The sequence below is a fragment of the Seriola aureovittata genome, chromosome 21 (genome assembly GCF_021018895.1).
Source record: "Seriola aureovittata isolate HTS-2021-v1 ecotype China chromosome 21, ASM2101889v1, whole genome shotgun sequence".
Taxonomy (NCBI): Eukaryota; Metazoa; Chordata; class Actinopteri; order Carangiformes; family Carangidae; genus Seriola; species Seriola aureovittata.
Genome location: NC_079384.1, coordinates 12,046,110 through 12,113,349, shown reverse-complemented (window position 1 = coordinate 12,113,349; position 67,240 = coordinate 12,046,110). Strand labels below are relative to the sequence as shown.

Sequence of the window (67,240 nt, the reverse complement as noted above, 5' to 3'; positions counted from 1 at the left end):
GTGAGGTGGCCTGTATTGTTTGCTTGTATTGAATTGGTTTGTAGTGTGTCTTTGGCTGTTTAGGTGAGTTTGATTGTTTGTTTGTTTGTTTGTTTGATGTCTTGGAGAGTGGGGGAGTAGGGGGGGGGGGGGGTAGAGCACAGCCTAACCCGGCGGGGGAGAGTTTAGCTCAAAAGGCATCTCTCCTTGACTCTACCTCCCTCATTCAAAATGGCCGCCACTTTCTCCAACTGTTTAGGGGAGTTTGTTTGCTGAATCTGCTTAATCTGCTAGTGTGTTTTGTCAGAGTTGATGATGGTGTTGTTTGTGGTAGCATAGGCAAGATAAAGAAAATAGTCGTGGTGTGAGGAGCAGTGATGGCTGGCATTAGGGGAGTGACTCTGGGACGCCAGTGATCACTGTCTAGCCTCCTGGAGTTGTCGAGGGACCAACTAGACGAAACACTGGTGAAAGGAGGTTCCCACCTGATGACCCCAAAGACATGTTAGTTATCACTGCTCATTAGTCTGTATAGCTAAATTAATAGTTATCATAGGACATGTTAAGCTTAGGGAGCTATTCACTGAGTCTGGTCCATTTTCTGTAGCACAAGCTTCTTGTGTTTATCTTAAAAAACTCTGCCACTGAGACCAGTTTCAGGTTACATCCCTGCTTATCCAGAGTCATATAAAATATTAACCATTTGTGTAAAAATGTTTTCATAATTGCTGAAAGAGAATTGTGAACTCTTGACTAAAAATACAAATCAACCACAAATGATTCATGTTGTCCAACTCTTGACTTGTTTTTCAGCTCCATGTACAAGGTTTTTCAAATCCAAACATGAGATTCTTTAATGCAGCTCTCCTTTAGCGATAATTCTTCTTCCCTCGCAGCTTGGTTGTTTATAACTCAGTGAAATGCGCATAATTTCAAGGCAATATTTGACTTCGACTTTTCCTTTGAAAATGTTGACTAGGATGTTGCAATCGTGCTTCTCTCATTTGAGGCTAAACTTTCGACAAAGTTCAGGAAAAGAGAACACATTACTCCCGTTCTAACATCCCTTGACTGGCAACCTGTGAGTTAAATATTGATTTTACCAATAACATTTAAGGCGCATCACTCTCGCCCTACATCCCCTTTAAGCCGCTGCACAGCCAAAGATCCTCAGACAGACAGTTCTTTGGTTTGTCCAAATAGAATGAAAAGCCTTTTCAGTCCCACATTTTACAATGAAAAACATCTGTAAATCATTTCCTAAATGGACTTTTATTGGACTGAACTTGACCAAGTCACTTTTTTGGTATTTGTCATTTCATCAGGTAAGTATATAAAGAAACGACAAATACATGTTTTCTACCTCCTATTTTTTATTGTTTCACTATTTTTTTAATCACTTTTCTTATAAATAATTTATCATTTATAACAAAAAAAAAAAAAGTTCTATGAAATATAAAGTTATATCATAATTGTCAGCTTCCTGGAGATGCCTGTATAGTTAGTTGAATTTTTCACCATCACAAAATCCCAGCACAACAAAACAACTAAAAAAGTGATATTTTTATGCATTGCACATGTCAGCCAGGAATCAATACAAAACAAACAAGATAAAGTGCAGGAGAAAGCAGCTCTTTCTAGACATTTTGTGAGGCTCAAGTTTTTCTGCATGCAGTGGCAGTTATAGCTCTTAATATTCGATTAATTTAACAATTTAAAACAGCACATATTTTTAACTTGTGACCTCCAACAGCTTATTGGCATCTAAAAATGAACGCATCAGTCCTTACCCATCTGAATCAAATGTGCACTGTGAGAGACAGGCCTTGTTATGTCTGTTGTGGTGAACAGAGCACATAAAACTGGTGCCTCCTCTCACCTTTTCTCTTCGTTTGTATTCATGCATTCAGCCCAGGTGAACAATTTTTCCATTTACTTAACTGTCGGGTTGAATAAAGAGAGGTTGCTCCGCTGTACCTTCAGTTCAGATTATTACTGTAAAGCTCATCCGGCTCCAAAATACATACTGCTCTGGGACTTTTCTATCAGCCTTTTCCTGTGCAGGTTTTTTTTTTATGCCACTTTTATTACCTGCATTTTCTGAGCTGCTCGGTACATCAAATTTATCAGGAAGAAACCATTTCTAGATTAAGCTTCCATCCATTCATCCATCCATTAGGTGTACCACATATCCTTTGAGGGTCGTTTATTTAACAAATATATGTTATAAAATTATGTGTATGCAGTGTATTTAGTTTTAATTTAATCCTTACTGACATTGTTGGCTCTGTTGTTGTTTCAGTCCCGCTGTGTTCTCTTTATAGTTTTATTCAGTTTTTAACTTTTGTAATCATGCCTTACACAAAAGGAACCAAAAGTACAAACACATTGTCTGCTTTACACTCTGTTTTAAATACTACAACACTACAACAATCGACAACGAATACTACAAAAACTCTCTTAAATCTTGCAATCAATGGGAAAACACAAACTGCAAAACAGACCGGAACAGGGCACCACACACACGCGTGCACACACACACACAAACACACACACTGAAAACACACCAATCAGTCTGATCCTCAGCACTACATATAGACCTAAATGGTAAGCTTTTGTGAGAACTTTGCAAACATGGGAGCAGTGAGAGTGAGAGGAAGGGCAAAGGCAAGAACAAAGAAAACCTTGCAATAGACGGACACATATTTCAGATGACATTAGGGACACTCTGGTGGACCGTGTCATAAATCATTGCCTGACACTGAGGGAGGCTGGGCAGATTATTACAAAAGTTAAAAACTGTATAAAATTGTAAAGAAAACAGAGTGGACCTGAGTCAGTAGGGATTACATTACAGTTTTTCACTATTGCAAAAACACAGTTCCTGAAACTAGGGCCCCGTTTGTCAAAGCTCCATACACACAAACCAAAACCATTTACACAAAATACAAAACATCTTACATCTCTTGCAAAAGCAAGCACTACATCAAAAACTAAATAAACTCTTCTAAAAACAATACTTCAGCTTCCAAACTTTACACCCAAACACCAAATACATACTACATCTTTCCACCGCCAACTGCACACGACTGTGCTAAATATACAATATTTCTACTTTTCTAATGATATATGCTGAGTATAAAAACATTATTACTGTATGTTTTTTGACATTTCTCATTTGTAGCATGCTTTAAATATGAACACAAATGCAATGGGGAAACAATATCTCTTTATTCTCAATAGTGAACTGAAGATGACATGAACATACTGTACTGTAAAATACAGTAGGCCTATACAGTTTTGCAATTACTGTCTATCCTGTCTCTGATGTCATCTGTAAGAATTGTCCTATTTCCTCTGACCTGTCCTCTCGCCACTCCCTTTCCTCTTTCTCCTCTTCCTATTTCTCCTCTTGCTCTTCCTCCTCTAACTAGAACACCTCTTCTTCTAATTCTTTCTGCAAAATTGTCCTTCATTGTTGTGCACACCAAAGAGCAGACCTGACTCGTATTTATGGTGATCACGCTCTGATTTTGGTGTGAGCTGATTGTTTACATGTGTCTTCACATGTGCATTCTGAGTTAAGGTAAAACACTGCGTGTATGAAAAGTGCTGCACAAATAAAGTTTGACTGATTGATTGATTGAGAGTCCAGCCCAACCTCAGTTGCTACATGGTACCATCCATATTACGGACATTTAGACTGGAGAACAGGCATGTCTTCAACTTTCTACTAGATTGTATCTTTGTAATTGCTGTACATCCTTCTGGATCAATAGAATGTAGTCAAACTATATTAGGCCTGTGCCTTTGCTGTGAAGTACAGTACGTGCAATACAGTTTCAATGTGACTGTGTAAAGTACAGACAGTAAAGTGTGTAAAAAAAAAGGACCTAACCCATGACATCATATTCTTGCATTTTCAACAGAACTGCTAGATGACCTCTTCAGGGTGGAAGCCAACATCTGTTCACCCGTGAAAAGGAACTGGCCATTGCTAATCTAGTGCTGGCAAACAGCACCATCCGCTTATATCAACTATGAAAGCAAATCATCACAGATCAAACAATATCCCATAATACTAATAGTATCAGAACATTGACACCGCATCTTGTGTCAACATCAATACACTAAATACTCCACTACACCAATACAATGAAGGAGCTGTACAGGGTTCCACATTGTTAGAGCCAAAGACCTTTGTGATAATGACAGTAGATTGTGGGGTGTTGCCAATGGATACCATCAGACAAAGCAATATGTGACCAAGGGCACTACTGCCCCCATTCTGGGGATGTTGTCTGTGGGGGCATCTGCCAAACTGAGCCAACCCACCCCCGGCTTCATCCTTGTGTGAAAATGTAGACAATGTAATCCTTACACCAGAGTTACTTTAAACCATATTCACCATATGCAGCTGCACAGCCTCCTGAGTCTGTTTTCATTGATGAGGCAGGCTTCAGTCTGGGGAAAACCAGGTGTTGGGGCAGAAATATTATATGACAAAGAGCCATTGTGAATTTCCCTGGGCAGCACGGGGAAAATATCACCTTGTGTGCCATCTGCAAGGAGTCCTCCATCACCATGCCGCCCTAGGGACCTACAACACAGCACGTATTATTGCATTTCTTGATGCACTACATAATGTAGTTATATAGGATGGACCAGAGCAGCGCAGGTTTGTTGTTGTCTGGGACTGCTTCACCAACCAAGATAGACAACAAACCAAAACGAGTGTACATGGTTTCATTATTTCAGTGCTATATCAGTAATACTTGCGCAACCACTCTTCAACCTGGAGCTCATTGATTACTGTGCTGTGCAAAAAACTGCTTGGAAAAGAAGTTGACAGCTAGATGTATTTATAACAACCCCAGCATTAGCAGCAGAACCCCTTAAGCATTCAGTATAGACAATTCTCATGAGAGAATGTCACTCTGGGATTTTACACTCTTTTTTAGCAGTCTTGGACAGAACTTGGATCCCAAACTAGACCCTGAAAGCAGAACCGTCAGAACTATCAAATCGCCCAAATAGGAAGCTTGCCAACAAAAAATCCAGAGGACTAAGATAGACAGGAAACAGGTCATAAACACTAACTGGAACACTTTGGTAACATGTACTGTCTGGCAGATAATAACTGTTATCTGGTCCTCTATATATACACCGATTTTGAATGACACGTGCCTGGGAGGACAGGTTCAAGTACGAAGCAGGAGCAGGAAAACTCAGCAGTGGCGGTTGTTGGACAGGTGATGAATGCTGCCAGAGCTTACTCTGAAGTGAGTGGAGATGCTGTTACGCAGATTAATCAGATAAAACCAGTGGAAAGAGGGAGGAGATAAGGACAGAGGAACTGTCACCATGACACACCACCTTGAAGGACGTAACCCATCATTCACACTTAATATCTTTATACAGCTTGGTGTACAGCCAGGTTGCATGAAATCAGCATAAATATGTCATCACTGTGTATAAAATCTGTCATTTGACAACACATCGCTGTGCCCAAATTATGTGTCTAAGGTCACGGCTATAAAGAATTGAATATCATTCAATTTAATGGAACCAAAGAGAGGCGACATCTAGTTCTTTTCAACTTGAACTGTGTAATTGGAACGTGATAGCAGGGTTTAGGGCATGAGAACTCACTTTTACAGTCAGTTTTTAGGGAATGACGTGATCCAAGGCTAAACTCAGTTTCTATTCACGAAGTTGTTGAATGAAAGCCTGATCGGTGGTGTTTGTACTCAAAAACCCGGGCTGAGAAGTGGACTTTGAGAAATATTTTTAATGCAGTCTCTCTGGGGTTTGCCCTTTACTTTAATTGAATGTCTCAGCCCCATCACAATGACTGGGGTTGAGTCACACATTAATCTTTAGAAGAACACGCAAGACAAAGGCAAATTGTTATTTTACAGTGGAAATCAAACAGATTCAACAGAATATCTTACAGGAAAGTGGGCTGTAATGATAAGGTGACATTTATAAATCAAAGAAAATTGCAAGCATTTATCCTTGTGCGGCCTTTGAGCAGGACACTATTATTTAAAAATTCATATAATTCCATATTTTGGGATGTAAGTGTTATTTAACACCACATTTTGGGATTTAGTGGTGCTTTATTAAAATCATAGTGTATTAAAGCTGTAATGTGTGTTTTTTTTATTTACACTGCTTTTTAAGAATGACAATTTTTTGATTTGATTTTTTTACAGTGGCCCTGAGAGCTCAACACACTGCAACTTAACAAAGTAGAAAACATCTTCAATTTGACAACACATGCACTGCAAATACATACAACACAGGGCAAAAGTAAATGCTGAACGTAATGTATTAGTAGCCCAGGTAGAGAACAGTCCTAAAGAGTAGTGTAATATATACAATCTGAAATTCTGTAATTACAGTACAGTTACTAATCTCTGTTAACTTGGTGGCTTGTTTGCTGTCTCACTGGTGGGTGGTTTCTGTGACCAAAGACTCCTTCATTGTCAATCTCTGTCACCCCATCGATATGTATTTACCCCAACCTGCATCCAACCTTATCCCTAACCCCGGCTAGTCGTCTTCTGAGATTCTTAAACTGATCTCACCCTAACCCCAACTATTCATCACCAACCCATGACCTTACGTAACCCCAGAAAGCGGCGGTACAGAGAAACAGGGGAAACGGTGGACACTGTTGTTTCAGTGCTGCTCCTTCTGGAGAGCTGTGTGCAGTCACCGAGGGCTGCTTGTCAAACCACAATGTCTCTTCTTCTGCCTTTCTATTTCAATAAGAGTTGAATACAAAAGATGCAACATGTAGGTGTGGAAGATTTGGAAGAGTTTAAAGGCACCTTTAACAGACCTGGGCTGAGTAGTAAGTAAGTAAGTAAGTAAGTAAGTAAAGTCATGTAACTTATTTTTGCTGCCGAGTAATTAGTAAAGCATTACTTTTTCAATGAGTAATGTGTAATAAGAGATTGAAATCCAGATTCAAACAAAGGCCAATTTATGGTTAAAGTCATCACAAGGCTGGTCATACCAGACCAAGTGAGGCTGTAGCAGCAGAACCCCTGAGTGTAATTAATTATGCAAGGCTGCGTGTTATTGCAATTTAACTTTTTTATTTGTAGGAGGAATAATGTGTAATTTCTTTTGTCAAAAGAGACACAGTCTTGCTTTAAGACACAATTGCCAAAAAGACTCAAGCACTGTTATCAAATGTATTTCCTAAATTGCAATAACAAGGTATTGTATAATGATTTACATAATGTGTATTTTGTTTTTGTGTTTCAACTATAGGCTGTCAAATATAAATAGATTTAAAACGTCCCTCCATAAGTCATCATATCATTACTGTCCATATATGGTCTACACACACACACACGCTCACACACTACGCTCAGACACAAGGAGCAACAGCTGCAGCAGCGACAGCAGCAGGTTTTGCTGGATGAAGGAAGCAGAGCGGCAGGTTTCAGCTTTAAACCTCCAGTGTTTTTTTTTTTGTTTTGTTTTGTTTTGTTTTACTTCTGCGTGCGATTAAGTTCGTTTGAGGATTGAAGACACGTATCAGGATGGCAGCAGCTTCGACAGATTCGGGGCAGGGGACCGCTAAAATAACTCCTGAAGTGCTTCAGGAGATGCTCCAGCTCTACAACCTGAGCCGCCAGGAGTTCATCAACACTTACAACATCCAGCCGCTCGTCTACATCCCCGAGTTGCCGTACAGCGCTAAGACCACCTTCGTGATCATGTACGTGGTTATTTTCGTCCTGGCTCTGGCTGGAAATAGTTTGGTCATCTACATAGTTGTGAAGAAACGGGCGATACAAACGGCGACAGATATTTTCATTTGCTCTCTGGCGGTCAGCGACCTGCTCATCACTTTCTTCTGCATACCTTTTACTTTGCTGCAGAACATCTCTTCTGAATGGTTCGGGGGTGAGTTTGAAACCTGAAAACTTACATTTCCTACTTTTTAAGACCATCTCAGGAATAACAATCATCATCGACGTGAAGAAGGATTTGAATTTAGAAAAATTAAGGCAACTGCTGATAGAAGTAAGAACAGGATCTGGAAAGTCTTATAGTTGCATTAATTGCACAACGCATCAGTTTAACTGAGCAAATAATTTAAATAATAATTATGCAGGCTATGAAATCAAAGAAGTCCGTCATTTACTCATAGTAAGCAACGGAAGCCAATAAACGCCAAACAAACAAAGCAGTGAAGACAATTAAACCCAGCTAATTATGTCAACCAGAGTGCAAGCACAGCATTGATCCCTTAAAGGAATGATCTTTCAAGGAGAACCCAGGTAGCTGCAGCAGGTGGTAATACCTTCAAATAAATGACAGATTGAGCACAGGGGGCACAGGAAAAAAAGAAAGAAAAGCAGAGCATTTCTATGTCAGGAGAGGAACAAAGTGAGCTACCCCTGGTTCTAACCTGCCTGCTGTTCATACTGTAAAACTGTAAGACTCCGTACTGTAAGACTGGACTCTGAGGTGAGGACAGGAGGTGGGGTGGAAAATATATATCCACAGGACAAAGATTAATAAATCTATTGATGAGCAGTTTTTTTTAGCTTTTGCAATAGCCAGCAGAAACTTTAAATAATGGAGTGGTTGCTGAGTTTGTGATTCTTATGTCTAACTTTGCCGAGGGTGGAGACTATATATTGCAATAAAATGCAATTATAACCTAATGCAATTCTATGCAGTACTCTTGCAAAAATCTGCAAGTCAGGGGTGTTGATTAAACTATCTGTGCCTCTTATTTGAGGTGCTGGCATCTCACTGTATAATGCATTGTTACTGTTGTGCATTATTGAATTTCATAAAATTTTAAAGGACGCCTGATAATATACAACCACTCTATGAGAAGATAAAAGGCACCGAGAGTCAACAGAAACTGGGCATTATTTGCTTTACAGGTGGAATATAATTGTATGGCTATTAAAGTGGGTTTCATTATATTTATCAGTTTGCAAAATTGTGTTCACACCTGATACCAATAAGGGCGCTTCATAGAAGTGCAGCTGACGACTGACAGTCAGTGTATCATAGCAATAGAAGTCCAGCTTGAAGCATGTGCTCCCATTAAAATACGGTCATAATTAGTTCATGGTGAATCAGGGTCAACCTGGCATGTGGGTCTTACCTACAGTGCACATTTCCATCTGGGTTTCAGCTCTGTGCTTCATTAGCTGTGAAATATGTGTGATCAATGCGTTCAAGTATAATCAGAGATGGTCGCGTTGTCACTCCAATTAAACCCTGCAGGGGAATGAAAAGGATGAGGAAGAGCTTGCCTCCCTTTCCAGTCTCTGACCAAACAATAGGAGTGATGTGAACTTTAATAAATATGTATGTTTTCTGCTGTATCTCAGTACCTCACTGTTTTATCCTTCTGTTTATCCCTGCAGGGGTTCTGGTTTGCAAGACAGTTCCTTTTGTACAGACTACAGCCATAGTGACAGGCATCCTCACAATGACCTGCATTGCCATTGAGAGGTACCAGGGGATTGTCTTTCCCCTGAAAATGAGGAGACAATACTCGTCCAAAAGAGCATACAAGATGCTAGGTATTCCATGTTTGCAAGAGTGGCTCATTATGTAAGAGTGTATGTGTTTGTGTGATCAAGGACACATTTGTTCTGTGAACAAGTTAAAGGCTGCACTGATTCATACAAAGTTACATTTCTAACAGTTACACCACATTTCAGGGTGAGATCCTTTGCAAGCCTCTGTGACCTATAGTTACCCATAACATCCTTCTATGGCAGCTCACAGTGCCCAAAGTTTCTAACTCCAGCTCAAAGTGTCCAAAGCTGACTGGTTGTTCCTACTTCCCGAGACATTAAAGGATCTATCTGTACATTTTTCTATTGCTACTTAGCCAATGTTAGCACTTACAGCTATTTACTTATCAGTCTAGAAGAAATGTTCCGAGTTCAGCATCAAACTAATTCCTTTACTCATCACGAGCTGTATCCAGTGGTGTAAAGCAACTGCAATGTTAACTCTTGTTTCTATCACATCTTTTCTTCCTCTGAAGTTAGCATGCTAACCAGTTATCCCTGTCCCATCCTGTCCTGTCACTTTCCGATAGCGACTCACTGCCGCCTCAAATCTGCCCTGAAGATTATAAAGACAACGATGGCCAAAGCTATGCTCCCAGAAAGAAACCACGTTCAGCAGCAAAGAGAACTTAACGAATAAAAGGAAATAAAGTCAGTAGCAGACAACAGATGACAACAATGACAGAAAGTTTTGAATGGAAGTCATCTGTGATGGCTTCGCGACAACCCTCTCTGCTCTGACTGCAACATATACAATCTAGTAACCGCCACAAGTCTAACCACATGTAGTTATGTTTATATAGTGCAGAAGTAGAAATTCTAAATTTCCTAGTTTAAGAAGGAACATATTCTTTTTCTATGGAGGCCCTGATCTGCCACTATAGTGGATATACTGTATCACAAGCCTTAAAGGTCAGCTGACTCATATAGCAGCAGGTCCTTATTAGATAGATAGATAGATAGATAGATAGATAGATAGATAGATAGATAGATAGATAGATAGATAGATAGATAGATAGATAGATTAGCTCATTGTTGATAATAATAAAAAGCAGTTAATAATAAATAAACAATAATAATTAAATGAGTCAACTACCTTTTTTGGCTGAGGTGTTGTATAGCCTGATGGCAGTGGGAAAGAAGGATCTCCTGAACCTCTCTGTCCTGCAGCGCAGTGAGATGAGACGTTCTCTTCTCTGTCTTACCAGAATGTTGTGGAGAGGATGGTGGGTATTGTCCAAGATGGCCTCCATCTTACATTGCATGGATCTTCCACAACAGTCCTGAGTGAGTCCGGACTCATGCCAAGCACAGACCAAGCCTTTTTGACCAGCTTGTCCAGTCTCTTTGTGTTCATGTCGGACATGCTGCTGACCTGAGCTCCCTGAGGAAAAAGAGCCGGCTCTGCTCCTTCCGGTAGATGGCATCTGTGTTCAGGGACCAGTCCAGTTTACTGTCCAGGTGCACAACTAGGTATTTATAAGTGTGCACCCACCTCAATGTCCTTCCCTTAAATATTGACTGGCTGAAGGGTGGGCCTAGACCTCTGAAAGTCAATGACTATATCCTTGGTCTTGGAGGTGTTTAGAAGGAGGCAGTTCTTGTCACTCCATTCACTGAAGGCCATCGTCAGATCCCTGTACTCCTCTTCCTGCCCGTTCCCAATACGTGGCACAATAGCTGTGTCATCTGAGTATTTCTTGATGTGGCAGGACTGTTGTATTTAAAGTCCGCCGTATACAAGGTGAACAGGAATGGAGCCAGAACAGTCACCCGTGGAGCCCCAGTACTGCTCATCACTGTCCCTGAGAGTTACCCAGCTTGACCTACTGTGGTCGTCGTGTCAGGTAATCCAGAATCCAGGATGTGAAGCAGGGATCCACCCCCATCCCTTCCAGCTTGTCTTTAAGAATGTGGGGTTGGATGGTGTTAAATGCACTTGAGAAATCAAAGAACATAACCCTCATGTAACTACCTGGCTCATCCAAGTAAGAAAGGGTCGGTGGAGCATCTACAGGACCACATCATCCACTCCAATATGTTTTTTGTAGGCGAACTGTAGGGGGTGCATGTTTAACCTGTGGCCTCAAAAGGTGGAGAAGAAGCTGTTCCAGGGTCTTGATGATGTGTGATGTGAGGGCCACCAGACTGTAGGAGAGGAGGAGAAGCTGCAGCTGAAGCAGTGGGACAGAGAGCAGGTGAGGCTGTGTCAAATCTGTTGTAGAACAGGTTGAACTCATTGGCCTTGTCCACATCACCTGGTGTTGCCTGGCTTTTCTTCTCTTTATAGCCAGTGATGATCCTCATCCCCTTCCACACCTCTCTGGTGTTGTTGTGCTGCAGCTTGAATATCGACTTCAGCTCATGTTGCACACACCTGAGCTTCTTCTCCCTGTCTCCATCCCTGAAGGCCTCCTTTTTCTGGTTGAGGAGGGTCTTGATGTTACTGGTGATCCAGGGTTAGTTGTTTGGAAAGCAGTGTACAGTCCTTGCTGGTACTACAGTGTCCATACAGAAATGAATGTAGTCCGTTGTACATTCAACCATTCTATCAAGGTCAGGGTCCTTGCTTTTATCATTTTCCTGTGACTTCAACAGTATATTCCAATCTGTGCAATCAAAACAGTCCTTTAGAGACTCACTGGCCTCCAGGGTCCAGTTCCTGAATGAGCGGGTGGTTGTAGCCTGCCTCAGTACACAGGGCTTGTAGGAAGGCTGAAGAAAAACCAGATTATGATCTGATCTGCCAAGTGGTGGTAGAGCTGAAGCTGTGTAGGCCTCCTTGACATTTGCATACAACAGATCACGTGTCTTATTTTCCCTTGTGGGACAGTCAACATACTGAGTGAAGCCAGTGAGGTGAGAGGTGAGATTAACATGGTTAAAATCACCCTGATATTGCAATGACTACATCAGGGTATGGGGTCTGTACTCTCACAACAGTCTCATGAATTACGTCACATGCGACTGCAGACTCTGCTAAGTAGATACACTGCCATTAACATATATGTTGGCAGATATGCAAAAAGAAGTGGCAGCACATACATATTGCACAGGCTACAATATATTTATACAATACATGAAGTGCTACTGTTGTTTTTAATCTATAACATCATTATTGGTCTAAAAACTTCTTTCAAGCTCTACTTAAATATGAGTAAAATAGAACCAAATTGTCCGTTTGAAAATTATAAGCTCTTAAATCATTGTTCCTTCATCTGAGATGGTGAGTTTAAACATTTATGTATGTGTATTTGGTAAGTGAAAAGGTTAGGTAATGCTGATATATCAGGTAAGAAAAGACCAAAACACTGAAATTAAGTTTAATTACGTGAATAAGCTTTGGGAAGTGTGGCATGCTGTGGTAAATCAGAGCATTGTGGTCTCACACTGTCGAAGCTGAAATCATAGAAATGTACTGGTGACTTGGCAGATGCTGTATTTGTCAAACTGTATGCCGTGTATTAATAAGAGTTTTATTTTCAGACTCTATATGTTTGTATAACACACCTCTCTGCATCCTGTAGGGCTTGTATGGATTGCCTCAGTGATTGTGGGTTCACCAATGCTGTTTGTGCAACAGTTACAGGTAAGTGGTGCTTTTCAAAGCAACCCATCACAAAATTAATTTCAGTAGCTTCCTTCAGCTGTCACTGCAAAAGCAAAAATCACACTCCTGTTGTGCAAGTCAATATTAGAAAAGCGATTCAGCTCAGAAGAGCGGAGAACTGTAAATATCGAGAGTGATTACCATAGACGACTGCATCTTACAGCACTTAAGGAAAATAAAACAGTAATTTGACATATAGCATTTATGAAAACACGGGAATTCACAGATTGGATGAAACAGAGTGATGCAGAGAGTAATGTTCCCATCCATCTACACAGATACCTTGATACCTGGTAGCAGTTCCAGTGAACACAAGTTCAGGAAGGCTGTTCAGCATCCTATTTTTTACTTTCAGTCCTCCAACCCTGTCCTAAAATGCACCTTAAACTTCAACAGTTTCTGGATGTCATGGACTACACATACTGTAACTGGTGAAAAGAAGAGACTCTCACACTGCGTGGCTGACAACTGCTTAGTAGTCTACCTCACCAGCTAATTTGCATTCTGTATACAATACAGTCGAGCAAAATGCTGTCAATAATGTATAGTGTCACAAAACACTGGTATAGCCAATGCCATTTTTTTTTAATTGATAAGCAGTGAATAAGGCATTGGTACACTGCAATAAGGCTTAGTTTTGGGGATACAGAATAAACCAGGTGATGTCAAAGGAGCACATTAACAGGAACAAGTGGTAACTTTCAAGGCACAGAACTTTTGTTCAGTCATGTTTTTCAGGAAAACACTCGTAATTCCTGAACACCTCACCACCTGAATCAAAAACACAATCAGAAATTAAGGTTTTGTAATACACAAGTGAAACACTTGCTCAATTGGCAACATACTAGCAACTATTAGTTGGTTGTAGATGCAAGTAAAGGGGACAGCATGACCCTCCCATGTGTTATGTCCTCCCCAAGGTAATACACGAGTTAGCACTGACAAGGAGCTTTTTCTTCCTCCCTCTCCCAGGTGAAGTACGACTTCTTGTACGATCATTACCACGTTTGCTGTCAGGAGAGTTGGCGCTCTCTGACTCACAGGCAGGTGTACACCACCTTTATCATGGTGGCCCTTTTCCTGCTCCCTTTGGCAGCCATGCTGTTCCTCTACACGCGTATTGGCATCGAGTTGTGGATCCGCAAGAGGGTGGGCGACTCCTCAGTCCTCAACACCATGAACCACAGGGAGATCAGTAAGATCTCAAGGTAAGTTAGACAGCAGAGTACTAGCAGTACTTGTTCAACGTTTATTTGCTTTAACTGTTCAAGGTAAGACAACTAAAAAGTTAAGTGCAGGTCCTCTGACCCTTGTGTGTAGGTACCTGAATTACCAGTAGGAGTTGCAGCAACAAAAAGCATGATCCCTCACTGGCTTGCCACCGACAGCCACTGCCGTTCAATGCACAACCAAGCCAAAAATACCAGTGGCAGGAATTTCAGAGATATTTTATCTATACGACCAAAAGATATGTTGGTTAGAAAACATATTTAAGTGGTAACAATGCACAAATATAAAATGCGTATAAGCTTAAACCTTTAATTGTTGCCTACCCGTGTTTATATTTAGTAATAAGGCAAGAGGTAAGAAAAAGGAGGTTATGGTTAGGGTAGGGTAAAATCTTTGCCTTTACGGTTAAACTCAAACATAGACACCTTGGACACCTATCCATCCAGTTTGACCTTGTGCTTGCTACATTTTACTTCGCTACTGAATGTAAACATCTGTAGTTTTAGGCTGTTGAAGGTCAGAACTGGAGTTTATCTGGAGCGGACAGGTGACAGACAGATGTCACCACGTTGATGTCGGTCACCAAAGGACGACATAAATTGGAAGCGTCTAGATGCTTTTTAGAAAAGCTGTAATTTCATCACAGGCACATCTAATGACAGCAGTCTCTGCAGTGCAGCCAGCGTGTATTGTACTTATTGTATGTACTGTATTGTCACATTCATCTGCTTTAAAACAAACACACAACATGATTTAGTGACATCACAACTACTTTCAAAGCCGATCACAGTTCAATATGAACTATGAGTGTGATGTCGAAACTGGAAAACATTTAGAAGTTAAACTTAACATATTCATAGATTATGTATTTTTCAATGACGAAGGAGTAAATGTGATTTTAAGAATTTCCAATTTGGTAATTCAACTCTTTTGTGGAAAACCAACATTTTATTATTATTCAAAGCACAGTGTTTTTTATGTCATTAAACTGCTCTATGGTGGCATTTAAGGCTACACAAAGTTGCTTCACAGTAAAAGCCTTCAAGGAGCTGTTGTGTTTGCATTAACACAATGTTAAATTGCCCAGTAATGTAGTCTGGTAACTTGGTGCTTCGTTGAGATATAGTAGGGAAACAAGGCGGAGAATCACAATTGGTTTGTTGTTTCTTTGTTTGAAACAACAAGCAGAGTGGGAATTGGATTTGATAAGCTCAACAATAACCAACGCTTGTCACCAGAACATAAAAATTAGTTGTTTCGAGCTGTGTCTAGAAAAAAAAAAAAAAAGTTTCATTTTTTTTCTGCCGTTGACACACATATTAGAGGAAACACATGGCTGTTTTCTCACTCCCCAGGCCAACAGTAGGACTCAGGCCAGGAGTACATGGGTACTGGCCTCTCCAAATTGGGTAAAACAAGGGAAAATTGGTTGCAGTCCATTCAGGTGTGTGATTGCCAGAGTCCTCATATTTTTCCTACTGACTCACAGCTGTAGCTCATTGGCACACTTTAATGAAAGACTGCCATCGTTAGCGTTGCTAGTTATATCTGTTCTTTTCCTGCTGTAACAATTAACCATGTCTGCAGTAGAAAAGACAGATCTGTTTTCTTTACTTTTTCTTTTGACCTTCCACAGGAAAAAGAAAAGAGCCGTTAAAATGATGATCACCATCGTTCTGTTATTCACCATCTGCTGGGCACCATTCCACACAGTCCACATGCTGTTTGAGTATTGTAAGTATTGCAGGAGTCCATATGAATTTTAATGGTAAACGGAAATAGCTCAAGTCTTCGTGTAGTTCATCGGTTTCACTATGACCCTCTGTCTGTGTGTAATTGCCCAGATGACCTGGAAAACAAATATGACGGAGTCACGGTAAACATGATCATCGCCATCGTTCAGGCCATCGGGTTCTTCAACAGCTTCAACAATCCCATAGTGTATGCCTTCATGAACGAGAACTTCAAGAAGAGCTGCGTCTCCACCCTTTCACACTGCATCAGAAAACCGAACCAGCAGGGCGGTGCTGCGGTGGCGCCCAAACTGAGCGTGCAGTTCATCAAACCCCAAAGCAGAGAAGCCTTCCTGGACGCAGATGAAGGCAATAGCTCGAAGCAACACTCAGCAGAGAAAGGCCCTTCAAGTTCGTCGCATGGAGAAAGCTCCCTGGAAATAATAGGAGAAAAAATCTCCACCATCCAAACAGAGCTCGCTGCAAACAGCTCCACGCAAGTCAAATGAGAAGGAAGTGGCTCATAGTTCAAGCTGTTTAGCTGTTGGACTCGACCTTCCTGTTTGCTGTCAGTCACTGGTAAATGACAGTAAAAGCTGTAGGTGCATCCGATGTGAAATGTTGTGTCTCACAGTTGCGGTTCAAACAAAAAACCAACAGCTTGAAAACATATCTGAGGTGCCAGAGAGTGTTTTTCTTTTCATCCTGGTCAGGAGTACAGCAGGGAAGGAAACGAAGGAATTCCAAAAAAAAGAGTCAGTTTTCCTGTGAAGACTGCAATGGGTGCTATCAGGACACAGCGGTCAGCAGTGATACACCACCTCTGGATCGAGAAATCGTTTCCGTTGACATGTCTCTGACATCTGCAAGTTCCTCAGCCTCCCTCAGGGAGCAGTTAATGATGATGTCAGAGGGAAACGTTACACTGCGGTATTATGGTGGGAACTGCTTAGATATGACAACAAAGAGGACATTAGACATTACACAGCCACGCTTTTAGCAGCAAAAGAAAAGCAAATGTCAGCTATACAGCATGGAACTCAGTTCAGGTTAATGCAATGATTTATTCTGAAATCCTTTGGAGATCAGACATCACCTCTTTGTAAAACTCCAATCTGATAATCACGAAAACCCTCGTTGTTAGGAGAGCAAATCCTGCTTTGCACTTTTCTTTCAGTTAAACAGTTTTATTATTTCATGTAATGTGTGGAAAACTATTTTAACTTTATACTGCCAAACCGAGTAGTTAGATCAACAGATAGCCATGCAAGCACAGCCCTTTTACAGTTTTTTTTTTTTTTTTTTTAAAGGGACAAGCTGAAATAGAGGACTTCATGCCTCAATCTTTGAAACAGAGTTAAATGTTCAGCCTTTTTTTTAGACCAAACCCAATCACATACAAAACACGTCATTCATTATTTTGATGCTAGAGTGAATCAGATTCACTCGACTGTACCCTAAATTAGTGAAGCTTTTTGATGTTAGATATGAGACACAGTTTAACATAACTCTGGTTTATACATTCATTTAGTCATGACAAGATGAATCAAAGCCACTTTTAGAGAATTTGTAGGTCTGAACCTTTAAATGTGCCCCCCCACCCCCACACACACAGGACAAAATTGGTTTTACAACTAATGTGTTTGCTTAATGTTGCTGTGGGATATTTTTGTAATGTCGATGTCTAAATGCAGCTTAAGTGAATGTTATCATCTCTTTGGTGTATATTTAATGTCAGTTCCACGTTCTGTAATGATATGTTCGGTACCAACAGCTTGGCTTTTATTCACAGTTCTGTGCAGACTTTGAAGATGTTGCATTGAAAATGAAATTGTCATTAATTAAAAAAAATATATTTTTTTAATGCAGCTCTATTCTCTGCTTGTGTCACACAAGTATTATCCTTTAACGACTGTGTCAGTGGCATTTCTTAGAGATTCTTTCTCACATGCAAAAACAGGATTTTGTTGCCAATGTGGTCACAATCTTTTTTATTTTAAATTTTACATCAAATAAAAAGATCTATTACAACTTGGTTCTTTTATAGTTTAATAAGAAAATGTTAGCTAGTAGTAAATTCCAACATCTGGCTGCCACATCGGCTGTGGGACATGAGACCTATTTAAGAACAGATAACAGTGGTTTGGCAAAACTGCTAATGCACTATTCCAATTACTCAGCAGAAAATGTACCGAAAATGTACCAAAACTGCCACAAAACGTTCACGTTGCAGAGAGATGCACTGGGTAAGAGCTGTGTCAGTGTCTATGAGGTTAATCAATTAAACAACAAATGCTGTCAGACAATCAAATGTCTGCAGCTACTTAACACCCCGGAGTTAAACAGTACTACATGTATGACAGTATGAGCTTAAAGGGATACTGCATCTAAAATCTTTTCAGTGTCAAATACCCCTGTTGACTTGAAATATGAAAGTTTATGACTTGCTCCTTTGTGGAAGACGGCAGTTACAATGGATTCCAGTGGTGACCCAAAAAGAAAAGAACAACACACTTTTTTCACTGCCCCATTAAAGGTGTTTATATTTAAGCTTGTAACCATCTGGGACCATCTGAATGATGAGAAATGATCGGGGAATCTGACCCATATAGTGTGCCGCAGACAACAAATGCCGGGAAGTCAAACAAATTGTCTTGAATGCTGTCTTTGGCAACGACTGTGACCCTTTCTGAGGTCAGGTTTAAAAATGAAAAACAAGACTGACGCCTTGTCCCAGTTCCATACTACACACTGATTCCAAGCAGGTTTTCAGTACGTATTGTGTTCTGTGGCTAAATGGAGCCGAAACACACAATCGAAAAAATAAGTTAACCATGGGTGGGTGGCAGCTCCGATAAAATACACGCTTATTACACACAGAAATGTATTAAATCCTAGGAAAGATATTCTGATTTGCAGTACACCTTCCCATGGGGAAGTGTGTCCAAACCTTTGGTGAAGTTTAAGTTGCCGTCTGACTAACATCTGATAGTATACAAAGTATGTTGATTTTGTTGTAGGCTAACTGCTAACAGAGTATGCTTTAGTGTTGAGTAGGTAGTATTGATTTGGGACACAGCTCAAATCAACAGCCATCGCTCTGTAGTTAGGTGCAGTGGTGCGCTGAGCTAATGGCTAACACTAGCATGGCAACATGCTGATTAGCAGGTATGTTTACCGTGTGAATCATTTTCATTTAGTGTTAGTATGCTTAAAGTTGCTCTTAACACAAAGTACAGCTGAGGATGATGGGAATGTCAGTTTTGCAGCTCTTCGATGAACAAATGAACAAAAGTATTGAACTGAAATTTTGACTTGATGATGCAGCTAGAGGAAAAGTCAGACACACCTTTAAGATCTGTAGCAAATTTCCATCAGTTAATTGTTGAGATATCTCACCCTGAACAACAAATGTCTCCCTCACAGAGGCGCTAAACTTTATCCTTTAGCTGCTAAAGGATAAGTTAAAGGATCACCAAAGTCAGAGGGACTCAACATCTGGGGACCGTGGACGTCTGTACAAAATTTCATTGCAATCCATCCAATGATGGTTGGGTTTGTTGAGTACCAAAATGGTGGAAACCACTGATCAATTGACTGCTAGCATGGTTTAAAAATATCAAGAGGTCATGTCTGACAAATTTAGAATTCTGTCTTCGGCAAAGGTTGATCCATGAAAGAAAAATGTCTTGAAACGTGATGTTACTGCTTTACAGAACTTGATTGGCCAACAGGGTGTGCTACCATAAACAATTCTGGCCTTCAATTGGTCAATCACTGTAGAATAATTATTTTCCCATGTTTTTCTTTGTCATTAATTTATTACATTATATACATTATAACATTACTATATGAATATGCTTCATACAGGATGGAACTTCATGTTTATCTTATATGAAAACAAAGGTTTCAGAAACACTCCTGAAGTGGGTTTTGCAGCGTGAATGAAGAGTCTTTTGCCAGACAGAAGCTGACGAATAGATACTAACAAAGTTTATATAATGATGCAAAACTAAGTGCCAAATCAAGTCTGCTTCATGATTAAGAGGTAATGTTTCTAGAGTCTGCTGCACATGTAATTGGGTTACATTATGCATGCAAAACAATACCAAAACTGTTCAGTGCCATGGCACTGAGGGAACATAAGATTATGTAACATCCTAATAACGCCTGAGAAACACCATTTTAGAAACAAGTAAAAAAAAAAAAAGATAAGCAGCAAAGAACAAGTGTTTAAAGCATCTAACGAGTCAAAACGAAACAATAAGCAATTATACCATCTCTTACATGCTAACAAATTTGCTTTGCAGCGTCTGTGGCATCAAGAAAAAGCTCATGCCAAAAATAAGAAGACACAATCCCACTTTCTGTAGATCCCCAAAATCGAAATGATGTGACACTTGTGCAGGCACTTCTGTATATGCTGAAGATAATCTTAAAATAGTCTCATAGCAGGCTCTGGAAAAAAAAAAAAAAAACCCTTCAAACAACTTTGCTGTTTCTCTCTTCGATGCTATGTGATCAGAGGTATATGGAAGTCTGCGCTGTCAAAGAGGAGAGGCCTTTTGACTGGAGAGGGATCCTTGTCAGCCTTGTGTAGGAGTTTAAAGAGTCCTGTTCCGATATTCATTGGAATCCCCATGATGATGCACTCAGACACCCCTGAAACAGGAACACAGGAAATGTTAAGACCCCAGTTAAGACATAAAGAGCAAAGTTCATTTTCAATACAGAGATGAAGTATCAGTTTACCGCAGACAGAGTCCTTTTGTCCGAAGTAGGCGGCATCAAAAAGATGATCAGCTGTTTTCTCGAAGGAGGCCAGCATGAGGACACTCTCCTTCATTTTGGCTAAACCGAACCTGGTGATTCCCAGTATCTCCCCCTTTATGGACAGAAGACAGTGTGCACTCATGTGAAACACTTCTTTAAATAGACAAAAGACACACACCACCAAGGACCGATCATGGTTTCATACCTTATAGGACATGAGATCTGCGAGAAGCATGACATGACGCCGGTCAATGCTCATTCCGTGGTTGACCATGGTGTACTGAATCTCATTGATGATGGTCGATCTAGCAGCCTCGATACCCAAGGTCCTTTCAACCTAGAAAAATACACAGAAAAGCTTGTTTGAAGAAAGCTGAGGTTATTCTATATTCTACTGTAATAATCAAGGCTGATTTGTAACTATTCAAAGTAGAGATGTGGTTAAATAAATAAAAAAATTCCCAATGCATACTGAGCCCCTGGCTTCCACCCGTGAAAATCAAGATTAATGTTTAACACTCAGGAGTGGATGTATTTGAAAATGCAGGCCTTACTTTGCAACAATGAAGATAAAATTGACTGTCAACCTCCACGGACATGGGTAAATACTTCTTTGTCCGTGTAGCCACTGATGTAAATCGCGTGTCATAAAAAATCTCTCTTCTTTTGTCAGAACCCGGGAATAAAATTGTGAGCAGATTTCAGAGTGCCTTGACATCAGTGAAGCAGTCCAAAATGAAAAAAAAAAAAAAAAAAGCATTTACCTGACTTTGGTTTAACGGCTGCATTTCTGACCTGCTATGAATTAATTACTTTTATATTTGTTCGAAAGAAAACAGTCAACCATTCTGTGAAACACAAAACAAGTCAAGCAGAGATCAGAGAGACCGACTCTTTTCTTACGAGATGATGATAGTTCGACATAATTTCGGTGTTGAAAATCGAAAGAGGCTGCACAAGTAGAGGTTGGATGGTCTTTCTATTATTCAGGGTTCCAACAAAGTTAAATGTAAGACTTTTTAAGACCTTTTTAATATGACATAAAATGCACTTCCAGGCCTGTTTCACCGTCATACTGGCAAAAGTACGAAAGTTTTAAAGATGGTCTAAAAAGTATTTGGTAACATATCAGTTTTCTGCAGTACTTCCCTGCAGTATATAATTGCTAATGAAATAATTAATTAAATTAACGCAACCTTGAGCTGGACAAGCAGCAGCAGATGGAAGAATGGATGAACAAATAGTTCAAAGTTCAAACTCTCACTGGTTCCGTGAAACAAACAACTGGAAGTCATGCCCATAATTCGCGACATGGCAAGGTATCATGTGGACACAATTTAATATCATTAACTACAGCCAAAAAATGACACTAAAGTTGAATCAGCACCTCTCTAAAATAGTTTGACCAAACCTTCTAACATTCATGAAGTTAACTACAGGGCTAATCTGCTAACAGCAATAGTTTTAGGTTCTAGGTGTACCAAATAAATTGGAACTTGCACCTAGACACAAGCATGATACACATGCACATATTCCTTTATTCTCTATCAATTCAGCTAATTATTAAAAATAGAAAAATATAGAGTCGGCCACTGATTGAACTGAAATCACTGTTGCCTACATTTCAGTCATGGGTTTCGGTGTCAGGGCGATCCATGCAGAGCAGGTTCACAATCTGACAGAGATGCCAGTTCGGTCTCTAAATGTGACAGATGTAGGGCAGATGTGGGGCCCAAACAATTCAGGGCTCGAATCCAAGCTACAGCGCCACAGGCTTTAAGTCTCGCTCGACTGATACCTCATATGTGTTGTTTGAAGTGGTCCTGCTTCCGTTCACTCCGTGTGTAGCCATGACCGCTCGCAGGTTGTCCCCCTCCACCAGGAGTTTGTATTTGTTCTTGCCGCTCTGTTCATCAATGTGAATGACAGCTCGGGCAACCTCTGGTATTCCTTGAACCACCACCTTCCGAGTGAGAAACGCAATGTGAACAGTTGAAAAAAAAGAAGATGGATCAGAGTAGAGATAGAACACTAAACCATGATGAGACCACACAGGAGAGAACTGTAAGATTTTGTTTACTTACAATCTCAGTCTAACTTTTGAAATATGAATAAGGTGTAAAATAAATAATGTAAGAGAAGAGAAAAATAGAAAGAAAATATATAAGCCAATATCAGTATATCATGCACCAGATTCTCACCTTAGGAAGCTCTTCTTTTAATGACTGCAACACATAGTACATGGAGCTTTTGTTGTTCTCTCGTGGAGACACACACACCACTGCCTCGCCGTGCACAGCGATGTCTCCTGGTTTCACTCGCAGCTTAGACATGCAGATAGAGTAACGCACAGTTTCTGCATTTACCTGAGAGACGAAAAAAAAAAAATATATATATATATATATATCAGAGGCCAGGCTTCCATTGTTATTCTTACCACACAACACAAGACCTATAACGTAGCACTTCATTACCTACAGACACTAAATGTGAAAGCACTTCCAAGATTTTCTCAAGTCAGTTGCTTTAAAGGAATAGTTCTGACAACAGTCTGTGCAAACGTAAAAAGATCTGCCTAACAGCACCTCTAAAGATCACAAAAATGATGCATTGTGCTTACACATTTTTGTAAGGATTAAACAAACAAGAGATAATGTTTTTGTTAGTGGAACTTTAATGAATTTTTTTCCACCTTCGGACAGAGACAGGCGAGCCAACATTTCCAGTCTCTGTGTCAAGCCAAGCTGACCAGCTGCTGGCAATAGCTTCGTATTTACTGTACTAAAGCTGAAGAGTGTATTTACTCTCTGTCGACCTGTTCCTTTAAAGACATCACCATTAAGTGACCTGACAGAGCAAGTAGAATGAGACCACAAGCGGGAAACAACAAACGGGTCTTTTGGTGAGGTTTGACTTTTTTTGATAAGACTATTAAAATCTGTGACCTGCTGTAATGTTGTTTTACAGCAACAGCTTTTAATTACAAACGGAAATAAAGTGATATTTCCAGTTTCAAAAATCACATAGTGTTGCTTTAAAGGATTGTTGTAACTTTTTAATTTCATAACTAAACTAATTTTCATAGTTTTGGCCATCGTTCCTATTTTTAATAACATCGTATTCACCAAGTTATTTGTGGAAAAGTCCGGGAGAATCTTGTATCCCAGCAATTACTTTGCGGAATGCAATGTTATCACTGATACAAAAGGAAGACCAAAACCACAAAAATAAGACCCAAGTTGTAACAAACCACAATTAATCTTTAATGAATCTAGGTGAGGAGGAGGACACACTTGAAATATTCACACACTGTGTCAGTAGCAAAGAAAAAGAAAGTTGTGGTACCTCCAGTCGCAACAGTCTTATTCTCTCCAGTGACAGTTTCACCAGGATGAAACAGTCATCCGGTAGGAAAACCTCTTCAATGTATTCAGAAATCTGTAGAGGACAGCAAGTTTTTTTTAATCACAGCTCCACACCTCAATTTGTTCACATCTTAAACACAGTTACTTTCGAAACTACTGGTATCCTTTAGTCCATTACTTCTATCTTAGAGCACAGATTTATTGATAAAGGTAAAAATGTAGCAGGTTGGATTACCTCTCCAAGAAGAGTTTTCTCTATCCTCCCCTTCACCAGCCTGGCAAAGTCAGCGTCGTCTTCCACATCCAAATGGGCCGTAATTATCGGGGTGCTGAGCGGTGAGTAAAAGGCTTTCAATGGCTTATTCAAAGCAAATTGGGGATGTGTTCATTACTGTGACACATTTGTGTGGCCCAGCAGAGCTCATTCTGCTAAATGCACTAATTCGGTGTCTAAACCATGGACCAACATTATACTTCAATTAAAGTGCCTTAGGCCTGCGGAGCTGCAAAACTCCTTTTAAAGAAGAAAAAAAAACCAAAACAAAACAAAAAAAATGCAGTGATGTCTGGAAGCAAATACTAAACAGAAAAAGTGCTTCCATCCAATCGAGGAGGGAGCGGTTATGAATGAGTTCTTGTCCCATCTGGCAGTGATAATTTCCAATGAATTTCAAGATGAAATGATGAGACAAAGCCGGTACTCGCCTTTGAAGGATGAAACGGCTTATTATTTTTTTCCTCTGCAGAAAACACAGAGGGAACTAAGCAACATCTCTATGATTACATATCATACCTGATGTTCTTGGAGGCATTGATGATCTCTTTGATGCGAGGCACCCCCAGAGTGATGTTCATTGATGCTACGCCAGCAAAGTGGAAGGTTTTCAGGGTCATCTGCGTACCAGGCTCTCCAATGCTCTGCGCACACAGGGCCCCTACAGCTGACCCCGGCTCCATCTGAGCTCTACATGAGTAAACACATGATAAGAAAGTCTCCGAGGTGAGTCAACTGTCATTAAACTGACTCAGCTTTCATTAAAAGTGAAACTTGGCAGTTATCACACAAAAATGGACATCATGTACGACTCTCAGTGTAGATGAGTGTTCATGTGGGGAAAAAACATGTCAATCACAACATAAAAATCTGCTACTTCTACAAGCAATTCTGGGCTCATTAATTTTTTTTGGTCTAAAAAAAAAAACAAATTCTGATTTAAAAAAATAAATCATGAAAGAAAACGGGGGAAAGTCTGACAGTCAGCACCAACACACATGAATAGATTGATTATAGCCATGCTGGTGGCATGGATCATAGAATGCCAGTGTCAGTTGGTCAAGACTGAAATATCTCAACAAATATTGGATTGATTGTCATGAAATTTGGTATCCAGAAGTGGTTTCAAAATTTTGGACCGCACTGTGTATATACATGGTTCCCAGAGGAGGAATCCTACAGAATTTGGTGAAGTGAAGTGGTCGGGAAAAATTAGTCCTTTGATACCACAACCTTACTCTTAGTCTTGTTTTTACTTACTTTGGAGGGCATTATGAGCCACTCACTTAAATTTTTTCTAAATTTTTCTCTTAATTAAATATTACCAGAGGCACATTTTGAGCTGTCTATGTCGCACAAATGGGTATCGCATAAAAACAATGAGGCTGAGAAAAGCACTAGGACATGAGCCTTGTACCTCATGTATTTGTCTCTGCAGGTTTCAAGGAACTTCTCTAGCTGGGTGGGGGTAATGCGGTCCAGCTGATAGAGAACTTTTGGCTACAATACAAAGTAGAAAGACAAGCCGTTAGTTTCAGGTATAGCTGAGCTTAGGCATTGCTGAATGCAGCGCATTAATCTGCAGTGTTTACCTCGCTTGTTCCGTTGTCGTTGATGCCGTACTTATCTCTGGTCTTCTTGATCCTTTCTGAGATGCTCTTAATAAACTTCTTTATCTCCTACAGTTGAGGGGAGAAAATCATTTTCAGATGACTAGTCCGAGGATTCATTAGGATGTTTAAGAACAAACAATTAATACCAAACTGTATGCTGTTTGACACATGATACATTATCATGCAGTTGTTAGATACCACAGAAAACAGGTAAGACGTGGGCAATGCAACCTCCCATAAAACCCACTGGGTGATATCAGAGAGCAGTAAGATGTCAGAGTGTGAATCTAAGCACATTGGCGAAGGCTCTTTTATTGTACAAGGGCAACAATGAGATTATTAAATAAGTTATTAATCTGTTCCAAATCCTGCTAGCACACCATTCACAATTCAGTTAAAGCACAATCCAACATGCCATGTCACGATACCTCCAGGTACTTCTCTGAGCCTGTGTCAGTTAACTCCTTCACAAGAGGGGGGGAAAGGTTCACATGTATTACTGCCAGCGCACCAATTAACTGCCTGTAACTGGCTTTGAGTTCATATAATGACAGTATTTATCTGTACTCTTTAAACAAAAACGAATTACATTTTCACATCACTTGCCATGTTATTCCTCTTCCTGTTTATAGCACACTGTTGTAAGCCGATAAAGACACACTGAGTCAAAGGATACTTTTTAAATCATGTTTTCTTATGGACTTGGTATGAGGTAATGTTGTAACACCACCATGATTTTCTCTCTGTACAATTAACCTGACTTTTAATAAGCTATCAGCCCACACGGAAAAGAAAGAAAGAAAGAAAGAAAGCTGTTCTAGAAAAAAAAAAAGTTGATAATTGTAGCGCTGTGAAGACATACCTAACTAAATCTTTCTAAAAGTTTTCATAGTTTCCTGCCCTTGTGTAATTTTATTCTGAAAATACAAATGGACATACAGGTGTTTTGCCACAACAGAGATTTTTCAGGTCAATTTCTTTCTGGTGTATCCAACTCCTGTACTCGCTGAAATCTCTGTTGTGTTTCTTGCTACAGTGCAGGCAACTTCTGCACTGCCCGAAACAACAGACTGTAGTTTTATCACTTGATATTATCAAGAACCCTAAGAGAGAAACGTCCATCATCTTCGAATATATTAAATTATACACTTTTCTGTTTGAATACTAGAAAATATAATCATTCTCCTTGTTACTTATTTTCGCACCTGCATTTCTTCAATGGGAACTAAAGGAACAAAAGTCAGAAGTGCGTCTCTTACGAAAACAAATAAATTACAGAAGAAATAAAACTTTCACAGACAGCACCGTGCTGTGATGAGGTTACCTCCAAGTAGCTGTCTCTGCAGCACAAGAAGTCAGCTCTCTTCATGATAGCATCTGCAGTGAGGACCAGCTCGTTTTGACTGAGTGCAGGCTCATCTTGACATGTGTAGACTGCCTGGAGGGGGACGGAGAGGAGAAAAAGGGCAATAATAGGGAGCCAACACAACTGAGGCATTCATTCACAGGTCAGCAGTTCCTGATAACTCGCTCACTCGACACCTTGATAGATCAGGAGCGCCTGATAAATCCTCCTTATTGCATCTGAAATTACTTTAATGTGAACGCAAAGAGAAAATGAACTGCTGACTGGAACAGAAAGGTCCATCATACTCAGTCTGATCTCCATTAATGATATGCTGCTTTTGTTAACATATAAATCACTATATTTAGTTGAACTATTACATTTACTCAGATCAGTCATGATCTTTTGGTAGATGGATGGTAATTGCCTTAGTGTCGACTGATACACGCATACTAATAATGCAATTAATGGTAATAATACTAATAATAATGATAATAACTGCTGGTGTTTTACTATGATCAATCTCCTTTATTATTCTTCAATGCTATCTGTAAAGCACCTTCATTTGCCTTGCCGATAGCAACAGAGGGTTTTCCTGGAGATTTCAGGGATCAATCTTCTGCCAGCAATTGCCACACTCACTGTTTTATACGACTGACAGACTGCTAATCACACAGTAATAACAAGAAGATACAGAAATGCCTGGGGTCCCACAGTCAATCTATTCTTGATTACAGTTATAAAAATTCCCATTCTTTTGGTTGTGACCGTATAAATTTGTGCTACAGTCACAAACTGATAAGAATGTATGAATAGAGAAAAATGCTTTCTGTCGATCAGAGGATGATAATTGATTGGAGGTTGTTTTACTACTGTGTTCACAAATATCAGTGACATAAACAAATCTTGACCAGCACCAGAAAACATTAAGAACTTGATGTATTTGTTGTCGACAGTATTTTAAAACGTGTCGGTTAATTTGGAAGTGATAGATGTTCTAATTCTGCAGGTCTTTGGTTTCAGAGATTGTGCCTTTAAGGCAACAACAAAGTAGCACATTAGAGTAGAGTAAACATGAGAAAAGACCTGAGGGTGAATACCCTTTTAACCAGAAAATCTATTCTAAACTACTAATTAAATTGCTCAGCCAACATGATCACTCTCGTGCAGTCAAAATAAATTTTAACCTCCTATAATTTCATTTAATTACCTGCGACATGATTTGACAACAAAACCTGAATTTGCTGTAATTTTAACCATTCTGTGTGTTTTCACACGAGGAGATTCTGTGGTAATGAGCTGCCTCTGTGGCTGCCAGTAGGCTTCTCGCAGTGGGAGAATATTCACACTGGTGTTCATTCTCTCAGAGCCCCAGCACATTTGAGTGTTTCAAATATTTAAAAGGCTTCCCTAAGGCTAAACTGAGCCAATGCTGTGAGACAGAGAAGCTTGTTTTTTTCCCAATGTATGGTCATGGTATCGGTCAGGGCTGATGCCACACGATGTTCTGCTGCCGGTTTTGTTTCATTGAAGTTGATATTGTTGAAACTGATTAAAGCCCAAACAATGTGTAAGAAGATACTTGAGGAGTAAAAAATTTCAGATAAAGATACAGTAACTCGTAATATACTCATTGCCAAGAGGTACTCCAGCAAGTGGTTTACTGTTCTTCTTACTTCTTATTCTTAATCCCTTCCAGCCTAAACACTCGTATGGCAGATTAATTTATTTAAGCTTTATTTATCAGGACAAAGTTGGCTGAGGCTACATAAATGAAGCAACAAGGCTTCTTCCTCTTACATGAAATCACTCCACGAAGTCAACTGATTACCTTCTGCCAAGCCAACTCTCCAGATTAGTTTGTTTGTTTTTTTACTGATAGCAAACAGACTAAACATTAGCATACCTAACACTAAGTAGTATGAAGTGCACATTCAATGTCTATGAAGGTTGAGACACAGACATAAAGACCAAACAAAACAGAAAGGAAAGGAATTACTGAAGTGAAATACGACAGCAGTAACATGAAGGGTTATGTAAAGTTTATGTGAGAGCCACATTAAGATAAATACATTTTTTTTGGCTTTCATGTTTGTTGGTGTATGTGTGGGTGTGTTTGCAGTGAGGTCAGGACATGTACGTGTGAGAGTGTTTAAGAGACCTGAAGAAAAAAATAATACCAGACAAAAAGAAAGAAATTGCCAAGCTGATTTAACTCACTCGGATGTTGTCCAGGACCCTCTTAAACTCCAGCGGCTCATCCTTTCCCTCCATTGCAGCGGGGTCCAGACCGTCGCCACCATAAATAAACTGAATGATGTCGCCGGTGGAGCTGCGTACTGTCAGGTCGTACTGCGAGCACAAATCCTCCAAGGACTTCACCAGTCGCCTCTGTCCAAACACAGGCAGGAAATAAATATCACAGTGACACATATACGACAGACACAAGAGAGAAAAAAAAAAAAAAACCCCCAATCAAGGTATATGTCTGAAAACACATCTGAGATGAAACCCTGGCTAACTCCTATAAAAATGTTCCAGTGTTAAGACTTATATTATATATTATATTTAATTTTCATACCGTTCCATGTAGTGCTAAAACGCTTGGTTGATAAATTGAAAGACAAATGAAGGTAATTTATAATGCAAAAGTTCTCAGTGTCTTTTTCTGTTTTTAAATTTAATGTCTCTGGGTTTTGGACTGTTGACTGGAGGTCTCCTCTGGCTCTCAGAATTTGTGATGTGGAATTTGGGTATTTTTCAGACAAAATGATTAATGGATTAATTAAAAAACAAAATCGACATAAATACTGAAAATAAAATAGTTACTTTAAAATAGCTGCATAAATGCACACCACAACTCTACTGGACTAACAATGAAGATCTTCAAGGCTAAAAGCAGATAGGCACACACACTTTGATTCAGCCCTGTGGTATCATAATGGCAACAGGCGTAGTGCTGGTGGGGGTGGGGTGGGGGTCTCAGGCATTACCTGCATGTATCCAGTCTCTGCTGTTTTCACAGCAGTGTCCACCAGGCCCTCCCGCCCAGCCATGGTGTGGAAGAAGAACTCTGTGGGTGTCAGGCCTGAATAGAAGCTGTCGGCCACAAAGCCTTTAGCAGCAGGCAGCTGTTGAAAAAGCACCATTCCATTAAGGAGGCTTCTGAGTATTCTAGAAACATGTGAAAGGCCTGTTCTTGTTATTGTTGAGGTCTCGGTTCAATGTTCTTATCCCATTCTGTTATTCTTCTACAAATGATCCTTGGGGAAGCAGAGATATGAATAAAGACAAAACAGTAATCGAATGCATTGATGTTTTTTGATTCAGCACTTCAGAGCTGATGAGAAAGTGTGAGACCTGGAAGTGACACATGGTTACAATCAAAATTCAAAATTCAAAAAAAAAAAAAAAAATTAATTAAAACAGGAGACGCTGGCCTCAAAGTATGTTTTTGCTATTAAAATAAAAATAAAATAACCATTGTACATCCCTGCAAACAAATCCAGAGTACAGCATGTAGGTTTCCCTTTGAGGAACATACAGCAAAATAATGAAAATAAATCAATTGGACCTTACCTTTGAATGCTTTTCAAAGTGAGGCAAGGAACGATTCTCAAAACCATCAGGTACTCGCGAGCCACTTATGGCCTGCTGGCCCACACAGGCAATCATCTGAGAGATATTAATAAAGGATCCTGTGTGTAAGCAGAGGAGACGATGGAAAAGGTGACACACAGTACACACACGAAAAAATAATAATAATGCTAACACAAGAAGTATAACACACAAAGATTCCCAATTAAGAATCAATTTTAGCAGAAGAGCAGTGATGATTTATTTGTTGTGTTAGATGCAAAATAGGTTGTTGTTGTTTTTTTTTTTTGTTTTTTTTTAAACAGAAGCAGAAACCAATTCACTTGGATTTTATCATCCCAACACACACACCTATTTATAAGTTGGGGGACAACTTGTTTCCTGGATAATTATGGCTCTCTCCCTACCAGGACCTGCTCCAAAAAGGTGTCAAGTAATAATTGAAAGTGAAGAGAACAGTTGGGCAAATGCATAAATGAGCTGCTGAATGCCTTTAACAATAACCAATTAAAGTGTAGAGTGGTCGTGACACAAATTAGTTTTAACTGATTTTTGTTTTTATTCTGTTCACAATCAATTAACACAGACTAATTCAGAAAGCACCCAGATAGATTCTTGGTGCTGAAAGGATTAGTTAATCAATATACTAAAAGGCAGTTAAGAATCAAATCGTTTTTCATTTATCTAGCAACAGAGCTTCACTATTTTCAGTTCCTCAAATGTGAAGATTTGGTGACTGTGTTTTTATATCCTTATAGATTAATATGAAATTATTTATTGAAATGAGTTTTCTTTTGTTATTCTAAACTACTACAATTTAGTCAATGTGTTATTCCATTTTGATGCTGCCACTGAAAAACATTTTGAGATATTTTTTTGTGTACTTTGCCCCAACACCCGACTAAACCATTACCACAACAATGACGGCATATTTCTTTATACTGCATCATTTGTTTTCTTTGAGTTAAGAAGATTTATTTGTACAGGCAGCTGATAATGACAGATAACTTCTGTTCTTACTATAAAAGGTTTTCGTGTCATCGCTAACTGTCTGAGGCAGAAGTGATTTGCCGTTTTCTTATTTTGGTGTCTACACATGTAGAACACTGATATCAGAGAACAGGGGTCAGATGATGAGTAACCCGAAGTTCTCTTTGATTTCTTGTGTTTGTTTCAGTGTCTCACTTTGAGGATTGCTGAGGTTATCAGAGAGCGGGGGTTAGAGGATAAGTAACCTCAAGTTTTGTTGGCAGAAAAAATTTAGAAAAAAATTTATTATAATTCTGACTTATCTTTTGCTTGCTCAGCCATACTGATACCGATCACACTCAAACTTTACATATCCAAAGATTTCTCTAGTTTTTTCCTCTACTTTTGAGAGAGAAATTTTGCCCTTTCTCAGTCTAGATATCTACAACTGGTAGCGCTTATAAGCCGAACAAAATTAGACTATCCTGATTTCTCTGACTCTCTACTCAGGCCTTTCTTCTTTATGTTCCTGTGTCAGACCTTTTTTCTCTGTTAATTCCCTCATTTGTCACTTTTTTTTTTTTTTTAACACAACACTAAAAAAGTGCTAAAAAAATGAAGACATGTCCTAGCATAGATCACAGTGAGGGCTGACACTGGCTGTTCTACAGGAAGAAAGTGTTATCCCTCATGCAGGACTCTCCATATCTTTATTTTCCCTCAGTAGTATTTAGGGAAAGAGTATTGTACTGTAGCCTGTAATGTTGTTGACAATCATTTTATCTCCTGCTGTGGTTCCTTCATTGCCTCTGCATTCAAACAAGATTTTATCTAAGAATATAAAGAATCAAAGTAAGATCTTAATTGTTAGTCAAGTTACCTTTCCAGCTAGCTTACCTTTGGAGCCACAAAGAGCCATGATGAGAGGGCTGTTGCTCTTGTCCAGCTCCCTGAGGCAGGCGCTGCCAGCTCGGTCTCTGATGACAGACAGCTCTCTCAAAATGAGAGCCTATTGACAAACACACATAAAATAAAATAACCTTGGTTGTTGATAAACATACATTAAGTAAAGGTCAAACCACAAGGATAAAGGCTTTTTTCGTAAACATGTTTGTAGCCTTTTGAAAGAGCTGTGCCCCTATTACTGCAAATGTTTGAATCCATAGCGACTGAGATGTGACCAACTGAGATATGATACCATTCATATCATACGAGCATTTGTGAAATATCTACAATAATCGCTTTAAATCTCAAGTTTGGAGGGATATAAAGGGAGGAAACGGACTGATGTAGAAAGAAAAAGTGCAAAACCCAAAAAGTAATTGAATCCTTAACGAGCAGTACTCGATTATGGTAATGCATCAACAAACTTGCAATCTGTGACCTCATGAATTTTGAGCAGATCAAATACAGCATTCAATAAAAAATCTGAAATATTTATGGAAATTCTTTGCATATATTGATTGGTGTAGAAACACAACTATTGAGGACATCTTGTTTTAGGCAGAGGAAGAAGATTTCAAGGAAATACATTAAAATGTAAATTACTTCCCGGAGCAGGGGATTATGGATCTTGCTCTGTTTTTTTTTTTTTTTTCCTCCAAACTTCAAGTTTATTGTTACAGCAGCTTTCTAGACATCTACTAGAACTGAGTTTTGTGTTTTCTTTCTACATTACATAAAGGATTTGTTTGAATACTAATTCAATTCAAATATTTTAACAGGTGCTAATGGCTTTATTTCTTCACAAATATGGTAGGAAAAGTTGTCAAAAGGTGAAATGTTTCAAATATATACAGTATCTTACAGCATTATTGCATAGGTGTGTTAGTGAGATGCTACCGCAGCAATGGTGGCTCGTTTACTTGTGCATACAGTTTGGTCAGATTAATAACAGTGTATATACTTCTGAGACGTAGCCAGTGCGTCCCGTCTGCTCAAGATGAGAGACTGACCCATACTGGATTTTTAAGCAATTGCTGATATCAATATTTAAGAGTTTAAAAACTAAAATAATGAAATATCAGCATATTTCCTTTTTATATGAACATATAACATAAACAAACATTTTTGATGAGACATTTGGTCATTAAAGAATTGAGTGCGACATTTTACAAATTGAAAAATCAACGTGTCAATGCTTTCAGGTGGACACACCATGTAATGCCGACTTCAGACTGACTTGGTGTCATTTCTAACATCAGCTTGTTCTTTTAGCACCTCAGCTCAGCTGTTGCTTAACTTCACTGCTTGTCAACTAATTTAACTAATCACCAATTAATTCATAAATTCACAAATTCATTTTCCACTCCAGGCTTCCTTCTTAATAACATCTGTTAGTCTCTTTTGAATTTTCAATGAAAGTGAGTCATCCACACCTCTGGTGACTCAGCACCAGTCTGGATTTTCAGTAAATGTTGTGGGGGTGGGAAGTGTCATGTGGTGCAGTGTGCATGCGGCTGATTGAATAAGAGGTTGCAATGAGGATCCAGATAACTTAAATTTAAATTCACCTGGATGGGTATATATTCCATGTGTGAATATGTGCTGTCACACCTACCTCCAGGGTCTCCTCCGCTGTGCAGCCCGGCTGCTGCTGCAACTTGCCCGTCTGCAAAGCTTCGATGTATTCGTCACACTTCTGGTAGCCATCATCCAGCAGGTCCTGTTTGGCCTTCAGCAGACCCTGGCCCGGTGTCACGTCACCAATTCCAATAGAAAAGCCTCGGTTGGCTGAGAGTTGGGGGTTCAAAAATATTAACTTAAGTTACATTCAATATCGCTATAGATCATCCAGCATCCAGTTTGTAGAAGTGAGAATAACTACTACTCTAGTTCCAAACTACAATAGAGAGTCACTGATTCTATAACAACTTTTTTAGGTTTATTTCTGCAGAGATTGACAGATATCTCACTTATGAGATACATGTTGTGAAAGCCCTGGAGACAACTTACAAAGATACACTGGAGCGAGTCTTGCCAGGCGGGACATGGCATTGGCAGCCTCCAGCTGTCCCCAGTCTCTCAGCAGGATGTAGAAGATGTTGTTCTTGGAGCCGGATCCCAAGGTGCCCTTGTCCATGCTGCCACACATAAGCTCACTGTTGTGGATCACCACGACTGAGAAGGTGACAAGGGAAATGTGACAGGTATTGACGCCATTAGGTCCCAGAAGAGAAACACGACCAAGGTGAACTAGAGTTACCACTTTGCGGTTGAATGCCTCCACCAACAAGTCAAGCTGCAGTTTAAATCCATGTCTGCCCAGAATTATATAATATAGTGGAGAGAAGCCTTAAAGGGATTTTAGGGATATACATAAATAAAATTGATGTGACTTGACTTTGTTGTTCTTGTTCTGCTGTACGTCTGCTGTATTAATGTGTAAGTTCACTGACAGAACCAATAAAACAGTCAAAATCATTGTCTGTTTTTACACGTTTGGCCGATAAAGCTGATTCCAATAGAACACAAAGTTGTTGCCATGACAGGGGACAATGCCTCAAATAAAGATGTTGCTGCAAAGAAGCAAGAAATTCTAAACCGTGAATGCGTCACACACACACACACCTTCGACCTGGCAGAATAGAAGAGCTGTTCAATCACCACAGTTTCAAGGTGGGCACCCACGGTTAGTGTCACAGGTATGACCAAAAATGTGTATTATGAGGGTTAGACCACCAAAATCTAATCAGTTCATCCTTAGTTAATGCCAAATTTGAAGAATGGCGTTCATGAAAATGGGACAGACGGGACAGAAAACATGAAAACACAATGCCTCAGGCCACAGCTGTCACAGTGTGGTGCATGCCAGTAGACATCTCAGGCACCTGCTGATGTTTGAGAGTAGTAATGAAAGCTGGAACACATTCAACTAATAATCATTGGAGGGAACACTGAGCTAGTTTTTGGGAGAAGGAAAAAGGATTTGAAGGAATTATAATGACAAAGCTAAGGAAAAAAATAGGCTGATCCTCTTAAGAAGAAGAACATTACATACAGTCCTCCTATTATCATTTAAATGAATTTTTGTTTTACATATGTGGAATGTATTTGTTAACTGTAACCCATTATTTGTAAAGTGATATTACTTTCATATTGATCAAATAACCCTGCTCTTGTGTCTGAGTGTGCACGAGTTTCTGCAGCTGTACACCGCTGCAAATAAAGAGATCACAATCACCTGAAAATAACATTAAACATCACAACAACATTTTAAATGTATATGTCCAGCGGACATTTTTACTAAAGAAACTCACATGAGTCATTATGACAGAGATCCTCTCCCTTGCCACAGTACTGTTTGCCCTTGGTCCGCAGGTTGGCCTTGACTGGACATTCCTTACTTGGCTTCAGAATGAGGCTGAAAATCTGTTTGCCTGTCCAGAGAGCCATGGGCTGATGGGGACACAGAAAAACATGAGTGGCAGGTCACAAACACAGAGTTATGCAACAGGCTCACCGCAGAGTGGAGTACCTTCATTATAGCCGGTCGGGGGAGAGAGACCCTGATTTTCTCATCTTTGCCCACCAGGATCGCGGCAACTATCTGACAGGCTTTTGATCTGTCAAAGAAGGTGTCCTTCAGCGTCAAGAGGTAGGCCCCTAGGAGGTAGAAATGTGCTACAAGATTAATGGAAATGAATATAGTCGATTTTCAAATATGGCTGAAGTGCTCCCCCATCAGGTACAAAATAATTTTAAAAAACCACATTCAAATATTTTACGTTGAATTATGTTATTAAAGCTTTTAGTGAATATTTTCTTATACCATTAGAGACCTCTCTTCCACATTTAACATCACATATGCTTTTCCAGGTATACGTATGTTCTGGAAATGAAAGTTTTCCCTTTCATCATGGATAAATGAGCAAAGGAGCACTGTGAATGGCTGCCACACATCATGGCGCTGACCTGTCAGAAAGTCCTGAATAGCAGCAATCAGAGGTTCGCCATTTCTCGGAGTAACAAGATTAGCTTTTGTCTGGAAGAAAAGATAACAATTTGTGTCAGGCTGCAGTCAATTTCCTATGAACAATGCAGTCCCAGAAGGCAGCTTTTCAATGCTGAACGTCAACACTGACAGGTGCCTGTACACTACATGTGTTGTGAAGATGCGTACCCCCATCAGGACCAGGGCTTCAGCTTTGGCTTCTTCAGTCTGAGGTAGATGAAGGTTCATTTCGTCACCGTCAAAGTCGGCATTGTAGGGGGTGCACACACACTCATTGAATCTAAACGTCCTGTGAGGTTTTACTCTGGCCTGTGTATTTGGGAAGAGGAAGAAAAACAAAAAAACAATCTCATTCATAAAGAAGCAACTAAACAGATCAGAGTGAAAAGAAAATGAAAACTAAATTCAACTTGGCAAGTTTCACTACATTCAGATCAGTTTATCAAAACTCTGGTACACTAACTTGTTTAGCTTAGCTTACTGGGACTGATGATAGCAGAAAATTATTATAATTACTACAATTATAACTATCTATTTTGTTCCAATCTGTTACAGATTGCTGTCAGACACCTGTGCCTCATCAGTGCACAGCACAATTATTTTTGTTCAGTAGATTAAGTTCTGATGGGAGCAAAAAAGTGCAAAGATTATTTTACTTCAATTTCTCTGTCAGAAACTTTTTCTTTAATATTTGTCCATCTTTCCTGTTCAATAGATAAAAGCTGTGACTTTTGTACTCAGCAGAGAGCATGAAAATTGCTTTTGTGGAGGATTGACAACAAGTATTAAGATGTGCACCAACTAAACTGCGGTTAATTGACATTGTAAACAACTTAGTTTAATAAAATTAAAGCTCATGCAGATATTCTTCCTGTGTTGGTAGGCACACTAAGTCTCTTTCTCCAAACCACTTTCATTGGAGTTGTAGGTCAAAAACTAAACTTACAATGTGGGCCATGATGCTGAGTTTGTGCAAAGAGGGTTGTCGATTGAAGAGGACGATGTCTCCGTCTATAAGGTGCCTTTCAACCACATCACCGAACCTCAGCTCCTGAGCGATCTTTTCGCGGTTTCCATATTTCAAAAACCTGGCACACAGAGGGAATTCATTTTTTATTTTTTTTTGTGGTGAACTAAATCAGCTAAATACTGGTTTTAATTTGCCACAGAAAGAGCCAGACTCACCTTTTCATCTGTGTGTGACGATTCTGAATGAAGTTGGCTCCAGGGTGAACTTCGGGACCGTTGCGAACAAGTTTTCTCATGAGCTCCAGATTGGCCTTGTTCACCTATAACATAGTATCAAATTTTGTTAACCTAAGATCTGGCATGGAGGTGGTTGTTTAGTGTATTTGTTGTAGACATGGAGCTGGGCTTACCCTCTCTGGGTACGTCAGGATTTTGGCCACATGTACTGGGACGGCCACCTCATCGATCCTCAGGTTTGGGTCGGGAGAAATGACAGTTCTGCCAGAGAAGTCCACTCTTTTCCCGGAGAGGTTTCCTCTGAATCGACCTGAGTTATCACAGTAAATACGTCAGTCAGTCCGCAATTCAGAACATGCGCCTTGTTTTTAAAATTCAGTTGTATGAGGACAAAATTTTCACTTGCCTAGTGCCAAATTTCCAATTTGCCAAACATGTGTCTTAGGCAGATAAATCAATTGATATCACAACTCACACAGGCTGCCAATATTTGAGACGATAATATTGAAATGCCAAGATAAAAATAACTCTCTCCTTGTTTCTCGTGCAGTGTGTGAGTGAGTAAGTTTGAAATTAGTATCTACAGAGTTAATTATGTAGAGTGTCCAAATTACAGAAAAATAAAGCAAAAAAAAAAACAAAAAAAAAAACATTTGAATACTGGTGAAATCACAGGTTTTAATATACACTATACCTTGCTTCCCCTTGAGTCTCTGCACAAAACCTCTGGTCCATTTCTTAGGTGCCATGTTGAGGGGGATTCCAGAAAGCTCGCTGTTGATGTAAAGGGCACACTGCAGCTGGAGGAAGTCCCAGTCCTCCATGATCATCTGAGTCTTAGCCCCCGTCATACGATGCTGGATGATAAAATAGTTTTGTTAATGTGGGCTGTCGTCATGAAAAGGAGATCTGACAACTGCATTTCAGATGTCTTAAGAGTTGTAAGGCTGATAATTAAGTGTCAGCTCAAGGCCTCAACAGTCATTCAATAACGACCGAGTGCAGCGTCTTGGTTGAATTTGAATCAGACCACTCTAGAAACAAAGTAGTTTGAGTGAGCAGGTTGTAAGTGGAGGAGAGAGATTTCCTCATTTATTGGACCCAGTGTTTGCTCTCTGGCTTCACTGTTAAGGAGTTGTATGCTGTGTGAAATGTGATTCATTCTAGAAATAATTTAATATTTTTCTTTTCTAAAGACTGATTATATCAGTATCTTATGGCCAGCTTGCCCACAGCACCTCATTATTTCTAAATCAGACCAGAGGCTTAAGTCTTATACGAATACTGTATAAGTAACCAATGTCAGAGACGGACACCAACCTTTTTGATAACGTCATTGAGGAAGATTATCTCCGTGAGCTTCATGGTGAGGTCGTCCTCGTTGGTGCCCGACTTCAGGTCGCTGACCACAGAGGGTCGTATGCAGAGAGGTGGCACCAGGAGGCGGGTGAGGATGAGGTCCGCAGGTTTCCCTGCCTCAGGATTCATCAGAAGCAGGTGAATGTCTTCCTGTGGAATCCTCTTGAACAGGTTCAGCACAACCAATGGGTTCAGGTTTTCCTATAAAAGAAGTGATGTTCAAGGCAAAATGAGGCTAAACACAGGGTCGTACAGCGCTTCTACTTAGGGCTTTTTTTTTTGATAATAATACTTATTTCCATACCTTACTTACCATAGTTTTCTTCGTATAGTTAAAAATGCCAAACTTCTCAATGACTGCTGTTAAAAAATTAGCAATTTTTTCTGAATTACATGAGAAAATAAGTCAGCGAACAATGACTAAATCAGAATCTGACCAATCATTCAAATCCAACTTTAAACACATATTTTGCCAGTAAGCAAAAAATAATTGCAGTTTGATACCCAGCCCCATTCCTGCTGAACTTCCTATTCTTGAAAGGCACTCTCAGTTGCCACATACCACAGCTTGGTATGACGCCAACTGCACAGTGTGAAACAGAGTAAAAAGCTCACCTGCGCTCTGCTCAGCAGAGGTTCCACCACTTTGTTGTGCTCGATGGCGATATCAAAGGACTGCAGGAACTCTGACACGAAAGGATCCACCACCTTCTTTGTTGTTTTATACTTCTCATGGATGATCTTAAGCAGCCCGCACTTTTTCACTGGTCCTGTAAAAGGTAAAAGAGACATCGGACTCATCTTTTCCATTTATCACATCAGGATGACTGGCTAAAAAAAAAAAAAAAGTTAGTGTCAGAGAGGTAATATAAGAACTACAAAAAAAAAAAAGTATTTTCTCACCATTGAAAGCGGAACAGCTCAGACAGATTGTCCTTTTGCGGCATTTATCAGAGATCTTCTTCTTCAACCCTCGTTTCTGGAGATAGGCCAGGTTAGGCCGTTTCAAGTGATCTGTGAACTGCAGTTTCTCCTCTTTTGTCAGCATTATGCTGGAACATGTCTTGCAAATCATCTGGACACGTGACAAAATAAAATTAGAATTAATAGATTAGAATGAGGGAACTGAATCAATGTCTCATACAAATGCTTAAATGATTAAAGTGGAGATTATGGCTGCACTGATATAAACATATGGAAAATAATAAGGTCAAGAATTTACTATATACATAATTAGGATAAAACTATATAAGATTTTTGACTTATTTACTTGTTTGGGAGATTGAAAAGAGTGAGCTTCAGGATACACACACAATTCTCATTCTGCCTCTTCTAATTTTGATACTCTAGTGACACCTAAAGGAAAAAATATATTGCTGCTTTCTGCACTCCAGTTAGAGGTACCTTGATCAAATCAATTTTTGCAAAATCAGTGGTTCTTCCTGCACAGTGCGTGACATTACCCTGAAGGTTGACCTCCATACCGATCATGCTAACCATCACAATGTGTGAGTTTCCAAGTGACTGATGTTAAATTATACACCATCTCATTGTTTATCCAGCTACCCTTTGAATGTATTGTGGACACTGCAGTATGTTCCATTTCAAAAACAACGCTAATAACACTTGCCTGTAAGATTCCTATGATGGCTTTGAAATAGCCAACATGAAAACATGGCAGCTCCAGATCCAGGTAGCCATAATGTCCCAAACAATCTGCCAGATTCTTTCCACATGTCAGACAAGGTCGGTCTTTCTCACTGGTACCCTGCAGAAAACGTGGCGGGGAATGGAGAAGCTCTAAGTGTGAGGGTGGTCAATGGCTGAATGACATTATTCAATATAATCGTAGTGTTTGACAGTTGTTCCTAAATAGGTGCAGACTGGACTATGTCAGTCATATGGTTATCCCTGTGGAGTTATACCTACACCACTTTGATGCAGTGGTGTGCAACAGGTGATCAATTACTTTTTTAACAAAATCTCAAGATTTTAGAGGGAGATACAAAACTCTTCATATAATGAACTTCAAGTTCCATAATATTGTGTTTGGTGGTCCAAATAACAGAAATAAAAGCAGAGATCTGCAAGCAACATCAACTAAATCTAGTTATGACAGAGAGTAGAGATTAGGTGTAGAAGTTCCACAGGAAATTTAGGCACAAGACAATAGACTATGTGAATATAATAAACAATAGGAAAAATAAGAAAGTTAGGTGTGTGGGATGTGGGGTGTTTGTGTCTGTGTCGTACCATACGGTGGTCCAACACTCCATAGGCCAGTGGAGTGTGTTTAGTGTCTTGACTGTACAGATTTTTACTGACCACCTGGATGTGAGCCTGCTGACGCATCTGCTCAGCAGATTTCATCCCAAAGCAGATGTGGCTTCTGTAAACCAACGCAAAGAGTAAAAGCAAAGAAAATCACAGGGCTAACCAGTTGAAATCACAACAGGATAAATTCTGCTTTCATGTCATATCAGCAGCACTGCTTGAGCAAACCAACTGCTTGCACTGTTTAAGTATAACTGTTTTGACACACCTTTCTACACGACTATAAGCCATAAGAAGTAATAAGAAGTAGAGTAAACTAAAAAAAAAGAATTCTACTAATCAGACTTTATTATATATACAGAATTTTTCATATTTCACACAGCGCACAAGTGAGCTAACGTGTCAGGTGTGAAGGTTAACCCCACTGAATTATTTGGCAGTTTGGTAGCTCTATCCTCCAGTATTCTTTAATATTAATGTATTAAACAACTTGTCAATATAAGTCACGTTGTAAAATGAGTGGCTAACCGACGAGCTAGCAGTGTCCCTCGGTCTGTTATACTCACATTTTCTTAGCCACGTCTGTCTCTCTGAACTGCTCCTTCACCATTTTGGCAGCTTCAACTATACAAATAACAACACAGATAAGTAAACTGTTATCTTATCCTAATTCCAGCAGGCTAAGCTTCATGTGTAACAAGCACGCTGTCACTTGGCTTCCCCATGTTGTGGAAATGCTAGCAGCCAGCGACATGCAGACGATGAAGTTAGTTTCCGATTCGTAGCTTCCGATTTGGCAGTTAAGGGGAAAGTTAAGGAGAACTTGACACTGTTTTTTTTTTTTTGTACCTCTTACTGTTGCGAAAGACTGTACCACTTTGGACATAGTCTTAACAGTCTGAAACCGACTTTCAGAATTGTGAAAATTAATGAAAATGAGTTGTCCTCTCTAGATGTGAATAAAGCAGTGACATCTCCCCTTTTTGCATTTTCAAAAATTTAATAAATGTTTCACAAGCCTGAAAGTGGGTTTCACTTAAACTAAAATGTCTAACATGCTTTCTCCATAGTAGCTATGTGCTCAGTACTGAGTTAAATTTCCCTTAACTTTCCCCTTAACTGCCAACTCGGAAGCTACGAATCGGAAGCTAACTTCAGTGCACTGACATGCAGTGTGTTGTTAGCATGTGAGCCACGGTAACGCTGCCTTCAGGGTTCGTCAGTTATCTACTAATCTTAGTCCTTAATCGTCAAGAAGTTGACAGGATGTGTCTTTTGGAGAGCATAGAGGAAAACTGTATGATGTCTCCATACGAAAGTAAGACTTCATCTTTAACTAATGAAGTATTTGAAACATTAACAATTGCATGTGCGCATCCCTCGTCTTCTGTGACAAAACGTACTTATGCTAGCGTGATATTAAAGCGCCAAATAATTATTTTTTCATCGTGTCGTCTACTCGCTGTTACTTCTTTTTACAGACATCACAGAGTATGCTGAATCTGCTGACAAACCCACGATAACCCGTATTAAGGACCGACTATGTAGAATTTTCGAGCCACCATAAAGTACCTGAAAGCAGCATAAGTCTATGCACAACAACAGCAAAGAGAAGTGACGGGAGCACGAAGACAATCGGTATCAAGTGAGTGCTGACACCTAACGGCTAAAATTTGTAATATTTCCCAAGGAGTTTGACCAGTGAATAGCCTTTATGCTCAAAGAAAATTGACTTAACACATCCCAACCAAAATATTTTCATGGGAAGTTATTTACGTATTTAGCACTCAAGTGTGAATGTATTGTCAACGTCAATGTTTTATGAGTAGGTCGCTAGAGTTCAATGGTGGAAGAGGTCTTTTACAGTAAAAGTATCAATACTACAATGTAAAAATACTCCATTACAAGTAAATGCCCAGCATTTAAGTAAAAGTAGCGACAGAATTATTATCAGAAAGTGCTTCTGCAGAAAGTCGGCCCCTGTGACTGAAATATTAGCCCATTATATACTACATTGTTACTTCATAATTGCTTCATAATTGTACTGTTGCAGCTGGTCAAATTTTTAAATACTTTGTATACAGTTTTAGTACATAAAGTCCAGTTTCTAACCAAGGGGTCAGGCCCCCTCCAAAGGGCCACAAGATAAATCTAATTAATGTCTTATTGTTGTTTTTTGTGAAATATTTGAGTTTTACCTCTTTGGGCCGCTAACAGTTTTTAAGAAGTTTAGAGGGAAAATGTCTTTTTGGTGAAACTGCTAACAACATATGCATATCTGAAGCCTTAAATAATGGGTCCAACTTATTTATTCTTTAACAATGTAATGTACTTGTAATCATCATATGTTGTTTAAATGTACAATCTTAACCGGAAAAGTATAGAAACTACAGCTGACAGATAAATGTAGCTTAGTGGAGTAAAAAGTACAATATTTCTCTCTGAAATGTAAGTACAAGTAGCTCATAACTGTGCAGTACAGGAGCAGATACTTCCCACCATTGTTAACAGGAATGTAGAAACAACAGCAGGCCGCAGTGACTGAATCTTGTTGCCTGAGCTGCAATAGCAGATCGCTGCAAAAGAAGTGTTTGGGCGAAGGGATTAACTGTTGTCAGTCTGCATGCCTAGCTATGCTTACGACTCCTGGCCCTTGCTCTATTCTACGTACAGACATGAAGGTGGTATGAGTCTTTGCATCTAACTCTTGGCAAGAAAGCGAGAGTGCATTTCCCAAAAATATCAAACTGTTCCTGGGGGGTGGGGGTTTGATTTCTAGTATTGTGCAGTTTATTTTGAGAGTTGTTTATGCTTAAGGTGAGGATCAGTGAATGAATGTGCAAAGATCTTCTCAGATATAACATATGGATATGCATATGTTTGAGCATGTGTGTAACAGTGAGTTGTTACATCTAATTTTGATTTGCACGTCAGTTTTTTTCTTCCTATATCCACGCTCATATTATTCAGTGGTGAAGTAACCCAATTCCCCAAAAATATCTCCCTGTTTAAATCACAGTAGGCCTATGGGTCATGTTGAGTATATTTGCCGCAATCTGTAGTCTGGCCTCTAGATGGCATCAAATGAATTTCCAACAGCTGGACATGTAGAGCGAGAGTGGGTGCACAGACTAAACAAATCTGCTGTTTACCTGTGTTGTTTGATACATTGGCATGGAAGCACTGATGGTGACTGATGACTTCCTGATAAGGATTTCCTTCCACAACATGTTTGTGCTGATTAATTGTTCTGTCAACTTACAACCTCCAACAGTGAAAATTGCCTGGCTGAATCTGATTTTCCATTTTCCAATTCTGCTGCCACTTAGGTCTACGAAGGCCTCTCATTAAACATCTAATACAGTGTTCAACATGGTCTGGGTTCTCTAAATCTGCCTCTCAGGAGGCAATATATCCCCAAAGAGCTTGGTCTCTCTTTGTAAATCTTTACATCTAGGGAAACATGACCCAAGGTTATATTATATTATCAGTCTGTGCAAATATATATGTAAAGAGCAGAAGAAATAATCCTCAAAAACACTTGAGGGACTGCTGCTAACAATGTTTTTGAGCCTGAGAGGCAACTCCGTGATCTTCCTTTAAAGTGCCTCTTGAGCATCTCTGTGTACAAAACTGTATCACATACAGTGGGATAATCGTGCAATCAAGAGCAGACACACACACACACACACACACACACACACACACACACACTCTCTCTCTCACTTCCTCACTCTGCACACACATTACTCCCTGTGGAGGAATTGAATATCTGAGAATGCTCAGATTGAGGGAAACTGGGTCTCTCTCAGGACTGGGGATTTGGTCACCGTCCGTGTTCGATGCTGTATTAGGTTTAGATTTAGACAAATGCTCTGAGATTAGTTATGTAAAATCTAGGGGAGGAAAAAAAATCCCCTTCGCTTACTTGTATGTAATGAAGCCCTCAGGGTGATGTGATGACCAGCCAATTTCCACCAAATCTGGAGATTAAGCAATAATAATAATATCAATAGTTGTGATATCTAGATGATTTTTTTCAATTAATAGACTATTTAGTTTAATAGGACAGAAAATGTTGAAAAAGTTCCCAGAGTCCAACATGATGTCTTCATGCTTGTTTTGTTCGACGTACAGTTCCAAATCTAAAAGTATGAAGTTGGAACAAGGGCTTATTTTGAATTTTTTGCTTGGTAAATGAATGAATTAATCGATTATCAAAGTCATTACTCTGTCAACTGACTTTTTCAGCATGACACTGCAGTACAGATATATGATTAGAGAAGCGCTCCTCTCTCCTTTCCTCATCTAATCAGCGTGGGCGTCCTTTTAAACACCGGAGTGCAACCCAGTGTTTACTCGTCATACCATTTACATGCAAAACGTATTTGTAGATCAATGTGACCACCATCTTTGTGTAATTAACATGAGTAATTACTGTGCTTAATTTACAGAGCCACCCAAGGTTCATAATGGGGCTGCAAAACATTGACCCATGACAATTGATTGATCCCTCCCTCCTTTAAAACCATGCCCCTGCTAATGACTAAGTAATGAGCAGATAGTGTGTAGCTAGGGTGGTTAATACAGCTTTCACTCTACATATACAGATTGGCTGATCCCACTCTGTCCCCGCTCTTCTTCCTCCTCCTCCTCCTCCTCTTACCATGTTTTCTGCAATGGTGTCAGCTCCTCGCTTAGAGGCCCCTCTCCCTCTTGCCCTACGTGTGTGTGTCTGCATGCATGTTGCGCGCACTGCTCGGTAATCAGCCACACAGACTCGCCTTTGGTGGCTGGAGACTGATTCAATATTCCACTGGGTAATTTATGCAGAACTAATTCTCTACAGGAATGGAAGGGCTTGGAGGGAGGCAGAAAGAGAGAGGGAGAGAAAATGCGGAGAGGAAGAAATCTGTGGTGAAATAATTATCCCCGGTGTCACTGTAGCAACATTCTGTGAAGTTGATGTCAATAAAATATTGAGCTACACAATCCATTTCAATTTCGCCTCAAAAAGATGCTGCAGAGGGTCAGGCGGCTGCAGGAGGAAGGAGCACCGTGCACGTTGGGGGGAAAAAAAGCATGCACGTCAACAGACGCGCACGCACTCACACACGCGCCAACGTTTCCATTAAACGTTACAGCGAGGCAGTGGCTGGCGACGTGTGCTGCTTACAGACTGGCATTGAAGCACATCATCGCCTGTAGTCATTTAACTTGTCAAAACAGCAGGGCTCCGTGTCTCCTCATATTTGGATTTAGTGGTTTTGAATCACTGGAAATAAAGTGAAAGAGGACGGGATGAAAAATCAAATGAGCGCAGCCTCCCAGGAGAGCCATTGGGTGCACAGTATAGAATATGGTCATTTGTGACGGAAGGGTTTGTAATAAGAGCCCTGTGTCAGAGTGCATTTATGTGTATGTGTATGTATGATTTGAGGGCAGGGATGGAGATGGGCCTCATTGTATTCTTCTCACAATCCGTATTGATCAGCACAACGCGCGTGGAGTTGTATAGCATTGGATTCACGAGACAGTAATGTTTGATCTATGAGCTCTGGTTGGTCATCAGTCAGCACATCCTGTTTGTGGTGTTATTCATCGAGCTGTTTTAATGGATTCAAGTGTACACACACACACACACACACACACACCCAACGCTAAGGGAAAACACGATTCTGTTTTATAAACAGACAGTATTGGACTGTGTAGGGATCATTAATTTAAACTGTACTTGTATTGTATAGATAAAGATTAGTTTACTTGTCACGAGGAGTACTTCTTAGCCTGTGAAAACAAATGTAAATTGTAGCTCTCTTTGTAAAGAAAACAACCCTGACGATGTCACCTGGGTTATATCGGATTGGTATGAGACTTGAAATTTATAACAAGAGCCTCCTTTTCAAAATGGAGACATGGAGTTCGAAAGATATGGAGGAAGATTTCTAATGAAAGAAGCTAGTGAACTGCATTATGGGTTGTAGGATCTAATCGCAAAAACTTCATGCATTTGTCCTGTCTGTGCTGGGAATGAATGCATTCACCTTACTTCTGACAAATACCTTTCATCAGTTATCACATGTAGCATCAAAAGTTGTGAAAATGTAGCCACTGTCATCATTATTGTAAGTAACTTAGACAATTTTAAAGTTATCATGACTCGCATTGATCCCCGAGTGCATGTCGAGCTGTTAAAGCAGCAAAGATTAAGAGAGAAATAATCAGAGTGATTCATATTCAACATAAAAAATGTATTTTCATCACGTCAGCACAGAGTCCCTATTGGCCACTCATGTTGACTATGAGCAAATTTAAAGATTTACATATTCATAGTTTTACTAATTCACATTCCATTTCAAGAGAGTGTACAGTATATATGTGCCAGTTGCAAATGTGCATTGCTGGGTATTCATAAAGGTATTAAAATGTGGCAGGAATCTTTGTAAAGGCCAGGAGTCCACGTGCTGAATAATGTTTTCGATTCTCTCTGTTTCTCCATGGACACCCCTGCGCTCCTCTCCCAGACATCTCATTATTTTGCATCTTCGTCACTCTTATTAAAGCCATATATCTTAACTTGAGGCCAGTGCCCATCGATGTGCTGGAATACATACATGTCAAAACATTAGCTACGTGTGTGAAACCGCGCTCTGTCCTGCACTCAGGAGAGCCATGTACAAAATGAATAATTTATCCAAATGAATTATAATACCAACATCTCCCCACCAAGGCTTTTGTCTGAGTGAGATTCCTCCTCACATTTCAGTTCATACAGTTGGCCTTGCATAAACTAGATACCTCTCTGGACAGATTTGCATAGAAACACCCTGCAATGTGGTGAAAAGGGAGCAATTAGGATTCATGACGGCGCCTCCCCTCCGGATGCTCTGCTGCCATGTGAGACGGCAGCAGCTGATTGAAATGGAGGAGCATGGCCTTGTTCACGCGCCTCTGTCTTCCTTCTATCTCTCTGTCCTCCTCGGGGAGGTGGGGGGGGAGGAAGAAGCAGGGCTGACTCCAGCCTCCAGGTCTGGACTGGTCCGCTCCTCCTCTCTCTCCCCCCCTGCATCGACCTTTCTCATTGTCATCCACCTCCATAGCACAGATTAGCAGTGGTTCAGGGCTGGTTAGAACTTTTGTAAGGCGCCTGAGGGAAGGAACCTCTCAAGGAGCGGGTTAACAACATCATCAAACACGGTGTGATTAGTAGTTAACGGATGCAGTAGGTCACATTGTGCAGTTGTTTGAAACAGGTGATGGAGTCCTTGCTGTTGGTGTCTAGCTGCTCGGAGCGTGTGGGAGGTGTTTGACACAAACGAGGCTTCCAGCTTGCAGAACCAGGAACAGATGGTGCTGGAAAATGAGGCACCTCTCAGAAGCATTGAAACCCCCTCCAACGACCCTCCCCACACTTCTCTCTCTCCTTCACACACACACTCTGGTTTTTTTTCCCCCTCCTTCTCTCTCTTTCCTCCATAAATTAACCTTCTTTTTTTGCCAAGATTATTTAAGAGCACTTGATATTGCTCTTACAAGTGTCACGTTTTTTTTTTGTTTTTTTTGAGTCATAATCAAACTCCTAAAAAAAAAAAAAAAAAAAAAAAAGGAGCAAAGATGCTGAGGGATGAGAATGTCTTGATTTTCGTCATGGTGGGAACACAGGGTGCGTTGGGTCATCTGCTGGTATGAATTTTTGTTCACCTGGATGGAGCCAGCAGATGGCAGGGTTGGGTCTGGGCCTCTCCAGGGAGAGAGAGCAGAGAGCCAAGGAAAAAAAAAAAAAAAGACATATTTCTTGAAGCACTCACTCGCTGTGCTCCTTTAATCCACCACAGATAAATGGCAGCATAATGTAAGAGGATATATATATAAGTATTTCAATGTATGTGACATGGCAACTGTTAGGGTCATTTGTCCACTTCTTGGTTATGGTAAAGGGCTGAACTGAGTCATAAATAGGTTGTCTAGTATTTCTTGGGCATAATTATGCCCCATATCTCAGCAGTAACAGGAGATAAGAGGCGAGAACTCTGAGGATTCATGAGCTATTTCTGCTGTTAGCCTGTGCCATAGGTAACTCAGCCAAAATGTAAAATGTGATAAACATCACAGCTGGCCATTTGCTTAGTCCTGCACCCCATAGCTACTGTTGCTATGCCTGTTTATTGAAATGAAAAAAAAAAAAAGAAGCCTGGAAACTGGTCTTATTATGCACTATATGCACATGAAATTGAATAAAATATTATTTGTTCCTATAGACCTTTTTATAGTTTGAAGGCCTACTACAGAAAAAGATGCACGGATTAGCAACAAAGTGGTTGGATTTATGCTGTTATTGATTGGACAGTCACTGTTCACGGCTGGGGTTTAGTGTGCGAGCCATAATATGTGCTATAAATGATGATTCATAAAATTAAGTATGGCTGACTAAATGAGATCTGGAGTGAACTAAAGCTGCATCCTAATTGCGGCATTAAAGCCCTTACTTGTATCTATTTGTGTATAATTATATCATCTTTCAACGATTTTCCTATTTCTTAAGCTTTTGATTGTAGAAACTTCAGACAATCTCCATGAAGATTTGTTGTTGTTGTGGTGTGTGTTGTTGTCACCCGGGTCAGGTCTGTAAAAGGGCTACCAGCCTGCAATGTGTCCTGGCACGGTGTCCTCTCTGTTACTACCACTGGGTGTCGATGTCATAAATGCCTCTAGTCTAACATATTGGAGCTTTCACATTGATCTCTTTAGGTTGCTTTGTGATCAGATTAGATTAGAGTTGCATTACTATATTTCTTGCACAGCCGACTCTATATAGCAGTTATATGTATGTGGACACCTCCTGGTCTGTTCCATTAATGACTGTTCTGTTGTTATTATATATATGTAATTGTTACAGGGCATTGCTGTAAAAGAGCACGTATACTCAGTATGTTCTGCGGGTGAAATAAAAATCGGAGTTATTTTGTTCCTTTACTGTTGTAATACAGGCTAATGATGATGTGTGAGACTTGGAAATTGGCAGATTATACAGGAACAGTAGGGAGCTGATGAAGAGAGTATTGTACAGTATCAATAAAGTAGATGTGATTTGTTTGCTTATGTGTTTATTATGCATTTCATATATCCAGTTGAGACGCTAATGTTGATCAGCTGGAGGCTGTTTCTTCATCTGTGCAGGAGAGGAAGATGTTAGCCTGTGAATATTACTAATGTTTTCTTAAAGGTGTCTTACTGTATAATCCCATGTGGGATAGCGTGACACTCACTCACTGTAAAGGTTTAACAGTTATATTATTCAAATAAACTGCGGTTGCAGATTAGGAAGTGAAATCGCTTGGTGGTTCACATCTTATTGTATAATTGGTTGAATAATGTTTGCAATAAGTGAACAACTGCATGTTCATTTGTGCGAACAAGTAGTCATGCAACACCTATAAGTTAGTTATTCTGAGTTATGCTTATGAGAATAAAATGTTTCAGTTTTAAAAAATTTCCTTCCATGAATCCTGGGGCAGCTTTATATGCAAAGATCTCCGAGATTTATTGAACATGTTATTTTGGTTGTGCGAAAAGTGTGAGATGAATGTGGCTTTCTTTACGGCCCCGCATTGTGGTTGGCTTCACTCAGCAGACTATGGCTTGCGTTTCATTCCAGTCGTGTTTGCTCCCCTCCTGAGCTCCTGTCTCCTGCAGCAATCTGTCTGAAAAATGCATACATAACATCCTGTGAAAATAGCTTTCTGCGGGGACTCCACTAAAAAGCGGCGCTGCATCAAATGTTCCTGTCATTCTCCACTAGGCCGAGTTGATGGCAAAACATTTGCATACTGCACAATCTGAGTGATCAGAGCTGTGTGAAAGTGTGTGTTTTGTTGTGTGCAGTATCTGTGCGTGTTAGTGCACACCTCCCCTGCTCTCCTATCATTTTGTTTTTCTTTGGCTTATTTTCTGTAAACGGTCAGTTCACCTAAATTGAAAAAAAGACATATTTTTCTGAGGTGTGTGTGGACTTTTCAGAGTAACCAAGATTGTTTAAAGACTCATCACATACCTGATGAGTTTTTAAAAATCCTTCCTCTCTATTGTATTGCGATGGTGACAGAAAATTCCTACACTTGTATCTCAAAACCTCTGCACGTAAAAGTGAAACCATGTGCTTACCCACGTACCGCAAAAAGTAAGGGAGAAAATATGTGTTTATGTAATTCGGGTGAACTGGCCCTTTAAATAAACACGTTCAACGTACCACTGGAAAGGCCTTCTTGAGTTCAACATATGTTATTAGCGCTAAACTGGTCTTAGTGAGACCACCGGCTCGTACTATTGACAGTATCAAGCCTGCACATCTTCTGCTTAATTTAGCAGGAGCTTGATAATACACGCTCTAATTAAATCATTTTCTCTAATTCCACCGATGAAAAAAACAACCGCCCAACTGCCGATCCTGTATGCCATTGGCTAAAAAGACAATTAAGGCAGAGAGGAAGGTTATTTCATTACACACTCCTCTCCCTGGTGGAACAGGAGTGTGGTAGATTCGATTCTCTGGCTGTGATTACCCGGCCCTCGGCTATGAGGTAGATGACTATGAATCAATTGTGTTCAAGGGGACTCTCAGTGAGGCGCTGTAGTAGTTAAAGACGAGAGGGAGTCTACGGAAAAAAGCAGCCGGCCTTGGTTAAACAGACCATCAGGTAGTCTCATCGACTACACGCAGCACCTTAAATATTCATGCATACTTAAGGGGGGAAATGAAACCAGCCGCGGTGCTAAAACAAACGCCCCCTTCGCCTCGGTATTTGCCACGGTTAAATGAGCAGTCGCCATGACTGGATGGGAAATGTTTAGTCTTGCTCTGTGTCATCCAATCAGGGTGTAATATGCGCTCAAGACAATACTAATCACGCCAGCCTGCTCCTCATTATTGCTTTACGCATTGCTTTTCCAATGCCTGTGAGAGAACTCCCGGGCCGTGTCTCTGCCATGTTTAAGACCAGACAACAACGTCTAACGTCGCATTTGTACGGGCGAACGTTCCATGGTCTGTTCCAGGGTGCAAAGTCTGTCTGTTCCTGTGTGTGGCAGCGGAAATTAAAGTTTTGCTATGCATCGTGTAAAGTGTTGTGTAATGGAAAGTCGTGCTCAGGATGCACTTTATGCAACAGGTTCCTTTTTAGTGAGTTGACATTTGAGACTTAAAAGGTGCTTTTACGAGCAGACCTACAAGTAGCATTTTTCACAGTGTGTCCTTCCCTCTATAGTGCCGCTCTATAGACCTCGTGCTACCTCTTGACACATCTATACCCTTGACAAATTTGTAATCCCTGCTGCCCAGCTGGTCCCGGCCTTGTTTTTTGTTTGTTGCTGCCGCCTTGGAATGGATCACTGGCCTGGAGGAGACCTGGATCACATCTTCCTCGCCATCACCACCCCACCTCCCCGAGTGAAGTTCTTTTCTCTGACACATTCAATACCACCCAACACTATTGACCTGACATATTGATGTGAAGGGGGCCTGGCTGCTAACAGGCATCTGGCCGCAGCATATTGAGCAAAGCAGTCAGATAGAAGAGAGGACTGCAGTTCAGGAGAGAAAGTGTACGACAGAAAAACAGCGCGATGGATTCATTTCAGACTCCCGACAATACAAAATGTTAACACTTGCAGTAGATCGGTCAGTCAGTATGCGAGTACTAACAATAGGTGGTGCTAGCCCCCCAGTCATGTTTTGAATGTGTGCGTTCTGATGACACAGAGTGAATGGAAACATGGGCTCCTACACCGGGCGTGGTGAGAAATGACATATTTCTCCCCTATGCTGAAGTAGACAGAGGCTAACACTGGAATGAGCCATACCACCCCCCAACCGTCTCACACACACAACACACACACACCCACACACACATATATACATACACACATTACCACCAATCCCATCATGCTCTCTCCCTTTTCTCCCTCCCCCATCCCCTTGAGGAATAATAGGGGATTATGTCAAAGCAATTCAATTGTATGAGTGGAGGTAATGAACTCTTCCTTTTATCTATTCATTTGCGCATTAAAGTATTTATTTGTGCCTGTTATCTTTAGATATTAATCAGAAATATGTGGATAAAACACTTTTGACAACAAACAAATTGACAAGAATTTCAGATCAAGAGGCTTTTTTTCTTCTTTCTTTTTTTTTTTTCCAAAGAAAGGTTTTTGATTGATGTAGCTGTTGCCACTTTTCCCCCTCATTTCTATTAAAAAAATGCCGTCTCGGAGGTGGAGATGACACTTAACAGAAAAGTATGTTAATTGTACACACACACACATTGCCCACATGTTTCTCTGTCTGACAATAAAACAGCCATTCCTTGTTTAGAGTTGGCCCTTTTCTATTTAGGTCAGTGGTCTTAAGTCCATTTCATGTTCTGTTGCCTCTACAGTGCCTAAATTGCCCAGCAGGCAGGTGCCATTAGAGCAGTTTGTTTGCAAGGTAAGCAGCTATGAGAAGTGACAGCAGTAGAATTACTAATGCACTTTGGCTGTCATTTCTCTCTGAAAGCCCCTGCAGGGAGGGCCTGATTAAATTGATATTCAACCTCCTGCATGTTGTGGGCCCAGGCTTCATTAGCATAGGGTTTAGATGACACAGAGAGAGGGCTGGCATTAGTGTTGTAGGAAGCTGTTAGACACTGTGCTGTAACTAATTTTCCAATTATAATGGGTGCCTACAATGTAGCGTATTAATGATTCAAATCACATTATTAACAGAGCATGTATGTTTCAAAATCAAGCGAGAATGTGTGAGAAAAGAGGATTCATTTCACACGGTGGTGGTTCACAGGAAGTGTCAGCGCAAATTAGAAGGGATCAAAACAAAAGTGTACCTTGAGCTGCAAGTGTCATGTGATACATAGACGGAAATAGCATCCAAGCAATGTTGACTGCATAATTATTGTGCATGGGTGAGGCAGCGTGCAGAGGTTTGAGTTAAGATCTGATCGCACCAGAGTGAAATCCTGTGCTTCAACATGAAATTTGGTGACAAATGGATTACTCTACGGACTAGTTTGTGATGTAGTTGGCCAGTTAACAGCTAACATGCTAGCAAAGCGGGAACATGCTAGCAAAGCGGGAACATGCTAGTGCTAATCATTCACAAAAAGCTGTGAGAGGTTTTTTCTATTTTCTCTATACTGTGCATCATTCCAATCAATAAAGAGTTATTAAAGGGGAAAATGCTCTCTGAACTAAACTCTTGCAAAGTTCCCACAGTTAATGCAAGAGACACATTTGTGCCATTGATTCCAGTTTCACATGTCTCAAAAAACTAGTCTATTTTGTGGAGCGTTTTATGCTCTGCCAAAGGAAGGGGTCATTAAAAAAAAATCGCCAGTGCAACTCAGCTAATGAGTTCCAATAGTTTTCTATCACCCGCTCTCCATTCCCTCAAAGGTCAGCGCTGTCAAGTCAGTTTGCTGTTGGTCAAATTCACGTGTCAAAGTTCACCAAAGCTTAACTCAAGGTAAAAAAAGGAGATTAATTCTCCCCTGTGCGAGTCCACTGATCGTGGCAATTCAATGGAAATAAATCGATTTTAGCCACAAAAATTTGAAAACATTTTAATGCTGGTGTGTGACAATGTATCATAGCCCAATGTTATCGTGATACCCAAATATGACAATATGCATAATGGAGCTGAAAATTGGATTGCAATAGTATCTAAAATGCAAAGTTTAGCTTTATTTGCGTAAATTGTCAGAGGGGGAAAATATTTGAATTTGGGTATTTGGCCAACTGATTTGTTTTGAGATTCAAATTGCACATTCAGAAACATTTTTATTCCCTTACTAGTTTAGGACTAAGGTTAAGGTCTGATTATTTATTTTTCATTAAAGAGATTCTGTTTATTTTCATTTTTCATTACAATCCTTATTTAAAATTAAAAAAGACTTGCCATGTGCAGTAATACAATACAGTAATGCAGCGGGACACCCGTGGCTCACTGACCTCTCTTTAACCTGAGTGGCTGTTTCACCAGCCACACACTGGGACAAGCTGTCTATCAAGTGTGCACTCAGTGGACAAATGCAGTCTGACCCACGCTGCTTTCATGGGTGGACAAAGTGCATGTAAGACTGATGTTGTTTACAGAAGATTTACTGTACTGTTTATCCTCTTCCCTGGCAGCATGTATGTACAGATTGGGAGGATTTATCAAGAAACTGAAGCAAAAAGTACACCTTTGGGGTGTTAATTTGCATTATGATATGATATTTTATGTAAATTGGCTTACATTCTGTTTGCTTTGTTGCTGTATGTTATGTTGTATGGCATGTAAATAATCTTCTTGACAGCATCCTCCTGTGCACATCCCGTAAAACCCTACAAAAAATCCCTAGTGCTCGCTCCAGCGTTTGCGGCATGTGAACATCACAAAACTGTGGTGAGAGCTGTGGTTAGCACTGAGCAAATATTTAAAGTCACTGCTAAAGACATCATCACCACTGCAAATAAATGAATTGAATTCTGCTTATAGCCTCCCCCTTCCTCTTACCTAAATGGATATTTGATCCCTGGGGAACACCTAGTGCTTTGCAATCTGTGCCGGCTTCCTGGTGGCGCTTCCCCGTCTCTGTGAGAAGCGAGCACTGACTTTGAAGTCTGTGAAGCTGATGATAAATATGCTAATGTGTCTGGAGGTGACTCGACGTAGCAGATAGCACTGTGAGGGGAAAGTGCCACCCATCGTTCAATATATGGAGAGAAGGAAGCAGGGAGGATGGAGGAGGGAGCGTCGCGTTACTGATAAGCAGTTACAAGGATAAACAACGAGAGTAAAAGAGCACTTGAATGGTTGTTTTGTCTGATTCTGGGCATTGATCTGTGGTTATGTGACTGTCATATGCAAAACAGGCATGTGTGTTTTAAAGGACAAGGACAGTTTGGCCATGCTTGTAGATGAACCCTTGTACAACTGTCTGCGTCAAAGGCGACATCCACACTAATACGTGTTAGTTTTAAAATGCATCGTCTTGGTACCTTTACGGATGGCGGGTTTTTGAGCCCCTGAAACGAGAAAAACAAGAAAACTATGATACATGAAACAATGATAAAGACACCCATGTTTGCTCCCCGATTGGGCCTGAAAGAGTACGACTACCAGTGTTGAATGCAACCATTCCGATAACCAATTCCAAACGTCGTCTTTGCTAGCAGATGTTGTCCAGATAAATTCTGCCTTTTAGAACGCTACAGCTGCCTTCGCTGTTCCTCGTTCATAGTGTTTTCTGCACATGCCCAGTGCACGTGAATCAGTCATGTGATATGTTTTCGGTTGTGTTAGAATGAACAAAGGTTACGGAATTAAAACACTCGTCTGGGTGGAGATTGTGAATGTATTTGTGTGGACGAAGCCGTAAACACTGCAGAACATGTAGAGCAGAGGTCAAGGATATATCAGTTAATTACACGAGTTCATTAAATTGACGCTTTAATTGCAGCATGCAAGAATTTCTGGAGATTGGTTCACTGAACTGTATTGAGAGGCAGGCTGTTTTAAAACCTGTAAAATCCTTTAGTTTTTTTTTTTTTTATACAACTTTAGTCTTACCTTCATAATTTTGGTCATCACTTTTATTGGATACCCTAAAGATGTACTTGCTAAAGTAAATGCTGAGACCTGAGAACACAATGACATTGCTGAATGGGGCAAAAATGAGCAAGCGGATGGCGACAAGCTGTATGTAAGCATAAACAGTTCCGGTAGGTTATCTAAACAGTTTTATATGAAGGTAAAAACCAGCAATACCCTGGCTACCTTACACACCATCATGGCCATTATGGTATGGTTAAGGTTAGGACAATTAGGTTAGACAACTAAAATAATTGGCTTAGATATGGAAAAGAAAATTTTTTTCAGTTAATAAAAAGGCGGAAGTTAATTATTGCTTAAAGGTTGGACTTGCTACACATCACTTAATGTTGTCGTTGGACATAAATTGTGAGGTGAAGAATCATCCAGTATGGATGTCATTCTTGAGGATACTTGGATGGCAAAACTGTGCAACAATCACAGGTAGTTCAAAGTTGAACCAGGATGTCGGTCTATAAAATTTAATTTTGGAAGTAATTTTCCCATCCATATTTTCATTCATATCTAAATCAGTTTAAAGGTCTAACATGGGGATTAGTTTAGAACCTGTAAAATCATCTTACTGCTTTTGTTTCTTGCCCCATTGGATTTCTTTTTCATAATGTTGCTGCATTCCCAGACTTCAAACTTACAATGTTATTATTATTGATGGGAATGATTACCCAAGTTACAAAGTTGTAATACATCAAAATTGTCCCTTTTACTAAAATCACAAATCATCTGACCCCTTATCTTGCAACCCTTGAAGGGTCCCAACCTTCAAGTTGGGAACGGCTGTTTTAAAACAATCTTCTTAACAGCTGCGTGCGAAGGAACAAAATATATAGCTTTTATCATCACTAAAGTCATATAAGTGCGACATCAGCTCTCAGACGGCCATGAATTATTTAAAAGTGTGAGTGAACCCAATTGAAAGAGATGCATATTTGAAACAGAAAACTTTCACATCAACCCGAGGCTTTAAAAAAAAAAAAAGTACATGTGCCAGTTAATGGAATTCTGCAATTCATACATTTCGTGCCTCTGGGGTTTTGTGCGCTCCTACCACTGTTTACTTCCCTGAGTGAGACCTTCTACTTGGCAAATACATGCAAACTGTCTCCTTATGTCTGTAGTGCAGAGCGCGCCGAGCTGCCGTCTCTCAGTCTGAACAGATTTGATACCCTCAAGGTGACAGCAGCAGATCTGTTGCAGGTGTCGAAGGCAACATCAGGGTTGTCAGGAAGCACACGACTCAGATCTCTGAGCAGCTCAGACATATTTAGGATACAGAAAAACAGGTAAACACTCAAAATTCTCCCCACATTTCTGAATAAAATGCTTGGCGAAGATAAATAAAAAGTAGCAGTTTTTGGTGTAAAACCTACTCGCTTTCATCCATTCTGCAGAGAGATCTCATCCCTTATCAGCTTGGGTATCTCAAGGCGGTCTTTGATATTAGTGCCTCAAGAGTAGCTTTCCACTTCAAGTGCGTGCGGACAAGCTGTAGGTGTCACTGTCGACGTGGCTTTGAGCTCCACCAGCCGTGGCTGTTGGGAGTCCAGAGCGCCACCCAGCCCCCTTTTGTAGGAGACGTCGTAAGTCAGATGTTCAGAATGCATGGGGCATTGTCTGCCTGGATGTTCGATGGGCTGGCAGCAAAAGGTGACATCTGGTGACTAATGTGCTCAGATGTGAATGCTGCTCCCTCAGTTCTCTGGGCAGCAGCTGCTCCGCAAAGGCATAAATGAGACAGGGAGAGAGAGAGAGAGAGAGAGAGAGACAGCCAGGGAAGGATAGGGGGAAGAGGGGGTGGTCGTCGGGCCGAGGTGGGGGGCAGGGCTCCGGGTTTGAGGCGCGTGTTTGTATGTGAGATGGTGTGCATGTTCCACCACGCCAGCCGTCTGACTCTGAAGGGCTGCGCTTTTGAGGGGGTGGGGTTGGGTATGTCATGGGAAAATCAATGACTTTCTGTCTGATTTTCGAGGAGGTGAAACACGCCGGCCTCCCCCCTCGCTCCCTGCTGACTCTCCACGTCCGCCGCGCCACAAAGAGACCACACAGATCCACAACCAGAGCGTGAGTTGATCTGCTCTGTGTTTCCTGCAAACCAAGTGCCTTCCAGTCACTGTGTCAGCGCTTGAGTCACAGCAACTCCTCGAATACTGACTGCGCACATATATGAGTCATAAGCCATTTTCTACTTACCTCTGGTGGTATCTACGCGTGTGGATAGTTTTTATGTGTGCAGGCTTTCTCCGATTTCTGTCTAAGATTTCATTTGTGCTGCTTACATTAATAGTTGCAGAACCTTCACAGTAAAACCAAAACTGCATACCAAACTACATCTTCACGGCCAGACACGAAGGTTGAGCAATAAAATACAGTATGTTTTCTGCACTTTGGATGAACCACGTCTTTAAATGCAAGTCCTCATACTCTGGGAAAAAAAAACCCAAAAAACTCAAAGAAAATCTTCAAAAGGACATCACATCACAGATAAAAACAACATCCTACTAACAAGACATGACTACATCCATCACACTGCAGAGATTTCCCATGAGCCAGTTGGATTTGGGGTAAAAATCAACTGATATAAAGGCTTCATCCTTCTCCTGACACTGAAGTATCCATGTTAGTTGAGCTGCATGTCACTTCTCAGAACATGTGAAGTGTTTGGTTGACAGACAGCTGCATGAGACCCCTTTTCCTTTATGTGTGTGTGTGTGTGTGTGTGTGTGTGTGTGTGTGTGTGTGTGTGTGTGTGTGTGTGTGTGTGTGTGTGTGAGTGACCCAACCACGTTACACCCCAAGGGTCACTTCAGTGTAGAGGTCCTTGTGACCTCCGAGCTCCCCTCGCTGCTCTAAACGAGAAAAGGGCCCCCCTAGCTCTGGTCTGGCAATGAGCGGGGTTAAAACATCGAACAGCGAACAAGCTATGACAGCGAGGGAAAGCTACACCCAAAAAAAAACATTACTAAAATTATAGCTAAGGTTTGATCTTGAGACACGCTCAGTTAATCATCTCTAAGGGGCTGATAGCGCGGCACACGTCCGCGTCGTTTCCTTCCCATAATCTTGCCAAAATTATTTGTATCCTTTCTCTCCAGCGACGGGATCACAAGAAACTGGTTGTGGATCAACACCCTCAAACATGTGGTCATTTGTGGCATTCATATGGACATGCTGCTTCTTAGAAGACACTTGAGCCCCACTTAAAAGGCGTCATGGGCTGCTTTCGATTAGGGAGGTTGTGGGCTGCTTTAGATTTGATGAACAAGAAGTGCATATGCATTCCACAAAGAATGTTAATGAAACACATTCCTCCCAGTTTCTCATGGAAACCAGCTTGGATTTAGGGATAAGGAGGTGGAGAGAAATGGGGTCCCCCCTTATACCCTTCCTCAGGAAAAAAAAAAAAAAAAGAGCTTACAAGATGCAGGAGGGAATGACTCTGAGGAAAAAGGAGAGGAAAATTGTGTTGGATGAGAGTGTATTGAGAGACTGTCAATGCGTGAGAAGGGGCGTTCCCAAAGGTCCACTTGTGTGTTTTGTTTCTTGTGATATGTAAAGAAAATTTACAGAATAGCATAAGAAACCCATTCAAATGTGGACTTAAATCTGTTCACTCGGCTAATACAGCATCCTCCTTACAATTAGATACAGTAGAATGAAAGCGGAGACAGATATTTTGCTCGGTTCATGTTTTCATTTGTAAGTGAGACATTCGACACATTGAACCTTAGATCCTTAATCAGCAAGAATGGATAACGTGCGCATTTCAAAGTTATTCTCTAATGAAGTTGCATTTCCGTCCACAGGTAACATTCAGAAAAACCCTTGTGATTAACGATAGCGCGCACGTGCTGTATCCTGGGCATTGAGATTGAGGCAACGTGAGTTTTAATAAGAAGATGAGTTTGGGATGAGTGGCGTTTGACTGGGGATAGTGGACATAAAGTCTACAAAGTAGCAGACGTTTTGTTTTGTGCTGGGAGCTGATCATTTGTTGACGTTAGTGGACTCCTTTTCTAAGCTGAGGTTATCTAGCGTTGCACACTGCAAAAGAGAGGCGTTGAGGCAAAGCACTTGAAGCGAGCATATGTCCCAAGTCCTTTACATAGAAGTCAGTCTACAGGCTGTTATAGGCAAGAAAGTCGGGGGGGAGGTCTCATTTTTTACATTACATTACAATCTGTTCACACATTGGCAATAGAAAAGTGATTAACACATACACCCTTTAATGTATAGCCAGTCAGAACCCCACAAACATCTTGAATCGGAAGCCAGCTTTATACTCGTTTATGGCCGTGCTATTCCTGTTGAGGACCCGGCTGCTCAGGCACTTCATTCCACTCCTTTCTGGGCTTCAGTGCTTCTGTCATTTGAGGTGTTTTTTTCTGTTATTGATGGCTATAACCTTCTGTCCCTGCCACTTTGCGGCGCTGGGTCACTTTTAACTTTTAATGGGCTTCCACATGATGTGTGGAGTCTTGAGTGACATGTGCAAACTTGTGCCTTTCCTTCGACGCTCTGTTCCAAACTGTCTTGTCAATGAGCGAAAGCGGAGGAAAGAAAATTTATCCTAATCTTTACCTCAGAAAGTGGTGGGAGGGTCTGTGCAAGCCTATTAATCAGTGCAGTTAAACCGATCATTACTGTAGATATATCCGATAGCTAAGAAAAGACACAGTCCATGTTATAATGATATATTTGCACCCGCGTGAACACTTGTAAAATAACACGGTCTGTAAATCAATTCAATTAAACCCACTGCAAGCACTGGCAGACCGTAAATTCATCTACTGTAGATACTGAATGTCAGAGTGCAGACGGACTGTCTCGCTGCACAGCACATTTTGCCTTTGGAGACGTATTATGACGGGAGTAAGAAGTCATACTATCTGGACAGTGCAGACACTGTATGAGAGACTTCCTTCATGTATGTGAACTGCAGTACCCCTCTTAATTAGACAATAATTCATTATTCCGAGTTTCCATAGAAGAGAATCTTTTCAGTCATTAAATATTATTAGTCATGCAATTCAAGTTGTGCCTCCAAGCCAAAATCTTATTTTTATGGAGACTTCACACACACAGACACACAGACACACACACACACACACAGACACACACGCACACAGTCTTTCTGTCTGTTTTTTATCAACTGGTGGACACTTCAGGGAAGTGACACACAATTCAGATGCTAGAACCTCACACAAACATGGAGTTTTTTTTGTTTTTTTTTTAACTGCACAGAAACATCTGAAAAGAAACAGCACTGCATATGCACACTTATTAAGACAATTTATATCAAATATTCGATATATATATGATGTGTTGATTTAGTTGCATGAGCAAGTTCATGTAGAACGTCACTTAAGCCCATTTTGTCTTTATCTGTCTGTCTACAATTACTCTGCCTGCGCTGTATTCCAGCTAGTCCTCTTGTATATGTGTAGGCATCATGTTTGAGTAATGGCAGCGGCATTTGCATTAAGCTGCTCTGCATTCATTGTGCTGAACTTAGAAGAAGTGTGTTTTCATTACAGGCAATCACTGAGGCTCCTCTCTAATGCAAATTAGACACTTTGCCACTTAATGAATAATGCTGTTGGTTAAAAAACGGGCTTGACATGAATATTGACAAATACGACATTACACCAAGATTATTGACCGAGTCTGATTATTTTCTTTCCATTCCACTGACCTTTTCTTTGTGCTGAATATACGGTCAAGCCATAATGGGCTGCTTTAGTACTTTAACACATAAATCATGTGATCATTTATATAGTGTTTCCAGATCATAATTCTATTTACCAGGGGCACTGTAATGTTGTATTGATTGCTAAACCATTAGCATTCATACAACCATCAGTAGTGAAAAGTAGTTCTCCCTCTGCTCCCTGCTTCACTCTGCCATGCGGTAGCAGCTATAAATGGCCATGTTATTGAAAATTCCTTTTTCCTTTCAGTGCAAGGGGGGGGGGGGGGGGGGGGGGGGGGGGGCAGATCTCTATTAGCAGACTGGGATTTTCTCCCATGTGTCACGGTGAGTGTAATTGCAATGTCACACTTCAAGGACTTCGTGTGGGTGGACGGGTGGTCTACCACAAGAGAGAGGACTGTAGTCAAAATACCAATTAATGAAGGCCAGAGAAATATGACCTGAACTGCTTCAGGTCCGTACCTACCAATGACTGAGCCTGTCGATTGAAATTGTATCCCATCAGCCCTTGGTCGTGGGTCAGCGCTCAGTGTCAGTGCTGGCAGATTACACTTCCCTCTTGCTGAATCCTGGCTCATGCCCTTGAGCGCACATCCAGGAGTTCATCCCATACTTACTTCATGAGGATGAATTCACAACTTTAGAGAGAAAATGAACTCTGGCTCTTCAGAATTTTTTATAATATTATCATGCAAACCAGCGAGTCAAGCTGTACCTTGACATTTCTTACAGTTACTGTGGCCACCCAAGAAAATCCATTCCTTTTCTACTATTCTATTCAGCTCTGTGCAGAGGTACAACCAAACCACTTATACTGAGGCTGCAGAGCGAGCCTGTCTGTGGTCTTTTCTTCCTCTTGTGATTCAGCATCATGTTGCTGCTGCTGCTGTAGCCGTGGGCTGCAAACTGTGGCGTTGTCTCGGAGTATCTGACCGCACATGTGAGCCCGGAGGGATGGCACATCCAAACCTTTGGTAGTAATACAACCTACTGCTGCCAAAATTAATTACCACAGCGGGCTGTGACCTTGCCTCGCCTGCTCCGGCCCGGAGACAAGTTGCAATTTTGCATGTGGCGCCAAGTGAACCTCAGATATTGATTCTGCTTCATGTAAATGGACTGGTAGTGCCTTGAGGAGTGCCTGCTGTGTGCATTCACTGCCATGCAATACATCACTGTAAATAAAGACACAAAACCAAAGAAGCATCTAGGAGTAACCGCTTGCTGGTGTTTTTCCTCAAAGCTTCACTAATTAATAATTATTATGTATTTACTATGTTTATACACATATTTACACGGAAGAATTAGAATTATCACCAGCTTTACACGCCCTTTTAGCCTCATTTAGCTCATTGTTTTGGTTTTACAGCGCAGTGACTGTAGAATTAGTTGGAATGATTTTCCCAAAACTGTCACTTATTATTACTTATGCATTTTTTTTCTTTTGTAATCCAGGTGACACATACATAGCCTACTTAAAATGAGCATTTCAAGCCAATCATCTGCTGTATTTACCGTTAGACAAATTGTACATTTAGCGCCCGTCGGTGTGACTTACTCACTAGAACCGATGTCAAAATACATTTGTTGAAAAAGAGTCTGGTTTCTGTTTCTGACAGCTGGGTCCCATTTTGACATGAAATCAGAGCCTCCTCAGGATCCACTGTGAGGACTCTCTCGCACTGCCCAGTTATCAAAACACAGCATGGAATCCACTTAAACCTCGTCACTGGCCGCACTTCAAACCACCACATGTAAAACAAAGAGACAGAAAATACAGAGAGAGACAGAGAGAGAGAGAGAGAGAGAGAGAGAGAGAGAGAGAGAGAGAGGTGGTGAAACCATTTCCACCCAACAGTAATCAGAAAGGTTAGAAAGGAAATGGGTGATAAAAGGTGAGGCAACGTTTTAACTTCAATGCGCGGAGTTTAATCGAATCTTAAAGTGTTCACATTTACATTTGGAGCTAAATGAATGTTTTGATCATCACGCTGCTTCCTTGACATTGCATGACCTTCAGTTTTAATTGTTTGGCATGATAACAGTCATGTGCAAATACATTAAATACATCGCCCCCGAGATCAGGGTGCTCATTACACGAGAGGCAAACGGCACATCTCCTGAACAAACAAGGTTACAGCTTCTATAATGCTCTGGATTTCTCTACACAAATCAACATATCCAGGTCGTGGCTAAGACTCACGAGAATGCACCATCCGATGATTATGTCTAATTAAATTAAATGTCACTTACAGGCAGCGTGGAGTGTTTCCACCGTACACTCACATTGCCGCAGTGACTGCACCAGCGTGGCAGCAGCATCTGACAATAGAAGCCAGTAGAAGTCTTTAATGACGCCTCAACAAGGAGGATTTCACTTCATCAAACCAAAACTTGAAGAAGCCTGTCCCTGCCTTGAGAGATGCTGAATATTTCATGACACCATAGGCTGACCTGGGGTCATCCTGTGTAGAGGCCAAGATACTCAAGATCCTCAAACACATAAATGATGCACTGACAATAATAATAGCAAAGTACGAACTAAGGGGGCCTCTGCATTGGAGAGCTTGTGAGAGAGCAGCAGGGACTTTTCTATGGAGCCTGGCGATGAAGATTTTCTATGATTGGATGATTCACTGAGACCAGTGACAGTCTGAGTGTGTGGGATGAGACCTCATGGTGCTATCTTTACCTTTCTCTCCACCTCTGCCCATCTCTCACTCTCCTCTATTTATGGAGCACTGCAGCATACATGGCGGTTCAGTGCTGGACTGCAGCCCACAGGGGACCCTTCACCCTTCTCGATCAGAACAACCCGCGCCATTTCTGCACAAAGGCTGCCTGAAACGACAGACAGGGACACGGCCCTTTCAACCCTCCATTGGTGGCAAATGACTACAAATACTCAAGTCACATGTAAAACACATGTGCATATGTGTTGTACAGCTCCCTGCATCTGTTTTTTGTTTTGTTTTTTTTTTTTTTTTGCCTACCAGAAAGCTGCTCTGCAGCCATGAGACAAATTGCTGCATGGCATTAGCACTACAGTGAAGGATGAAAGTGCACCGAGCAAGGCAAACAAGCATCCCATTACAACCGCCACTTAGCAACAAACACATCTATTAAAGCGGCTGAGCAAGGCTGGAGGTGAGCCTGCACACACCTCCAACAAGCTGCTATCCAGGGCAATGAGATTCAGGATGCACTACAGTGGGAATTTCAACGAGAACGAGAGAAAGAAAATAAATGGCCCTCCCACTTTCTCTCTCTCTCCACTGAGGAATCACAGGCCATAGCCGCTGTTTACATACTTGAAGAAAGAGTCTCTTCATCAGATGATGTTTTATGATTTTTTTTTGCAGCCCTGCTGAGACTAGGAGCATTCCCCTCTCCACCATCATTCTTTACTGCGGACATGAGCATGACATCACTTACACAGAGACGGGCTGCTCAATTCCTTGGTTCCACTGTATCATAGTGATTAATGGAGATCTTAATACACTGACCTGATGCAGCTAGTCTTCTGCTTTTCTCTTTGTGTGCTTCTGGAGCTCAGATATTTTTCACCTCCTCGTTTCTACCCACGGGTTCATCCCCAGGGCTGCACCTTACACTCTGATGTGTGTCATATCAATTCTCAGACAAAAACGCATAATTCCCTCCTTTTTTTTTTTTTCTTTTTTTTTTTTTCAACCACACTAATTACTGTGGTGCAAATCCTGACTGCTGTTGTCATGGTAATTGCCTTTCAGGGGTTATGGCGCCACTAAAGCTCAAGTGACTGCGAGTGAGAGGAAAATGAGAGGAAGTTAGGGGAAGATTGCAACGGAGACACACAGTGCTCATTGTGTGCCAACATATTTCATGTTTCATCTTGTTTCATGGCGTGTACTATTGGCAGTTTACCTTGACTCGAAATGATCTGACCACAGCGCTGCTCCGCGTCAATGCCAGAAAATGAATTTGATGTGGGTGAGTGGGGATAAGTGTTCTTTCAGCACCGAGCCGAGTGCCAAGAGGTCCCAGAGCATAGACCC

General features: G+C 40.6%; 2 protein-coding genes across 2 annotated transcripts; one reads left to right on the top strand and one right to left on the bottom strand.

Moving 5' to 3' along the window:
• The first annotated feature begins 7,398 nt into the window (after positions 1–7,398).
• Positions 7,399–18,153, top strand: qrfprb (pyroglutamylated RFamide peptide receptor b). The gene is made up of 6 exons (XM_056366475.1): positions 7,399–7,908; positions 9,396–9,554; positions 13,079–13,140; positions 14,134–14,369; positions 16,028–16,125; positions 16,236–18,153. Exons 1-6 carry the CDS (start codon positions 7,542–7,544, stop codon positions 16,631–16,633), a joined length of 1,320 nt encoding a protein of 439 aa, XP_056222450.1. The 5' UTR covers positions 7,399–7,541; the 3' UTR covers positions 16,634–18,153.
• A 128-nt stretch (positions 18,154–18,281) lies between these two features.
• Positions 18,282–42,596, bottom strand: polr3a (polymerase (RNA) III (DNA directed) polypeptide A). The gene is made up of 31 exons (XM_056366474.1): positions 42,420–42,596; positions 41,833–41,968; positions 41,210–41,347; positions 40,483–40,654; positions 40,195–40,349; positions 39,541–39,780; positions 38,915–39,077; positions 38,394–38,530; positions 38,200–38,303; positions 37,961–38,102; positions 37,183–37,323; positions 36,975–37,044; positions 36,538–36,665; positions 36,320–36,458; positions 35,016–35,180; positions 34,621–34,793; positions 32,958–33,069; positions 31,074–31,192; positions 30,488–30,625; positions 29,715–29,885; positions 27,474–27,587; positions 26,129–26,215; positions 25,954–26,036; positions 25,056–25,226; positions 24,498–24,591; positions 24,243–24,335; positions 23,099–23,263; positions 22,696–22,860; positions 21,103–21,234; positions 20,877–21,009; positions 18,282–20,786 (listed from the first exon to the last, which is right to left on the bottom strand). The coding sequence occupies exons 1-31, from the start codon at positions 42,461–42,463 to the stop codon at positions 20,638–20,640; spliced, it is 4,173 nt and encodes a 1,390-aa protein (XP_056222449.1). The 5' UTR covers positions 42,464–42,596; the 3' UTR covers positions 18,282–20,637.
• Between the last annotated feature and the right edge of the window lie 24,644 nt (positions 42,597–67,240).

What these genes read in the sequence shown, in the direction of transcription:
- polr3a (XM_056366474.1), bottom strand. Translation starts at nt 42,463, where the DNA reads ATGGTGAAGGAGCAGTTCAGAGAGACAGACGTGGCTAAGAAAAT. An exon ending in ACGACAACGGAACAAGCGAG is followed by an intron (nt 26,037 to 26,128) that starts GTAAACACTGCA and finishes TTTGTATTGTAG; the next exon opens with CCAAAAGTTCTCTATCAGCT. An exon ending in CAGATCTCATGTCCTATAAG is followed by an intron (nt 21,010 to 21,102) that starts GTATGAAACCAT and finishes CTGTCCATAAAG; the next exon opens with GGGGAGATACTGGGAATCAC.
- qrfprb (XM_056366475.1), top strand. Translation starts at nt 7,542, where the DNA reads ATGGCAGCAGCTTCGACAGATTCGGGGCAGGGGACCGCTAAAATAACT. An exon ending in CTCTTCTGAATGGTTCGGGG is followed by an intron (nt 7,909 to 9,395) that starts GTGAGTTTGAAA and finishes TTATCCCTGCAG; the next exon opens with GGGTTCTGGTTTGCAAGACA. An exon ending in TGTTTGTGCAACAGTTACAG is followed by an intron (nt 13,141 to 14,133) that starts GTAAGTGGTGCT and finishes TCCCTCTCCCAG; the next exon opens with GTGAAGTACGACTTCTTGTA.